Source organism: Melitaea cinxia, chromosome 11 (genome assembly GCF_905220565.1).
Source record: "Melitaea cinxia chromosome 11, ilMelCinx1.1, whole genome shotgun sequence".
NCBI lineage: Eukaryota > Metazoa > Arthropoda > Insecta > Lepidoptera > Nymphalidae > Melitaea > Melitaea cinxia.
The window spans coordinates 14418057-14489271 of record NC_059404.1 but is presented as its reverse complement, the minus strand read 5'-3'; the positions used below and the strand labels follow the sequence as shown (position 1 = coordinate 14489271).

Sequence of the window (71215 nt, the reverse complement as noted above, 5' to 3'; positions counted from 1 at the left end):
CAATATATACAAGAATTGCTCGCTTAATAGCATCAGATATAATAATTAGATTGACACAATTTGACTAGTAGGTCTATATTTTTATCATACATACTAACTGACTCCGCAAACGTTGTTTTGCTATATATGTTATTAACCCCCCTTAATCCTCCCCCCACCCCTCATAAATTAGGGGGATGAAAAATAGATGTTGTTCGATTCTCAGACCTACCCAATATACACACAAAATTTCATGAGAATCGGTCAAGCCGTTTCGGAAGAATTTAACTACAAACACCGCGACACGAGTTTTTTTTTTTTTATTAGATTAAGAATAACGGGAGAAGTCGGATTTTTTACAAAGTTTGGCACTGCACACTAATTTAAATATTTGAAAAGAAGCAAGGATTACGTATCGAATGTTTCAAAAATTTTTACTCTAAACAGATGAGAATGAAAAAATTCCATACTACACGACAAAAACAATTTTTATTTAGTTTCAAATTTATTTTATTCATAAGAATAGATAATCAATTAAATACGTGTGTAGGTCTAAAATAGAATAATGAAATATACCTGTTTATGCAATATGTTATTTAAACTGGCGTCCTTCCGTTTAAGGCTATACAGAGATACGTGGTATACTATAGCTGAAATTATACTTACACGAAAAAAATGGAGCAATAGTAAGTACAGCTCATCACTATGTAATTTTATAATCGGCAAATTTAAAAATTATGAGAATCCGATTTAACTGTAAAACTCTGGTGGCTCACCTATTGACGCGACACCGACGTACAGACGAAGAGTACAGAGAATTTTATAAATGATAAATATTTAATAACTAGCTGCCCGGACAGACTTCGTTCTGTCAAAAGTTAATAGTACAAATTATTATAATTTTTTTTATTATTAGTATTAAAACCTTCCTTATTTGCCTTAAGGAACATACAAAAAATAAATTAGCCGAATTGATCGAGCCATTTTCGAGTTATGCGCTTAGCAACATTCATTTTTATTTATATAGAAGATTAATTTTATTATTTTTATTAAAGCGCTATAGCAAGTAAGTTGCATATTCAGGCTATAATGTCGATTCTGATACTGCGTCTTAAGTCTGCTGTCTTAATCGAAAGGACGCCGGTTTAATAGCACGTTGTATAACATAAAGATGTGACAAAATATGATCTCACATTTTAAGACACAAATTTTGCTTTACCCATAGTCCCCCTGCAAGCTATCTGAGGAATAATAGTGTTAAAAAAGTTTTATATGTTTATGTTTCCTCGTCAAGGGATTAAAAATTTGTAGTTTATTAATGGTGAATTAGTGTACTGATAAACGTATCAGTTAATTAAGTGCAATATGCACTATCAACCACGTGTAAAACAAGCCCTAATAAGTTTTTTCTTTTATAATTATGAGAAGCGAATACTAAAAACACATAAACAAATACATACTCCTTCTGCTATTGTTGTGCGTCATACCAAATAAATACATATAATGTACTGTACTGTATATAAATTTTCCGTTGTTATCACAAAAGAATACTACTGATAGTTAATGACCTCGTCTCACGTTGACATTCAATGCCAAGTGTCTAGGCCGAAAGTGTGATGTAGTGGGAACAAGAGATACCTATCTTTGACAAATAATATTATTCTTGAAAATATACCTGAGTAAAATGGAATAGGGTTATTAAACAATGTTATTGTTGCGTTTAAAATATAATAACGTTCAAACAATTTTCACGGACCATACGCTTGTTTGATGCCCTAAAAAAAAAAACAAAAATATATCCAATGACTAAATAAATAAATCTGCCTAGAAGCGTCCCACTGCTGAAAAAGGTATCTTATAAATAAATTTTTAGAAGGTTGGAGCTTAATTCACAACGCTACTACACTGCGAACGGATAATTTCTCTCTACACAATATTTATTCAAACAAAAAACCGACTTCAATTAGAAGAATTGAGTGGTAAACTAAACGACTCACAATTATTATGGTTCAACGTAAAATCAAAAAGTAATACAACGTACACATCGTATACAAATTTAGATTCTTAAAATATTTTTCCTAGCCCCCATGCGACAGCTAAACAACCAACCAACCCGGCCAACAACGTGAACATTATCACGATTTTAACCCTTAATTCGACACCGTGCAGTATACTTCTCGTTAACAAAATAAAAATCTGTGTCAAAAATTAGACCGCATACATAGATTTTTAGGTGTTATATGAAATCTTAAACTATGCAACCATCTTGTAAAAAATCAGTGGCGCGTGCGATTCAACAGTACGCCAGCAATCACCATCGAAATGGTGGGGAGGAAGGACTTGCTGCGAGGGCTCTCGGTAATTGTAATTTATTTGTCATTTTACAACTTGTCTCAATGTAAAAATTATTGAAAATGAAATAAAAGCCATCCCGGTAGCTACTCATAAGGCTTTGATTTTTTTATTGATACTTGAAAAGTTTTGACGACGCCCCAAACTTTTATGTCCAGTATGCTTCCCGTCGTCGAATGATTAGTTAAGTAACGGTTAAGTAGTATGTCCAGTGTTCTTCCCCTTGTCAACGTTGTAGAAAACTAAATACTAAATTATAGTCTAGTATACTTCACGATGCAGCAATATTAGAAAATATACTTTTACTTTTTTGTGTCATAATATCTTTAGGGATCCGCAGATAAAAAAGTTTTATAACTCATTACTTTTCGTTTTCAAATCTTTAAGTCTAGAGGACATCATTTAGTAGCACTGGTTCCGCCTGAAAACGCTTCTTCCGATATTGATACTGCATCCGAACCTGAAAATGAGGGGAAAATTCCTGTACACAGAACTAAAGAGTTGTCCTTTTCACCATGCCCCTCTATAAACTCAGTCTTAGAGCGCATGAATATATTGGACAGCTCCGAAAATGATACTATCGACAGTAACGACCCTTATGTTGATGCAAATTATTTTACGGAGTTAGTAAACGAAAATGTTGAAAAAGAGGACAATTCTATCGTATCCAGCAAAGAAAATAATCCTGTCCTCGAAGTTGTCGAAGATAAGTTGAACAATGAACAAGCTCCGTTGACTCCAATTATAAACAACGTGCTACCACCGACAGGCGAAGTAAATTATAATGTTTTGCCAAGTTTGGCTTCATTATAATCCATTCCGTCATCAATTGCTTCTTCCATTAGTAGTCCCTCGACACCAAGACTAAGCAGGCGTAAGAGAAAACTTCCAGTAAGAGCTGTCCCAACGATCACAAAAAAGACCAAGACTCTTATTGTAAGTTACAAATGGAAGAAAGGATATTTTAGACACAAAGCTGACATTCTATCAAACGAATTCTTGCTTGATTTACCGGATACGACTGTCCACTGGAATATTCTTATCGGCTCTTTGTAAGACGATTCAGGTTCAAGGATGTGCTGTTTATTTCGACAATTACTTCACAACGCTGGATTTGATTAGGTATCTTCGTGAACACTACGGGATTTTCACCCTCGAAACTATACGGTAAAATAGACTAAAGGGTTGCTGTAAATTGCTAAGTGACAAAGAACTAAAGAAAAAAGGCCGAGGTTCATTCACCCAAGTTGTAGATAACGATAAAAAGATTACCATTGTCCATTGGTACGACAATAAAGTTATGACTTTAGCTTGTTCTTATGCCGATGCTTAATCAGTTTAAGAGATTATTAGATTGAGTAAAGCACTGAAAAAGAAAATTAGTGTTAAGTGTCCACAGCTAGTTCGACACTACAACCAAAATATGGGAAGCGTCGATATGTGCGACATGTTAATAGCTCTTTACGGAACATCTTTCAAGAGCCGTCGTTGGTACATGAACATCTTTGGCCAAATGTTAGATATAGTAGTTAACAGTGCTTGGCTACTCTACAGAAGAAAATGCAACAAGAATAACCTGAAAAACATAAGTCTGAAACAGTTTGACAGAAGTTAGCAGTTGAATTGAGACAAAGAGAAAGATCATTGCAGACGGAAACACCAAGCCCTCTACCAAAGAAATGCTCATTCAAAACTCAAGTGCACCGAGGACTCCAGTTTCTGTGCGTTATGATGGCTACAACCACTGGCCTAAATACGTAATATAAGGGCGTTGCAAGTTCTGTAAGAATAATAAAACGAAAATCCAATGTTCCAAATGCAAACAGAGGTTATGCTTAGTGGCCAAAAGAAATTGCTTTTATAATTTCCATAATGAGTATGTAAGTAGGAAGGCTGGAGACCAAGTGGCATAAATAATTTAGATTTATAATTTTTATGTTTTTGATAAATAAAAGGCTGATTGTTCGTTATGGCTGTGATTTGAATAACCTAGATTGTTGATATTTATGAAAATTTAATCATTATTTTATTATTATGTTTCAAGAACAACTGAGTTCTACGTATATTAAGTTTTTTTTAGTTTCTTAAGAGTAAACAAATGTATGAAGAGGCTATTTTTCAATATAGTGAGTATTTGTTTACGAAATTGTTGTTTAATTCTATTTGACAGTGAGAAGTATACTTCACATGGTAAGAGTGCTTCAGTATCTTACAAATTTGACAACGTCCAGTATAATGGACGTACGTTTTTCAGGAAACTGAAAAAGGTAGAATTTTTTAAGTAATTTTTCTAGGGTCCCTAAAAAGCTAAGAACCTAATCTGTAAAGATTTCACAATTTGAATGAAATTAAAAATCCGTCGAATTAAGGGTTAAGAAGTAAATAATTTTCAGTCTAAAATTTCGCAGCCCTTGTAATAAGCACATGCTATTTTAAAATTCGTACAAATATAATGTTAACTAATTTAGTGTGATAATTTTAATTTACAAAGATAGCTTTAATGCAACTAATTAGTCACTTTTAAAAAAATCAGTGACTCTCATAAAGTTTAATTATTATGTTTTTTTTTTGTTTGTTTTTTTTTTCAAATAATAAATCCTGGCAGCATACATTAATGTGTCAAAAATTAAATTATTGTCATAAAGATTTTTGTGCTGGCGACATTGTTCTTCTTCCAGAATCAAAAAAGTGTGACGAGCGTTTATTTTAACAAAATTATAAAATAAATAACCAGAAAAATGTCGACACTTGCTGCACCCTTGACCGTCGCGGGGACGAGACAATCTGGAGCCCCAGTTAGAACTCAAAATGGTAAAATAATGTTCTAAAATTTGCAAAACTCTCCCCGGTACATCACATGCAATGCTGCTTATGGTTTTAAATTTGATGAATATTATGTTATAATGAAATAAATGCTATATTTTTTATACAAAATAGCTTTATATTGAAGAAAATAGTTTGTTACCATCGAGTTATTTCAATTCAGAGTCATATTTATTTGTATCTTAAAAAGTAACCTATGTATCTTCATGTATGTATATGTCATTCCAGACCTATTAGACATACGCTTTTGTTCAAATATCGTATTGTTATCGAATAAGATAAATGACATTTCATGATTACTATAAAAATTAAATTATAAAAAAAGTCATGTTTTCATAAGTGCCTTAATATACCCAAACTAAAAGTTCCCAATGTCAGTAGGTACATGTTTGATGACATTTTATTGTTTCAGTGATGGCAGCCGCAGCAATCGCTAACATAGTGAAGAGCTCTCTCGGCCCGGTGGGATTAGACAAAATGCTTGTCGATGACATTGGAGATGTTACAGTAACAAATGATGGTGCTACTATACTTAAGTAAGTTTAATTTATACAAAAATTCAAGAAGTAATTTTAAAACTGATCAAATCCAATTATCCACAATTCCACTTTTACAGCAATATTTGAATGAAAATGTGATGGAGTACCTTATACACCAATTGCTGTGTACCTACTAGATGTAATTCCTCTACTTGTTATAAATGTAGTAAAGCGTATATCTGTAATGTATGTTATAAAGTATTAAACGAATAAAGTTATTGATAATATCCTATTTTAAATTATAAATTAGGTTTAAGAAATTTTCATTGTATCAGGCTGTTATAATGGAATTAAATTAGTTCTAATCATTAGTATAAGTATTTGTTAGATATATTCAAAAAGTTTAAATTGGGAGATGATTGGTGATATTTCAACCAAAATCTTAAGTTAGTTGTGTTTAGCTACATAATTGTTGACAAGAAAAGAAATTATCCAATCCAATGCAGTCGGTAGAAATTTATGTGCATGCATTTTGGTGATGCATTTTTATTCATATGATAATAATGTTTCACAGATTATTAGAAGTTGAACACCCAGCAGCTAAAGTATTAGTGGAGCTTGCTCAGTTACAAGATGAGGAAGTTGGAGATGGAACCACATCTGTTGTTATAATTGCTGCTGAATTATTAAAGGTAACAATCTCTTATATCTCCTGTTACATTTTTTTAGTTACTGTAGCCTATAGCTACCTAGAAATCCAGAAGCATCATAAGAGCATTGCTGACTCTTCCCCAAGAGCTCTGTTCACCTTACTCACCACAAGACCACAACACTATTTTAGAGCAGCATTCAAACATCTTTATGGTTGAGGTACTTCCTCAGATGGCCTCTGCCGATGATTTTTGATATTGAACAGGAAATGACCTGCTGTCTATACATCAATAAAAAATGTGCATGTTAAAAGTATCTTTCTAACACTTCCTGTATATAAAATTTTATCTAACTAGAAATAGATAAATTTTTGGTTCATACTATTATTCTCAAAAATAGTTAATAAGTTTGTAACAGAGTTTTGAAATGAGATTCAACTCTTTTACATAATATTAATTTAGAAATTTTATTTCCAGAATGCAGATGAACTGGTTAAGAACAAAATTCATCCCACTAGCATCATCTCAGGATACAGGTTAGCCTGCAAAGAAGCTGTAAAATACATCCAAGACAACTTGACCGTCACTGTTGAGTCACTCGGGAGGCCGTCCATCATTAATGCTGCTAAAACTACAATGTCTTCAAAGTTGATTGGAGCGTATCCTTTTAAAAACAACAATAAATATTTACTTATTTTTTTTCCCAAGTTTCACGCTGTTAAATTCTATTTACATACAACATATTGCTTTTCTAAAGTTTAAGTATAAGATATAATTGTCACTTAATTTGTAGTAAAACATTATTATTATATTATAGCAAAAATTTACTGACTGAAAACAATAATTTCGTAATTTTTATACTTAAAGTCTAATAAAGACTGGAAATATATATATATTTTACATTGAAGTTTTGTTCTCCACTTAAAATGGTTTGAATTAAACAAAATATTCTTATTAAACATTCATAAATGAATAAACTTAAAGTTTAAGCTATAAACATTGATAAATCCTTAACACCCCTATCCAGTGATGCAGATTTCTTCTCCGAGATGGTTGTAGATGCGGCCCAAGCTATCAAGGTCACGGATTCTAAGGGCAATGCAGTGTACCCCATCAAGGCAGTGAACATTCTCAAAGCCCACGGTCGTAGTGCAAGGGAGAGTGTACTGATCAAGGGTTATGCATTAAACTGCACCGTTGCCTCTCAAGCCATGCCTAAAAAGATTGTTAATGCTAAGATCGCTTGTCTTGATTTCTCACTTCAGAAGACTAAAATGAAGCTTGGTGTTCAGGTGAGGATGATAAATTAATTTTGCAATAAAATTTTACAATTCTTTGTAATAGTAGAAGTTTTAGTATTAGTCAAATTTTGGTTAAATTATTCTTGTTCTGTAAACTTGTTCTATCACTCATTTGGTTGTCAGTTCTCAAAGTTTTTTACAAAACGTTTAGTTTTTCCTATGAATATTTGCGAAAAGCTGATGGAGCCATAGTCTTTAAGAAGAAGAAGAAGAATTTAAATGCTTTAATTTTCATTTATACTATGTATAATAATAAAATTAAAATCTTAGATAGCTAGACAAAATGTTTTCTCATCAAATATTAATATATTTTTTAATTAAGTAGGTGTACTGCAACTGCCTCCTTGACTGTCATAACTCTTCTATTTGTCTTTGGACTAGCTAACGCCCCCGTGAATAGCACTGGCGCCCATTAAGGAGCGGTACCATCCCCATTGAGAACCTATATTTTAAGTGTTATTAACTTTATTTGTAATTTTAATATTCTAGGTACTAGTGACTGACCCGGAAAAACTTGATGCAATTCGTGCTCGAGAATTGGACATCACAAAGGAACGCTTACAAAAGATCCTCGCTACAGGAGTTAATGTAATTCTCTGCTCTGGGGGTATCGACGATTTGTGCCTTAAATACTTTGTTGAAGCCGGAGCAATGGGCGTGAGACGGTGTAAGAAGGCTGATCTGAAGAGAATCGCAAAGGCCACTGGAGCTGCTTTCTTGACCTCTTTGACTAACATGGAGGGTAATAACATAAACATTTTCTTGGTATATTTAGTTGCATTCAAAAATAATAATGTTTGAAAGATTTTGTTAATCGTCATAAATATGATTTTTATTCTTATATCAATTTTGCTGCCTAAAGGAGAAGAAGTTTTCGAGCCAAGCATGATCGGTGAAGCAGCAGAAGTAGTACAAGAACAAATATGTGATGATCAGCTCATACTTATTAAGGGGTTAGTATGAATTTTTAAAAATATGTTTATTTGTTATTTTAATTTTTGGTACATTTAGAAAAGAATCTGGTATTATCAATCTTATATTTCTGTAAATACTTTTTTGAGTTTTTATAACTTTAACTTGCAGACATTGTCCTGCCCAGAATAGCAGCTATAAAATTTGCTTGCTGACATGTGTTTTCAAACTATTCATGAATGTCTCGAAATGTACACACGAAATTTCAAACAAATCAGTCTAAACTTTTAGGAGAAGTTAGGTGATAAACACTAACTAAGAAGAATTATATATATTAATATAATTAATTTATGGAACGTTTGTTCAGTCCGGCGGCGCGCACGGCGGCGTCCATCATCCTCCGCGGGCCCACGGACGCGTACTGCGACGAGATGGAGCGCTCCGCGCACGACGCGCTGTGCGCCGTGCGCCGCGTGCTGGAGTCCGGCCGCCTGACGCCCGGCGGCGGCGCCGTCGAGGCCGCGCTCTCCATCTACCTCGACAACTTCGCCACCACGCTGGTGAGCACCACTGAGCTGCTATCTATGTGCTGGAGTCCGGCCGCCTGACGCCCGGCGGCGGCGCCGTCGAGGCCGCGCTCTCCATCTACCTCGACAACTTCGCCACCACGCTGGTGAGCACCACTGAGCTGCTATCTATGTGCTGGAGTCCGGCCGCCTGACGCCCGGCGGCGGCGCCGTCGAGGCCGCGTTCTCCATCTACCTCGACAACTTCGCCACCACGCTGGTGAGCACCACTGAGCTGCTATCTATGTGCTGGAGTCCGGCCGCCTGACGCCCGGCGGCGGCGCCGTCGAGGCCGCGCTCTCCATCTACCTCGACAACTTCGCCACCACGCTGGTGAGCACCACTGAGCTGCTATCTATGTGCTGGAGTCCGGCCGCCTGACGCCCGGCGGCGGCGCCGTCGAGGCCGCGCTCTCCATCTACCTCGACAACTTCGCCACCACGCTGGTGAGCACCACTGAGCTGCTATCTATGTGCTGGAGTCCGGCCGCCTGACGCCCGGCGGCGGCGCCGTCGAGGCCGCGCTCTCCATCTACCTCGACAACTTCGCCACCACGCTGGTGAGCACCACTGAGCTGCTATCTATGTGCTGGAGTCCGGCCGCCTGACGCCCGGCGGCGGCGCCGTCGAGGCCGCGCTCTCCATCTACCTCGACAACTTCGCCACCACGCTGGTGAGCACCACTGAGCTGCTATCTATGTGCTGGAGTCCGGCCGCCTGACGCCCGGCGGCGGCGCCGTCGAGGCCGCGCTCTCCATCTACCTCGACAACTTCGCCACCACGCTGGTGAGCACCACTGAGCTGCTATCTATGTGCTGGAGTCCGGCCGCCTGACGCCCGGCGGCGGCGCCGTCGAGGCCGCGCTCTCCATCTACCTCGACAACTTCGCCACCACGCTGGTGAGCACCACTGAGCTGCTATCTATGTGCTGGAGTCCGGCCGCCTGACGCCCGGCGGCGGCGCCGTCGAGGCCGCGCTCTCCATCTACCTCGACAACTTCGCCACCACGCTGGTGAGCACCACTGAGCTGCTATCTATGTGCTGGAGTCCGGCCGCCTGACGCCCGGCGGCGGCGCCGTCGAGGCCGCGCTCTCCATCTACCTCGACAACTTCGCCACCACGCTGGTGAGCACCACTGAGCTGCTATCTATGTGCTGGAGTCCGGCCGCCTGACGCCCGGCGGCGGCGCCGTCGAGGCCGCGCTCTCCATCTACCTCGACAACTTCGCCACCACGCTGGTGAGCACCACTGAGCTGCTATCTATGTGCTGGAGTCCGGCCGCCTGACGCCCGGCGGCGGCGCCGTCGAGGCCGCGCTCTCCATCTACCTCGACAACTTCGCCACCACGCTGGTGAGCACCACTGAGCTGCTATCTATGTGCTGGAGTCCGGCCGCCTGACGCCCGGCGGCGGCGCCGTCGAGGCCGCGCTCTCCATCTACCTCGACAACTTCGCCACCACGCTGGTGAGCACCACTGAGCTGCTATCTGTGTGCTGGAGGCCGGCCGCCTGGCGCCCGTGATTACAACCAGTAATTTCAGAAAACCACAATACCATATTTGTACATAAAATTGACAAATTCGTCAGCACTGTTACTTTTATGTTAACATTGTAGTTAATACTAATGTCCTTCGTTCGCAGAGCTCCCGCGAGCAGCTCGCAATAGCAGCGTTCGCGCAATCGCTGCTGGTGATTCCCAAGACTTTGGCAGTTAACGCTGCCAGAGACGCGACAGACTTAGTGGCCAAGCTGCGTGCCTACCACAACTCCTCACAAACTAAGGTAAGCCTGTGCTAAATTCCTCCTCACAAACTGGCTTAGGAAGTGGGATTGGTATAAGACGCTGGTTAAATTAACCACCTACTGTAACACCTTGTCCAATAAGATATTATCTGGATGTTAAATTTGTACTCTTATGTTAGTATAATTGTTACCGATTAAAGTATTCCTTAATTAAAAATAGATTACTAGATACACACTAGACACTTATGTTAACAATTTAAAATTATAGTAAAATACACACAAACATCAAGCCACATTTTCCTTGTTTAATAATTTGTAGTATATATTATATGTAAATAGATTAATAATAAATACACTATAATTATTATTCTCACAGGTAGAACACGCAAATCTGAAATGGGTCGGTTTAGATTTAACGGAGGGGACTCTGCGAGACAATCTTGCAGCTGGTGTTCTCGAACCCGCTATATCCAAGATCAAGTCGCTGAAGTTTGCCACGGAAGCAGCAATCACCATCCTTCGTATCGATGATTTGATCAAACTCGACCCTGAACAGAAGGGCAAGACTTACGAAGACGCTTGCAATGCTGGAGAACTAGACTAGTGTACTAAATAGTGATCACAGTGCTTTATTTTAAAGTATTAAAAACTTTACTCAAATATACTTCTAATGACGCATAAGACAGGGCGCATACTGTAGAATATATTTTATACCAGTATAATGTCCATGTAATGTGTCGTATGCACATTTTAAAATTTAACTTGACATTCATTTTGAAAGTAATTTTGCATAAAATTCATACTATAAATTGTATGTGTGTATAAAATTACTTGCAAAATGTTTATGAGTAAATTAACAAAGTCAATGACACCTTTTTATAAAGATAACAATAATTTTATTACTGAGTTATACTAAACAGCGTTTATCATTTAAACATTTTTCAGATAAATATTTGGTAATAAAGTTGATTCAGTTGTTGGCTGTTGGTAGTGCCTGTCTACAAGTGTGCTTCTGTTAAGCAAGTTTTGTCATATACAAGTAAGATTATTACTAAATTCACCAAATCGCATAACCATGATATTTCGAGATTACACAGAAATTTTGATTGAAAACATGAATACTGCAGCATTTAAATGAAATGTGTAAGATTTAAGGTTATTTATATTATTGCTATTTTACACAAATTTTATTGTAGCTGTGTGATTTTTTTTTTTTCATTTCTAAAACACTCCACTTTGGTAGTTGTTTAATATTACATAATGTATGTTATTAGTTTTATTTCACAAAATGTCTTTAATTTTTGCTTATAACTATAATGTTAGTTAATGACGCTAGGGCCTTTATGGTGTATATTAATACAAATAATTTTAATACCAAAATTTGTTTTACTTTTTGTTTTACTGAACCAAACTGTACCACTGATTCTTAACAAATTTTCCTATGGTCCTTACAATTATTTTTTATTTATTAAGTAAATTGAAAATTTTAAAGATTATAATCAATCAGATCAAAATTCTTATTGACTTGTTTATCAACATAAGTAAATCTCGCGACAACTTTTATACCATACTAGCCTTCCCCGTGAGTTCGCACAGTTATAAAATAAATAAATTTCTAAAATAAAAGTAGCCTAAGTTACTCCTTACTACATCAGCTATCTGCCAATGAAAGTCCCGTCAAAATCGGTCCAGTCGTTTCAGAGATTAGCCGGAACAAACAGACAAAAATTGTAAAAAAATGTTATTTTGGAATATGTAATTATGTATCGTGTTTACATCCATATACATTTAGTAAATAGCGGTCATTTTAATATTACAAACAGACACTCCAATTTTATTTATTTGTACAGGATAAATAGTGTAACGACGTTACATGTTGATAGTATGTTTTTTAAATGATAATTCAATCACTTTTGCTTTTTCTTGATTTTTTTTTTGTGATTGAATGAGTATTATTGTAACAAAAAAAAAAAAAATAACTTTTTCGGATTTTTATTTTATTCGGATACTTTATATCAACCATGGTCACTGGGTACATGGTAATTCTTTGTCTGAAGTAGCTGCCAGCTCTTCGGTCTCCTGTGACGTCGAATACCCTTTTTGCTATTTCCTTAAAAAGTCTTATAGCGCTAGGACCCCACGGACCAAGGGTCTCTACACCGATTGAGACAAAATCATATTCAGAGCCTAGACCCCTGTATTTGTATGCTTTAGTTTTTTCAGCCGCACCAGCTCTTGTTGGTTCCATGAAGATGGGAAGGGGCCAGCGTGTCTGAACAGGTTGCATCCCATACCCCCCATCTCCACCACCCCATCCACCCGGCCCATCTTCCATGGAATCAAACTCGTACCATCCGGTCTCTTGCAATACCAGTCGGCTCAAGTAGACTTGGCACGTTGATGGTGGCAAGGGACCTGCGTATGATATCGTTAAGTGCGGCATGTCTTGAGAATCGGCCTGCACTTTTAGGCATGATAGACCGTGATGACCTAGCTTGTCGACATTACTGCCACAGGGACATTTATGAGGAGCGCAGACCGGAACCCCAAGCCGTAGACAGGTTGCGATTCGGAGCGTGTCAGGCTCAAGAAACGTTCCTGTATTTGACGAAGGGTACGCGTGAAGCCAGTAGCCGGCCTCATGCGTACCCACGGCCAAAAGCCTAGCACGCGCCGAACCTGTACTACAGCTTTAAAGTTTGTCATAAGTCAATTTACAGTTTATGTCGTCCCAGCTCCTCTGTGAATTTGCAGAAACTGGAAAATTTTGACCCGGACATGCAATTAAAAAAGCGTTTCTAGCTTCTTCCAAACCAGCAATCTCAAAGTTTGAAGGGGGTGCCCTTAAAATTTTACTTATGACATTCGCTAAACTATGGATAAAAAATAGGAAGGCTGCTAAAGCGACACTGGAAATTTTGCGAATCCCTAAACCACCATAACGGATTGGTACGAATGCTTGGGTCCAACATTGCTCGTTCAGTTGCATATTAAGAATCGATTCTAAGCTAATTTTGATCAAGTCGTCTACTTATGTTAAAAGATCTGGGTGATTCCAAAAGGAGCAGCAACGGAGGGCATAAGTTAATTTTGGGACGAAAAGACAGTATTTTAAGATGAGAAGTACATAATGTGGACTAATTTCAAGGAGACGGTAAACAGAATTTTGAAATTTAGTGATTGAATTATTAGGTAATATATTCAGAAATAGATTTTTAGGGACTATTGTTGTGTCGAAATGAAAGTCTTGATCAGAAGGTGTCGATCGAATATATTTACGTTTTTTTTTCGAAATGATAGTAGCTGTTGGCCCTACTGGCCTTTACAGCGTCACCGGTGAGGGGGGCCGGGCACTTAGGCAACCGGCCGCGAAAGAAGATGTGGGCCCTTTTCGGCGGGCACGGGGGTGACGTTCGTCCTAAGGGTGTCTCCTAGCGAGATCGCACCTCGGCTTAGAACGTCGTCGGGATGGAGGAGGCGCTATGCGGAGCGCTGCGGCGAGTTGTGGACGGTCGATGCGCCTAAGCGTATCCGAGCCGTCCTAACGCGGGGGACCTCGTCTTCGCCGGCGAAGGCGGTGCGTGAGTGTTCGGTGTGTGGGTGTGTTACCTACGAGAGGGGCGTTGGCTACGGTTATCCTATCGTCGGAATCTGTCAAGACGTGTTTAGGACGTCTAAGTCTCGTCTGTACGTTTCCTCTACCTACGTAGGAGCAGGCCTCTGCTACAAGAGGGTTGGGGTGTCGGAGTGCTCTCTCAAAAAACCTTGAAGAAAGCTTCTTGAGATGCTTGGCGATTGAATCGATCCCAAAGTCCTTATGGAGGTCGACGTTACGTACGTACCACGGTGAGGCCGTGGCCGTGCGTAAGAAGCGGTTCTGCATCGCTTGCAGCCGTTGGATGTAGGTGGGGTGACAGTGGGCGAAGACTGGACTCGCGTAGGTCATGATAGGACGTACGCAGAGTTTGTATAATGTCGTCTTATTTCTAAGAGACATTTTACTCCTTCCGCATAGCATCATATACAGCCTACCGAGTACGAAGGCGGCTCGGTTACGAACGCGATTTATGTGGGACTTGAAAATAAGTTTCCTGTCTAGAGTGACTCCGAGATATTTGGCTTCTTTTTGCCATGGGATCGGTGTCCCGAAGAGTTTGATTGTCTCCGGGCGCCCTTGTCTCCAAAATACGAAATTTGGGTTTCGGGTGAAGTGCACCGCTGAGCTTTTCTCGGCGTCGACCTCGATTCTCCACTTCCTGAACCACTCGCCTAGTGCGGTGGTCGCAGATTGGAGGCGTTTGGACATCATGGCTACGGAGACGGAGGTCGTGAATATAGCAGTGTCGTCTGCGAAGAGAGCCAGCTTGGTTGCTGAGCTTTGGCTGGGAATGGGGATGTCGTTCGTGTACAGAGAGTACAGGAGCGGAGAAAGTAGGGATCCCTGTGGGACACCGGCGCGTATCGGCCGAGGCGACGATAACGTGCCTTCGACTCGATAGCGGAAGGTGCGATTCGACAAGTAGTCTCGTATGATGAGCACGAGTCTGTCTGGTATTTTTAGATTGTACAGCTTGTAAATTAAGCCGTTATGCCAGACTTTGTCGAAAGCTTTCGCTATGTCGAAAAAGAGAGCGCCCGTCGAGTGGGCTTTCGATTTAGCGAGACCGGACAGGATATGTTCGGTGATGCGGTACACTTGGTAGACTGGAGAGTGTCCGGCTCGGAATCGGAACTGCTCATCAATGAGCGGAGGTTCCATGGTCTCCATGGCTTTCTTTAATCTATTAAGGATTATTTTCTCGTACACTTTACCGAGCGTGTTGAGAAGACTTATAGGGCGGTAGCTAGTAGGGAGGTTCCTGGGTTTGCCAGGTTTGTGAATACCTATAACTATCGCTTCTTTCCACTGGTCGGGAAAGGAGCAGCCAGCCAGGAGGGAGTTATAGATCAGAACTAGGGGGGCGATTAATTGCCTTGGAAGACGCTTAATGGTCTTGTTTGAAATCCTATCGGGCCCCGGAGACTTTTTCGCGTGAAGGCCTTTGAGGATCGATTCAACCTCCTCGACGGTAGTCGGAGGGAGTGGTTCGTCAGTAGGCGGTGAAGCCGCCTTGCGCTCTACTTCGAAGTCCACCTTTAAGAGGTGACTTTGATCGACCGGCTCAGTGCTTGGCGAGCATTGGCTCTCCAGGCTACTAGCAAGACACTCGGCCTTATCCAGATCGTCGAGGGCTGGAGGGAGGTTCGGACGTAGCAAGGGGGGTATCGTGGTGACAGTGTCGCTTCGGAGAGATCGCGCTAGCGACCAGTAAGCTGTGTGCGAAGGCGTGAGCTCTCCGAGGCGCCTACTGTGGCGGTCGTCCCTGAGTTCGGCGAAGCGTGCTTTCACCTCCCTCTGTAGGGCACGGAGTTTCCTCCGATTGTCGTCAGTCGGGTAAGTGTCATGGGCTCTAGTCTGCGCGTTCTTGCGCCTAATCAGGTCTTTCAACTCCTCCGAGAGTTCCCATCGCTCTCCAGGGCGATTAGAATCTCCCTTGAGCAGTGATCGATCTTTTCTTTAATAAAAGAGGTGAGATTTAACGCGGCTGCTTTCGCGACATCTACGGAGTCAATTGTGTCGGGTATTTTATTTAAATTCTCGTTGGAATCAGTATTATTTAACTCGATGTCGAGTTTCTTAAAATCTATTATGATTTTAGTGGGTTGGCGGAGATCCGGGTCTGGTCCTAGCTGGATTAGGACGGGGCGATGGTCAGAGTCTAACTCGGATAACGTCTCTATGGTTCGTAACTGTAAGGTCACTCCCCTCAAGATCGCTATGTCGAGTATGTCGGGTGAGTCACGGTTCCTATTGGGGTAGCGAGTGGGCGTCATAGGGGCGATCACTTCGAAGTCGAAGGTCGGTAGTGACGTCAGTCTGTCTAGTTCCGTGCCTTTGGTATTAGTTCTACGGGAATTCCAGCGGGGGTGTTTACAGTTTAAGTCGCCGGCCAGGATGACCGCGACGTCCAACGAGAGTAGTGATCTTATGTCACTTTCTAATAGGGGTTTGCTCGGAGAGGAGTAGGCTGATATTATTGTTATGGGCTGATGGCCCGTCAAACTGACTCGACACATTGACACCTCGATGTTGAGAAGCGTGGGTGGGTCGAGCGGAATGCAGTGCAAGGAAGACTTATAGTAAATGATAGTGCCTCCGCGGGCGGAGTCCCTATCATTCCTAACGAGCCGATAATTAGATATCCTAGGATTTCTAATTGACGGCTTGAGGAAGGTTTCCTGCACTAACATGACGTCGACGGGGTGGTCCCTCAGAAATTGACGTACTAAATCAATTTGCCGGATAAGGCCGTTTGCGTTGAAAGTAACAACGCTGAGCGATCGCGGTTTGTTCCTAGCGTTTGTAGCCATTAAAAACTACAAAGGGATTGCTCTATGAGCGCCGCCATGCTGTCAAGATTAGCCCTGACACTATCTAAATAAGCCTTCATACCTAGCAATTGGCTTTTCGTGACTGTTTCCGGCTTTAATGCCGGAGAAGTGGTGACTGTAGGGATGCCGTTGAACAACGGTCTAGCCCAGGCTCCCAACGGGTTATTGACCTGAGGGGTCTTTTGAATGGATGCGGGGGTGTGCTTTTCCGCCCGCGGGACTGTTTGCTCCGTGGGAGGAGCAGAGGGGATGGTAGTTTTCGCCGGCTGGGATTCGGCGGAAGCGGGGCTGGGCTTGGAACTCGTGTTGGAGTTCTTATGGGCTTTGATAGCCCGTGGGCGTCTGCGCGGGGCCTTCGGGCAGCCGCGGTAATTCGCTGGGTGCCCCTGTGATTTACAGAGGACGCAGCTGGGAGGAGTCAAGGGGTCTGGGACCTTACGAGGACAGTCCGTCGTACTGTGGTCTCCTAGGCACTTTACGCACCTAGGCCTCGTGAAGCAGTTGCGGGCGGAATGCCCGTATTTTTGACAATTGTGGCATTGTCCGGGGACGCCACGTTTAAGAGGGGCTTCAACAGTGAGACCGGAGAGGTGGCACACTGTTTTGATGTTATATATTTGTTTCCCTTGCGGGGAAAGATCGAGAATGCAGAGAACCATGTTATATGGTTCTTTCGTACGAAGATTGTACATTCTATGTACTTCTTTAATGGGGAGGTCCTGGACTTTTAAGTCCTCGTGGATCGACTTAATGTCGATCTCTTTCGGGAGCCCCCTGATAACTACGCGCAGCTGACGTTCGTCATCAAGCGCATGAGTGTGGTAGCCGACTTTTTCGGCACGAAGGAGGGTCGACAGTTTGCGATGGGAGTCCGTTAAGGTTACCCTGATACCTTGCGCTGTGGATTGCGCATGGGTGTAGTTGATTAGTTTGGCCCTCATTTTGGCCGAAATGTCATTCCAGCATTTTATATCCTGGATATAAATAGGTGGAGGCTTTTTAGGCCCAACCGAAGTTGCGGGAGTCGCGTTAGGCGCGGGAGTCGCGCTAGGCGCGGAGTTTGCTGGCACACTGGTTGCCTGCGAAGGGTTCGGGGATGCGGGGGGCGTGCGGCGGGCTTTGTTGGCCGCTGTAGCGGGGGCGGGGGCGGGGCGCTTCTTAACGGGCGGCGGGCTCGTAGAGCATCCCTTGCGGCGGTTGCGCTTTCTCTTATTATTTTGGACGGTCTCGAAACCGTCCGAGTCTGAATCGCTTCCGGTCGGTGAAGCCGACCGCGATCGCGACTCTGAGTCGTCGCCGTTCGACGACTCGTTCTCACTTTCGGTATCCATCGATACCGAATCGGGGGAGGCCGGTCCGTCGGGAATCGAACCCGAGGCGGCAGCGGTGGGGGCTACGGAGGCCGCGTCCAGCTCACCGAGCTCGCGGTTTATGACCTCTAAGACCTCGGGGAAGCGGGTGGCGAGCAACAGAAGGAGTCGCTCCATTTTAAAAGACAATGTGTCCCTAGTGGACACGGGGAGATAAAATGTGTTTCTCCCCTGCCGAGGAGGTGAGTGCCTACGGTGTGGTCCCTAATGAGCTCTGCCCGTAGGTGACAGAGATGAGTCCCTAAGACTGACCTGATAATCCGGGTTGTGTGACTGGTCGGCTCGGCTCCGGGAGGAGCGGGCCCGCGTACGCGAAGACACTAAAAAGTCCTTGCACTTATATTGTCCGAGCACAAATACACAGAAAGTCCAACAGTCTATAAGCCTATCGAACGATCACTGCACTAATCTGACCTAATGACAGTCCAATTGTCCGTGGCACTGCACTGAATGTCCAAAATGTCCGTGGCACTTCAATCCGATTCGGCGACTGCCGCTCTCATTGAGCGGCGACGGGCGACTGGGTCGTCGCCGGGTGGGCTCGCGGTCACGCTAGTGAGCGGACGCGAGCGATCGGCGGGGGCCGAGGGGGGGTGCGTGTGAGCGCACCGTGTGTGGCGGCGGGGGCCGGGGGGCGCGTATGATCGCGCAGCGCACTGTGTCTGTCCACGTCCGACTAGGTCGGCTATGGAAACCAAACTCTCTATATTTACGTAAAAAATGGTAATATTTATATAAAATAATAATAAAAAAGTAAGTATAACAATAGTCGATAAGTTTTTATGACCAATCAGAGATCTTTATTAACTAAGCCTTGCGTCTCTTTTCCGCACGTGGCTATCTCTTTCTCCGCGCGTGCCGCTGTCGATTATTCATGCGCTTCGTCGCGAGTCGGAGGCACGGTAGCGCGGAGCGATATCTATAAATAGAACACGTTCCCGCGGCTCGCTCTTTTCGGCGGCGATCGGCGCGGCGAACGGATCTCCGACGTGTACCCCACTCGGCGGCGGCGTGATTGCGCTTCGTGAAGATATACATGAAGAATAAGTGCAAGTTTGCTTGAAGACTTCTGTGAAGATCTGTGCATGTGATTGCTGGTGCATCCGCTTGCATGGTGTGCTGTGCTATTTTCCAACAGTTCTTTTCAGAGCTAACAATCTTGTTTCACGAACAAAACAGCTCTTTTCAGAGCTATGTGCTTTCTGTTTCACGAACACGTCAATGTATCTTGGTAATGGTAATGGTTAAGGTTATGAACGGTGAAGGTATTTTTAAGGTAAGTTATCTTGAAGCCTCATTGAATTACTATTACTACTTAAGTAATAATAGTTCGATGTGGTAGGTAGCCACAGTGCTCCCCCTCAAGTGAAACGTACTGGAAGCTTGACGGAGCGGCCGGCTCGCGTAGTGACTATTATTATTCGCGGTCGGTTGTGACGTCACGCTGCCGTGCGGCTTTTCGGAAGTATTCTGTGGCGAGGTACTATTTTGTAGTGACGTATCGTTAGGTATGTTTTCTTGTAATAAGTAAGCGGGCTTGAAACGATCTATTGAGATGTTAGTTTCGCGATTTTGTAGTTGTATCGTATATACTTTCTCTGTTCTTTTTATTACGCGATACGGTCCTTCGTAGGGTGGTTGTAAAGGTTTTTTAATTGCGTCGACTCTAACGAATACGTGGCTGCAGTTGCGTAGGTCTTTATGTATAAAAATAGATTGCTTGCTATTATGATGCGTCGTCGCTGCTTGCGGTCTATTTTGTTCTATTGCCGTTCTTATCTTGTTTACGTAAGTATAGTCGTCCGTAGTTGTAGGTATCGATGTAGTGAAAAAATCACCCGGTAGACGTAGGTTATAGCCGTATGTAAGTTCGGCTGGGCTAACTTCGGCGTCTGTGCGTAGGGTGGCTCGTAATCCTAGTAGTACAGTAGGTAGCTCGTCGATCCATGACCTTGTACTTGAGAGTTTCGTGCGTAGCGCGGCTTTTAATGTGCGATGCCAGCGTTCGACTATACCGTTGCTATGCGGATGATACGGAGTTGTACGATTTTTTGTTATTCCCATAATTTTCATTAAGTTATTAAATAGTTGACTTTCGAATTGTCGGCCTTGATCGCTAGTTAGTGTTGACGGACATCCGAATCTTACTATCCAGTGTTTGTAGATAGCTTCGGCGACGGTCTCAGCTGTTATATCGTCGGTAGGTATCGCTTCGGGCCATTTTGTTTCTCTGTCGATCATTGTTATGAGATAGCGGTAACCTTGCGTTGTAGTAGGTAAAGGTCCTACGATATCGACGTGAATATGTTGAAAACGTTCTGTAGGCGGGAATTTTGATGTAGCACTGTGTGTATGTCGTTGAATCTTATTTTTTTGACAATCGATGCAGCTTCTAGTCCATATTGATATGTCGCTATTCATTGACGGCCAAAAATATTTTTGTGATATCATCTTTCGTGTCGTACGCGTTCCAGGGTGGCTTATGTTATGTACGCTTCTAAATACATGTTGTCGATGTTGTTCGGGTATGTATGGTCGTATATGCGATGATGAAGTTTCACAGTATAGTTCGATATCGGTGTTCGGGATAGTTATTTTCTTTAGATTAATATTTTCGTGAAGTAATAATTGTTTAATAGTAGGATCTTGTTGCTGTGCGGTTGCTATTTCTTCGTAATTGATTGTAGAAGGACATGTAATTGTTTCTATGCGACTTAGAGCGTCGGCAACAATGTTTTGTTTCCCGCTTACATGTCTTATGTCGGTTGTAAATTCGCTAATAAATAATAACTGTCTCGTGCGTCTTGGTGTTTCTGTAGTCGAATTAACCTTATGCATTGCGAATGTAAGTGGCTTGTGATCGGTGAATATAATGAGTGGTCGTCCTTCGAACATCTTGCGGAAGTGTTTCACAGCCATGTATATTGCTTGGAGTTCTCTGTCGGAGAATTTTTTTGAATAATAGCCGAGAGGTTGCCATGATTTGTTTACGTATTGTTGTAGGACGGCGCCAGCTGACTTGTCGGATGCGTCGCAGAATAACGCATACGTAGCTTGATGTGATGGATGAGCAAGCAAAGCAGCGTTGCTGATGCTGTTTTTGCATGCTTCGAATGCTTGTGTTGATTCTTCGGTCCATTGAATGACAGTCTTGTCTCGCTTCTTAACGTTGTGTAGGTATGCATTGAGTGGCGCTTGAATAGATGCGGCGTTAGGTATGTGGTCGCGATTTTAACATACCGAGGAAACGACGTAACTCTTCGATGTTCGTAGGTTTCGGATACTCATCATGATGATGATGATGATGTCGATCTTTTGTGCTGGAGGTTTGATACCGTCTTTTGAAACGTGGTATCCTAAGAATTGAACTTCTGTTTGACCGAAGTGACATTTCGATGGATTTATTGTGATGCCGTGTTCTTCAAGTCTTCGTAGCACGGTTCTAAGGTGTTCTCGGTGAAGATCTTCGTTTTCAGATGCAAGAAGTACGTCATCGATGAAAGGAAATACGTAAGGTCCGCTTAATACTTGATGTATAAATCGCTGGAATGTCTGCCCTGCGTTTTTTAAACCTGGACACATTCTCGGGAATTCGAATAGTCCCATTGGCGTTACTATAGCAGTCTTTTCAATATCCTCTTCGCGAACGCGGAGTTGTTGATATGCTCTGTTGAGGTCTATTGTTGAAAATATTGTCTTCCCAGCGAGTTGATATGTGAAGTCTTTGACGCGTGGTACCGGATATCGATCGGCCTTGGTGATAGCGTTTAGACGGCGATAGTCACCACAGACGCGTATGTCTCCGTTCTTCTTCGGTACGACGTGAAGGGGTGACGCCCATGGGCTCTTGCTGGGGCGACATAGACCTTGTTCCATCATGTTTTGAAATTCTTTCCTGACTTGTTCGTAGCGATGCGGTGGTATAGGACGTGCACGACAATGTACGGGTGGTCCTTCGGTTTCGATATAGTGCTGAACGTTAATCTTGCTGTCGTTTATGTTCATTGCAGTCAATCTTGTTATGCCGGGGAATTCTGAGAGGATATCGTGGTAAATATTATTGCTGTCTATGCTTCGTACTGTAGGTATAGTTGTAGCTCGAACGGGTGCTTTGACTGTTAAGTTCGTGACGTTATCGATAAGTTTCTTGTTTTTTAGATCGACGATGAGTTGATGATGCTTTAGAAAATCGGCTCCTAGTATCGGCTTTGACACGTCAGCGACTATGAACTTCCACTTGTATGGACGGCGAAGGCTGAGGTCTAGTTCGAGTGTTTTTTCACCGTACGTCGATATAGTGGTGTTGTTAGCGGCGTAGAGTTTGAATGGCAGCGGTGTAGTGAAATGAGTTTTTTTCCTAGGTAGAACGGATATGTTAGCTCCCGTGTCTACCAAGAAAGATGTTCCTGTTTTCTTGTCTGTGACAAATAGGCGGTAGGAGTATTCTTGAGCGCCGGATTCCGCCTCTGCCAGCGTTTTCTCTAGTTTTCCGATTGCTTTCCTTTAGACGCGAAAGAACACGGTGACCTGCAGTTTCTTGCCTGGGCACCGTAACGTAGGTGGTAATAGCACGCTGACGATGGTGTGTTGTCTCTCGATCGAGATTTATATCGAGGGTTGTAGGAGCGGCTTCGAGAACGGTTTCTTCTGAAATTATGTTGCGGTTGTCTTGATTTTAATTCTGCGATTTCTATGGAGAGTTTTCTTATTTCGTTTATTAAGAAATTTGTATCAATATTCTGAGATGCGAACGTATGAGGTGGTAGTGTTGTGCTAACAGCGGCGACTTCGCGGTGTTGTTCTAGCATCTTGTCAGCGAGCAGTGCGAGTTCTTCCAACGCAGTCTTCGTGCTGAAGGAATCGCTCACGGCTAAAACTGAGCGGATGTGTGGTGGTAGGTGGTTGGTCCACAGGATACGTAGCGTGGCATCAGGGATTCTATCGCGGGCGAGATCGCGCATTCGTCGTAGTAGGTGTGATGGTTTCTGATCCCCTAGTTCCATTTCTGACAAGAGCTTTTGAAATTGCCGGTTGTCTGACTCTTCGTATGCAGTGATGAGACGTTCTTTAATAGCTTGGTATGGCTTGGATTCGGGTGGATTGTAGAGAAGGTCCGATATTTGTTCGATATCTTGCTTCTCTAGTCGAGCGATTACCATTTGCGCTAGTTGTTGTTCGCCTTTCTTCTGGTCGTGAGTGGCGGCTTCGAAGCTGTAGAACCATAATCGAACACGGTCGCGCCAGAAAGGTGGAATTCGCAGCGAAAGCGAAATGTTCGCGATTTCTGACGGCTGGTCGACGGTGGCGGCTGCGGCGGGCAGGGATTCGGTGGTTCTTGATTGATCCATTTTTCACGAGCAGGGATTCTTCTTCTTTACTAGCAGGGATTCTTCGTGTTATTCGTCGGGTCACCACTTTAGGGACTGTTCGGGGTCACCACTTTAGGGACTATTGTTGTGTCGAAATGAAAGTCTTGATCAGAAGGTGTCGATCGAATATATTTACGTTTTTTTTTTTTCGAAATGATAGTAGCTGTTGGCCCTACTGGCCTTTACAGCGTCACCGGTGAGAGGGGCCGGGCACTTAGGCAACCGGCCGCGAAGGAAGATGTGGGCCCTTTTCGGCGGGCGCGGGGGTGACGTTCGTCCTAAGGGTGTCTCCTAGCGAGATCGCACCTCGGCTTAGAACGTTGTCGGGATGGAGGAGGCGCTATGCGGAGCGCTGCGGCGAGTTGTGGACGGTCGATGCGCCTAAGCGTATCCGAGCCGTCCTAACGCGGGGGACCTCGTCTTCGCCGGCGAAGGCGGTGCGTGAGTGTTCGGTGTGTGGGTGTGTTACCTACGAGAGGGGCGTTGGCTGCGGTTATTCTATCATCGGGGTTTGTCAAGACGTGTTTAGGACGTCTAAGTCTCGTCTGTACGCTTCCTCTACCTACGTAGGAGCAGGCCTCTGCTACAAGAGGGTTGGGGTGTCGGAGTGCTCTCTCAAAAAACCTTGAAGAAAGATTTTTGAGATGCTTGGCGATTGAATCGATCCCAAAGTCCTTATGGAGGTCGACGTTACGCACGTACCACGGTGAGGCCGTGGCCGTGCGTAAGAAGCGGTTCTGCAACGCTTGCAGCCGTTGGATGTAGGTGGGGTGACAGTGGGCGAAGACTGGACTCGCGTAGGTCATGATAGGACGTACGCAGAGTTTGTATAATGTCGTCTTATTTCTAAGAGACATTTTACTCCTTCCGCATAGCATCATATACAGCCTACCGAGTACGAAGGCGGCTCGGTTACGAACTCGATTTATGTGGGACTTGAAAATAAGTTTCCTGTCTAGAGTGACTCCGAGATATTTGGCTTCTTTTTGCCATGGGATCGGTTTCCCGAAGAGTTTGATTGTCTCCGGGTGCCCTTGTCTCCAAAATAAGAATTTTGGGTTTCGGGTGAAGTGCACCGCTGAGCTTTTCTCGGCGTTGACCTCGATTCTCCACCTCCTGAACCACTCGCCTAGTGCGGTGGTCGCAGATTGGAGGCGTTTGGACATCATGGCTACGGAGACGGAGGTCGTGAAAATAGCAGTGTCGTCTGCGAAGAGAGCCAGCTTGGTTGCTGAGCTTTGGATGGGTATGGGGATGTCGTTCGTGTACAGAGAGTACAGGAGCGGAGAAAGTAGGGATCCCTGTGGGACGCCGGCGCGTATCGGCCGAGGCGACGATAACGTGCCTTCGACTCGATAGCGGAAGGTGCGATTCGACAAGTAGTCTCGTATGATGAGTACGAGTCTGTCTGGTATTTTTAGATTGTACAGCTTGTAGATTAAGCCGTTATGCCAGACTTTGTCGAAAGCTTTCGCTATGTCGAAAAAGAGAGCGCCCGTCGAGTGGGCTTTCGATTTAGCGAAACCGGACAGGATATGTTCGGTGATGCGGTGCACTTGGTAAACTGAAGAGTGTCCGGCTCGGAATCCGAACTGCTCGTTAATGAGCGGAGGTTCCATGGTCTCCATGGCTTTCTTTAGTCTATTAAGAATAATTTTCTCGTACACTTTACCGAGCGTATTGAGAAGACTTATAGGGCGGTAGCTAGTAGGGAGGTGCCTGGGTTTGCCAGGTTTGTGAATACCTATAACTATCGCTTCTTTCCACTGGTCGGGAAAGGAGCAGCCAGCCAGGAGGGAGTTATAAATCATTACTAGGAGGGCGAGTAACTGCCTTGGAAGAAGCTTAAGCGTCTTGTTTGAAATCCTATCGGGCCCCGGAGACTTTTTTGCATGAAGGCCTTTGAGGATCGATTCAACCTCCTCGACGGTGGTCGGAGGGAGTGGTTCGTCAGTAGGCGGTGAAGCCGCCTTGCGCTCTACTTCAAAGTCCACCTTTAAGAGGTGACTTTGATCGACCGGCTCAGTGCTTGGCGAGCATTGGCTCTCCAGGCTACTAGCAAGACACTCGGCCTTATCCAGATCGTCGAGGGCTGGAGGGAGGTTCGGACGTAGCAAGGGGGGTATCGTGGTGACAGTGTCGCTTCGGATAGATCGCGCTAGCGGCCAGTAAGCTGTGTGCGAAGGCGTGAGCTCTCCGAGGCGCCTACTGTGGCGGTCGTCCCTGAGTTCGGCGAAGCGTGCTTTCACCTCCCTCTGTAGGGCACGGAGTTTCCTCCGATTGTCGTCAGTCGGGTAAGTGTCATAGGCTCTAGTCTGCGCGTTCTTGCGCCTAATCAGGTCTTTCAACTCCTCCGAGAGTTCCCATCGCTCTCCAGGGCGATTAGGAATCTCCCTTGAGCAGTGATCGATCTTTTCTTTAATAAAAGAGGTGAGATTTAACGCGGCTGCTTTCGCGACATCTACGGAGTCAATTGTGTCGGGTATTCTATTCAAATTCTCGTTGGAATCAGTATTATTTAACTCGATGTCGAGTTTCTTAAAATCTATTATGATCTTAGTGGGTTGGAGGAGATCCGGGTCTGGTCCTAGCTGGATTAGGACGGGGCGATGGTCAGAGTCTAACTCGGATAGCGCCTCTATGGTTCGTAACTGTAAGGTCACTCCCCTCAAGATCGCTATGTCGAGTATGTCGGGTAAGTCACCGTTCCTATCGGGGTAGCGAGTGGGCGTCATAGGGGCGATCACTTCGAAGTCGAAGGTCGGTAGTGACGTCAGTCTGTCAAGTTCCCTACCTTTGGTATTAGTTCTACGAGAATTCCAGCGGGGGTGTTTACAGTTTAAGTCGCCGGCCAGAATGACCGCGACGTCCAACGAGAGTAGTGATCTTATGTCACTTTCTAATAGGGGTTTGCTCGGAGAGGAGTAGGCTGATATTATTGTTATGGGCTGATGGCCCGTCAAACTGACTCGACACATTGAAACCTCGATGTTGAGAAGCGTGGGTGGGTCGAGCGGAATGCAGTGCAAGGAAGACTTATAGTAAATGATAGTGCCTCCGCGGGCGGAGTCCCTATCATTCCTAACGAGCCGATAATTAGATATCCTAGGACTTCTAATTGACGGCTTGAGGAAGGTTTCCTGCACTAACATGACGTCGACGGGGTGGTCCCTCAGAAATTGACGTACTAAGTCAATTTGCCGGATAAGGCCGTTTGCGTTGAAAGTAACAACGCTGAGCGATCGCGGTTTGTTCCTAGCGTTTGTAGCCATTAAAAACTACAAAGGGATTGCTCTATGAGCGCCGCCATGCTGTCAAGATTAGCCCTGACACTGTCTAAATAAGCCTTCATGCCTAGCAATTGGCTTTTCGTAACTGTTTCCGGCTTTAATGCCGGAGAAGTGGTGACTGTAGGGATGCCGTTGGACAACGGTCTAGCCCAGGCTCCCAACGGGTTATTGACCTGAAGGGTCTTTTGAATGGATGCGGGGGTGTGCTTTTCCGCCCGCGGGACTGTTTGCTCCGTGGGAGGAGCAGAGGGGACGGTAGTTTTTGCCGGCTGGGATTCGGCGGAAGCGGGGCTGGGCTTGGAACTCGTGCTCGAGTTCTTGTGGATATATTTACGTAAAAAATGGTAATATTTATATAAAATAATAATAATAAAGTAAGTATAACAATAGTCGATAAGTTTTTATGACCAATCAGAGATCTTTATTAACTAAGCCTTGCGTCTCTTTTCCGCACGTGGCTATCTCTTTCTCCGCGCGTGCCGCTGTCGATTACTCATGCGCTTCGTCGCGAGTCGGAGGCACGGTAGCGCGGAGCGATATCTATAAATAGAACACGTTCCCGCGGCTCGCTCTTTTCGGCGGCGATCGGCGCGGCGAACGGATCTCCGACGTGTACCCCACTCGGCGGCGGCGTGATTGCGCTTCGTGAAGATATACATGAAGAATAAGTGCAAGTTTGCTTGAAGACTTCTGTGAAGATCTGTGCATGTGATTGCTGGTGCATCCGCTTGCATGGTGTGCTGTGCTATTTTCCAACAGTTCTTTTCAGAGCTAACAATCTTGTTTCACGAACAAAACAGCTCTTTTCAGAGCTATGTGCTTTCTGTTTCACGAACACGTCAATGTATCTTGGTAATGGTAATGGTTAAGGTTATGAACGGTGAAGGTATTTTTAAGGTAAGTTATCTTGAAGCCTCATTGAATTACTATTACTACTTAAGTAATAATAGTTCGATGTGGTAGGTAGCCACAGATTCATCAAAAATTGAAGAACCTAAAAGGTAAAGGGAATTACTGTTAACGATTTTAATATTTGGAGCCAGAATATTAAATTTTTGTTTTACATTATTTAAATTTAGGTCACAGTTATTTATAAAAAGTTCGCATTTGCTAAAATTAAGTTCCAAACCAATGGCTTCAAGTTTATTTTTGATTAAAAAAAGGTCCGAAAACACAGTATCCACATCACCTCCTAGGGTTCCGTCGTCCAAATACCCGACGTTGAATTTAGAATTTAAATTTTTAATTATCGAATTTATAGCCAAACTAAAAATTGCAAGCCCAAGGGGTACACCCTGTTAACAACCTACTTCCGAGGACAGAAAACAAACTGATCTTTTTAACCATTGTATCATTTCAATTTACCTACAATACTAAAGCTTACGCTAAATTTTCTAATCAGAATTTTAATCCATTACACTTTACATTACTACAGCTATTTTTCGATCAGTTTAGACCCCCCCCCCCCCCTAGGTAAGTATATGCCTGCCCCCCCCTCCCCTTAAGTGAAATTGAAGCTGAATATAATAGAGATTGACGGATAATAATAAACTGTTCAAGTAGTTAATTTATTTAAATTAAAAAAAAAATTCAAAGCAAAAACTAAATGATTTTAATAGGCATGAGATTTATTTTAGCGGGCAAAATGAAAACTCAAAATACTATTTTTTTAATATTTGTAATATGTTTTTAATTTTTTAAAACTTTTTAAAAATTAAAAAAATATTAAAACTTTTTTAAATTAATATTATCAAATCGATCAAATACTTGTACAAACTTGAATCGATTAATGTCAAAACGGGCCTATTATTCTGCAATGATAACAAAAATTTCTTACCTCAATGTTATCAAAGAGTATATTTTGTGATAAGGATAACTGTAATCTGTGACATTGTTGATTGTTTTTCTTTTTTTTGTTTATTACATATTATAAATGACTATTAAGAAAATAAGAATATTTTTATAATCAAAAATAGTAGGAATAAGTATATTGAAACTTAATTACGTTTTAAATAATATTTGATCAATATATTTACCTAAATCGGTAACATGTGAAAAGAATAATTAACTCCGTTGTTTTCAGTAAGTAAATAAAATGTTCACAATAAGAAAAGCAGTATCTTCAAAATGTTTACGTATTTCTCGTGCATTTTTCGCTACTAAAACATTACCAAAGGTAATATTTACAAGTTTTTTATTTACACTGAGGAATTTCTGCACATAAAATTAGATTAAATATGTGAAAATTTCCAGGAAAACAAAATAAAAATTGGCAATCGTGAAATTAACTACTTAACTGTTGGTTATGGACCTCACAAGGTTTTCTGTGCACCAGGTGCACTTGGTACTATTTGGACAGAGTTTAAGCCGCAAATTGAAGGCTTTATGCATGATAAATTTAGCTTAATAGTCTGGGATCCTCCAGGCTATGGCAAAAGTTATCCACCAGTGAAGGAATTTACAGTCGACTTCCTCGAAAAAGATGCTGATGTTGCTCATCAAATGATGCAGGTACAATATTTACTGTTTTGTTGATAAAGGTATAATCTATAAAATTTCTAAACAAGTAAGACAGTAAATAAATGAGAGTAAAACCATCTAGAATGTCTTTACTCTTATAAAGCTTGTGTAAAATTAAAAGCGATCTTTGTGTTGTTTTACATCAAAATTTTCTTGAAAAAAAATCATTAAAATTTTAAATCGACCAGCTGCATTAAAGAAACTAACATAAATAATAAGTTTATTATGATTAATGATGTCGATAAACTTGAGACTATTAAAATAGATGTGATATATTCCAGAGATATAGTTGTATTCATAACACATCCATGTAGTCCATCTTATGATGATGATTCGTCATCACTGTACACAGCGAAATATAATTGCAGCTCTTTTCTTAATTTCTTTTATAAATATTGTTATTTATTCTTTTGTTTTTATTAAGGAATTACAAATACCAAAATTCTCAGTTCTGGGCTTCAGCGATGGAGGAATAACAAGTCTTATTCTTGCTGGAAAATATCCAGATACTGTCAACAAATTAGTTGTATGGGGTGCCAACTCCTTCATTCTACCGAGTGAAGTAGAATCTTACAAAAGTTAGTATAAAATATAGTTTAATAGAGTTTATCTCACATACTAGGTCACTGATAGGCTTTATCACCTACTGATAAAACTACTCATTTTGGATTTACAGGTTGCAAATAGACTAACAAATATATTGTAGTTTCATGGTGAAAAAATAATATATATATAATAAATTATCTTATGCTATGAAAAATATGATTTTGTGGTATTTATTCCCTTTATATATTTTTTCCCAGTCAAATTTTTTATTTGTTAGCTTTACTAGAAGGCCCTGATCGTTTTTGTGATAAGTAGACTCTCTGTAAACTTTATATGAGGGATTTAATTCTTTTATGATAAATTCGTGTCTGGCTACGGTAGTAAAGAATATAGCCACCCCCTCTCTTCCTGTGGGTGTCGTAAGAGGCGACTAAGGGATAACACAGTTCCACTACCACCTTGGAACTTAAAAAGCCAACCGATGGCAGGATAACCATCCAACTGCTGGCTTTGAAATACACAGGCCGAGGATGGGCAGCAGCGTCTTCGGTGCGACAAAGCCAGACCTGCGGTCACCAACCCCCCTGCCCAGCGTGGTGACTATGGGCAACACACATGAGTTGAGATAAATGAAAATTTTATGATAAAATATTCAAAAACGGTTACATTTATTTTCATCCATTTTCATGTACCATTTTTTGTTCAAGCTTAGGCTTTTAGGCTTTGTTGAATTAGAGTTATTCTCTTGGTAATGGAATGTTTCAATGAACTTATTCCATTACGTTAGTACTGCCTACTATTCTCCAAATTAGTATTAAATTTTATTAAGACAATTGATTCAGTTATTACTTCATTGTCTGATGATAGAATAACATAAGAGTGTATTTTCCCAAAATCACATTCTCATTATCACAATTGTGTTCTAACTTCTTAAACCTATCCACTTTTTTTGCAAATTTCTGTAATTATAGACTTACAAGTCTATGCCCTCGAAATTTTAAAGTTAAATAATTATAATTACCCATAATTTATTTTCAGAAATAAGAGATATCAACAATTGGTCTAGAAGAGCATTAGAACCGCTAATAGAGGTTTACGGTAAAGAGAGACTCGCTACATACTGGGCGAGCTGGGTTGACGCCATGGTCACAATATACAATACAAAACAAGGCAACATTTGTTCCCATCTCTTGAAAAATATTCAGTGTCCAACGTACATTTTGTACGGAGAGAAGGATCCGCTCGTTGATTGTGTGCATGTCTCACACTTGCACACACATATAAGTGGATCGAGGTAACTATTATAGCAATACTGATAACTGATATAGGAATCTTCATCCTTATCCATATATAGTGCAGGGTGCGGTGCACCTCCACGGCGGGTATTAAGAAGCGACCAGTGCCATATGCAAAGGCTCAAATTATCGATATAGAAACGCAAAAAAACAATCGAAAGATTTTTGTTTCAGAATTTCGTTAGCCTTAAATAAATAATAGCCTTTTTTTCGACGGGTGCCACGATACAAATTGAACCCGGGCCCTGCGTAGACTAACTGCTAAAACGTTACCTGTAGTAAAAGACATTAAATATTTAGTAATCAATTACTTAGGATCCTGTTTACTAATTAGTATTTAGTATTCAGTACCCACCCTCTAAAATTATCTGTTCATGTTTTGCTTTTGTTCACAGAATTCATCTATATCCGGAAGGGAAGCATCACATTCACATGCGTTACTCCGCAGACTTTAACAAGAGGGTGCAAGAGTTTTTGTTACAAGCCTAATGCAAATTACTAATTTTCAATTCTCATGTGCTCAAATTTTTTTAAGAAAGTTGACCTATAGTTTTATAGCGTAACATAAGAAATGTATTGTAGTGGCGTAGCGTAGTTTTTTGCCGCCCCTACCAATTAATTTCATTTTTTTTTCCAAATGGACACTAATTGCAATCATAATTTTTATTATCTTCTTTTATCGACTTGAATAAAGGAGTAGGTTCTCAATTTTACTGAATTTTTATGTGTTACATTGCGGGCGCGATTATATGTTTATTTGTAAATTGAAAAAAATCGTAGTGATTTTGCCGTCTCCTTTAGTGTGCCGTCCAAAGCCATGGCACCACCCACGCTACGCCACTGATGTATTGTATTGGTTAGGCCTTTAGTTTAAGACATGTTTAGTGTTGTTATATAACTATAGTAAATTTCATCACTTTATTCAATACTAAGTTGATACATATAATTTTTTAAATGATGGAAAAAAAATATACAACAAGAAAAAATTTACTCTATGTATGTAATTTTTGACTATCATGGAATTGTTATTTTATTTTTTATGTTTAAATAAATGTTCCCAAAATTTAGCATTGCGCGTGTTTATTTTTTGTTTTGATGTATGAATATTTTATGTATGTAGTTATTAGTTATTTGTTCATCTACCCATCTAGATTTTCATATAGGTTGATAGAATCTTTTGGCAGATAGTTCTATTGAGGATTCGAATCAATTTAATTCCTTTCCAACTAAGTCCGTAACGTAAATTAAATTTGTCTCTTCCGGTTTTTAATATCTTCATAAAAAACTATCACGATTACGATTCAGTCTGTGACATCCGCTACTGGGCAAAGGCTTTCTCCTTGTAGGAGAAGGATCGGAGCCGGATAATACATCCTTACTATGAGTAACGATCGTTATTCAAGAGTATATGATAACAACCAGGACCGTCAGCTTAACGTGCTTTCCGAGGCAACGCAACGTGGGGAGACACACAGGAACAGACACCCACACCGGAAAGGAGTATTACAACCATACGAGACAAACATCCATACCGAGCGGTAATCGAACCCGCAGCAGCCGGTATTTAGGCACACGCACCACTAGTCACTACACCAGGGCGGTGACAAACGTACACAGTAACTACTTGTACAGTGTTACTGAAATTATCTCAGACAATAAATTGTATAAATATCGATGTTTGTTTTACTTCATAAAATGCTTGTAAGTGAAATCAATTGATTGATTGGATTAATGGTGTGAATAATTGTTTATTATGCATAGTTGACAAATACAACGGTATAAATAATATGACGTAATTCATGACAGTATGAGATAAAAAAGCACTAGAATGGAATATAACTCGTACAAGATATTAGGGCTCTCTTACTTCAGCATAAGAAGAATAATAGATAAATAATTTTAGACATTAATGTTTACTTACGATACGATACTATTCAGCCTGTTACATCCCACTGCTGGGCATAGGCCTCTTTGTCTATGTAGGAGAAAGATCGAAAATGAATTCATCTCGCTACTTTAGTGCGGGTTGACGGATATAGTCCCGACTATAGGTAAGAATCACTATCTGGTTTATAAGATAACAACCGGGACCGACGGCTTAACGTGCCCTCCGCGGCACGGCGTGGGGACACCCATAAAGACAGACATCCCAAACTGAAGGAAATATTCGTTTAAATACAAATATCCATCCCGAGCAGGAAACGAACCCGTAAACCGTCGGTATTTAGGCATCTACACGACACACGAATCCAAACCCAGAATGTTTTCCTAATTAAAAACTTACCGATAAGATATAGATTAAAACAGAACTAAAACTTCTTTAGCAAAAGGCCTGTTCTGTGCCTTATACCATTATATACGAAACGTAACTGGCTAAGAGAAAAATGTGAGAACAGCTAGAGCCATTTTTGCTAATTTATATTTTTATAAAATTTGATTAACAGTTATAGGTACTAACCTTCATAAGCTCATATGCAATATCTGCATCTCTAGAAAATGTATTAATAGTCTCATCGTCATCTAGAGCGATACTCTTTCCATGTCCTGGGGGATCCCATGTAGCTAAACTGAATTTGTCAAGGTCTAATCCTTTAATTTGTTTTTCGAAGTCATTCCATATCGAGCTAAATATGCCGCCTGCGTAGAACACATGTTGAGGTCCTTGTCCAACTTTTAGGTAATTCATTTTGTAGTTCCATATTTGTATTTTCTGCTCCTGAGACAATTGTTAACAATACTTTCGATGAAGAAACAAGTAATAAATCTAAGCAACTCAGTGATTTAATCCTACGAGTATACCCATGCACAGCTTTAGAATATATATATATATCTATTTTTTATTTATTTTGAATAGTTTAAGCACTTTTATTGAAATAAGCGTAAGTAAAACGAAGTTTATAAATCTATTCCTAACTTCCTTTTCCTCATAGGAATATAAAAGATAGTATGTAGGTAAATGTATGTGGTTGACGCGCAAATATTTGTAGAGTTTTGATAGGTCGCCTATTAACAACATAATACCTATGTCTACCTATTTACATATACCTATTATTTATATTTGTACGACCTATAAGAGCATGTCAATAGAGATCAAAATCTTTAAATGATTTTAAAGAGGTAAACCGCCCTGGTGTATTTATAGCGGTGTCAGTAGTCGCCCAAACCACCGACGGTTTGCGGGTTCGATTCCTGCTCGGGAAATATAGAAATAAATAAATACAAATATCCACATATTTGTATATTTCTTTCTCTTGTCTCCACACTCTGCCTCGGAGAGCACGTTAAGCCGCCAGTCGCGGCTGTTTTCATACACTCCTGAGAAGCGATTGTAGGAAACATATCCACCAACCCGCAGTGGAGCATCGTGGTGGATTAAGCTCCAATCCTACTCCTACATGGAGAAAGAGGCCTATATGCCCAGCAGTGGGATGTTACAGCCTGAAAGCGATGCGAATGCGAGGTAATCTTGAGATATGTCAAGTGTGTATAACAATAACAATAATGAAACCGAGTTTTGTACTTAAAACACGGATAAGAATCCAATTATACCAAAAGCCAAGTTTACAAACAATATGAATAAAATTAGCACTGAAGAGGATCGGTGCAGCTGCTTTTCATAGGTTGTTACGGACGGCCACGACGCCACTTCAGTCGTCGTTTATAAGAAAATTAATAATTAATTTCGCCTTAAAAGGGCTGGTTCCAAATAAGGCCCATCTAGTTAAGCTTCCCATACAACCAAACCAAAACAGATATCGCGTGCTCTATATCCCTAGTGACTAATTATGAAAGTGCACTTGCTTTCGCGCTGGCCATTTTGTCAGTGACTCTGTCCACAGGGGCTCAACTCAGGGGCGGTCAACTTTTATAAATAGTTTATTTGATTGTGACATCTTATAAATAAATATACTATCAAAAATCGATTTATAAGGATTTTCAAAAACTCGGCCCCTATTAGGCACGATAACATTACATTTACACAAAAAATTATCAAGTACCTTGAGTATTGGTGTTCTTGAAATATGTTCTCCAAGCGTTAAATGTTTAAATCTTTTAAAAAGCCGCAAATTAAGAGACTGTTTAAAAAACATGATTGTGTATAAAATAATAATGCAATACGTTATAGGTTTCCAACGAAAATGTTGCATTACACGATCGAATCGCGAACTAAAAACCAGTAAATTACCATTTATATAAGTAAAGAAGTTTAAGTAAGTAAAGAAGGAAAAAAAATCGTAGTTACCTATTGATAATACTAATTATTCATTATTTGTTGTATCAAGAAAGTCGTAAGTTGAATTTTCAACTATATTGTTCATACATAATATGATTATACATAGATACGCGTAAGTTACGTAGGTACTTAGGTATGTGTACACTTAACTTATTAAATGACCATAAGTAGTGTTGCCCAAATGCAAGAACAAGACGAGACTTAGCCAGTCTTGGTCTTGGTCTTGCGCCACTACACCTGGTCTTGGTCTTGGTCTTGCGCTCCCAGTCTTGGTCTTGGTCTTGGTCTTGCAGCAAGAGTCTTGCAAGTCTTGCAATTACCTATTAGTCTATTACTATTTATTAAAGTTTACTTTAAATCTTAGAAAAACGTATTAGAATTGGAACATTGTGAGCTTGAATTAACATAGCCATAGTAAAGATCAAGCAGATTAATAAATAACTGAAGATTTGATAAGAAATTCGAAAAATCAACTGACCTATATGTCGTTTTCCATGGAAGTAACTGTTTCTTAATAAACATTTATGATTTATAAGCTTACATTTGCTAAAACATGTAAAAAAACAAATTAATTACAATAACTTGACTGTATTTTAAAGAACAATACTTATCTGTCTAGAAAGAGATTGAACCCTCAACTTATAAGAAATTTAATAAAAGAGTTTTACGATTTATCATTTATTTGAATAAAAAATAAAATACAACACAAATCAACAGCTTTATCATTAGGTTATGATACTTTATATCAATTTTTTTGACCAAGAATTAATACAAAGTAACCATCTGGCTGACTCATCACTTAACCTATTTCTATGTTTTCTAATTACTAATGATGCTTTAGAAAATAACCTCTCAGCAGGTACTGAAGTTGCAGGTATTGAGAGAAAATCACGGGCCATTTTCGATAAAATCGGATACTCTGTCTCATGCGTCCTCCACCAATCTAAAATGTCTTCCGAGCTGGCAGTTCTTGGTTTTCTCAGGTACTCCTCCAACTCGTCTATCACTAAGCCTTGAAGACAAGATCCAGATGACGTCGAGGGACATTCATAGAGTTTATCAAAGTCTATTACGTCTTCATCTTCATCACATACTTTATTTTCTTTTTCTGGTAATTCCAGAGATTTGTTCAGTGAGTGTAGACTTTTATATTCTTCATAAAGTTCATTGAACTTGCGCAGACTTTCTGTTTTAAGTTGCTTCCCCCACATTGTCAGGTCAAAAGTCTGAGCCTTATGCCTTGGGTCTAAAATTAAAGAAGTACAATAAATCCAGTTGCTCTTCTTGTAATGTTTAAGCATTTTGTCTCTGTTTAAGCATTTTGTCTCGCCGCCTCGCCACGTGCCGGCTCTATGAAAAGGATGCCGCCGCAAATCAAACAATGCCGCGTGCGGCGTACAAACACACACTAAATATTACCTACTTGTACAGACGCGACGCGTGAATAAAATATATGTAAAGAATTAGTGCCAATCACTATTCTTTACATATAAGTGAATGTTTTGGCGTACATCTATACTAATATTATAAAGCTGAAGAGTTCGTTTGTATGTTTGATGACAGAAGTTTTAAAATAAATAAATAAGTCCTGAACGTCACTATACCTCCAAAGTTACTATTCCTCGTGGACGAAGTCGCGGGCACAGCTAGTAAATACTTACTCTCATCATCTCTCTCAGAGATATTCGGGCTGGTAAGTAATACAAAACTCTTATCGCAGGCTTTTTATTTTATTAGTAGGTAAGTACCTACGCTTTTTATATTATTTTATTAGTTTTGTAGAATTTTTTTTCACGTTTCAAGTATATTTAAAAGTGGCTACAATATTTATTAGACGGGTGATATTTGAACACTTTTTGCTATTTTTTCTTGTAAAAACTTAAGAAATATAATGACTAAATGTACAATAATAGTACCTAAGTAATTAGTTTAAAACCATATAAGTAATCAATATTATAATATATACTTACTAGAATGAATTAATATGACATCTACTACCTATCCTTACCATTTTATCCTAATCATAATACTACTTGCGTGATCAGTATAATGTATTCATTTTCATTCTAAGCACTCTGAAACTTATTTATTCTTTGGAACACCTGTAGGTACTCTTAAAATTCGAAATTATTTTGCATGAGTATACCTACGCCCTATGGCGGCAATCAAATAGTGTCAAATGTTATGATTTCGGCGTGGCGGCAACGATTGTTTTAGATTTCAAAAGAAGCCGCCGGCGCGTGTATCATAACCATGTACTTCCGAAAAGCGGCAAATTTCTTTGAGAAGTAAGTACAAAACCTTTGATGCCGCATTATCAAAGTGCCGATGGTTAAAACATAACTATGCATGCACTCAGTTTGATTTTAATAGATATTTTTTTATTCGCTATGTTTACGGTATTAGTCGTAATGCGCATAGGTCCAGTTTTTCATATTCTTTGATACAGTTTTTTGCGTCTCATAGAATTCCTAAGCGTACCTACCTATACACCGAACTGTTACACCTAACTACTCAGTGAAATAGCGCTAAGTCCTAGATGCAAGACGCAAGAGTCTTGCAGGCTATGTCTTGTTCTTGCTCAAGTCTTGCACGGTCAGTCTTGGTCTTGCTAAAAATACGCGGTCTTGTTCTTGGTCTTGGTCTTGCAAAAACGCAAGAACAAGACCAAGACTGCAAGACCAAGACTGAATTTGGGCAACACTAACCATAAGCAATTTGTCTATGCAAGACGTTGTGTAAATTATATTGGCACATTATTAGTATGCCTATCATAAAAATATTGCGTTATTATAAGGCGTCCTGCCTGTTTTAAAATACGGTGCCGACCCTTTATATACTCTTTGGTGCCGACTGCCGAGACGTGGTGGTGGACACTGACGAAGGGACTAGTCCGCAAGCTTATAGTCGCTCAACGCGTAATGAAACGGGCTATGCTTGGGGTCTCTTCCAAAGAATATCTTTTAGAAATGAGACTATCCACGAGAGAACGAAAGTAACCGATATAGCCCACAGGATAGTAAGTTGAAGTGGCAGTTGGCTGCATGGTCACCTGTGTCGCAGGTGGCAGGACCGATGGCAGCTAGAGCAGGCGTGTCCTGGAGTGGAGACCGCGTATAAGCAAAAGCAGTTCCGACGTCCTCTGGCCCGCGTGACCGACGATCTACGTAAGATTGCCGATGTAGGCTGGATGAGGATTGCGAAAAACCAGGATGTCTGGCGCGAACTTGGGAAAGCCTATGTCCAGCAATGAACTGCGAAAGTCTAGTCAAAAACATTGTAGACTTTATAAGTAGTTAAAATACACTGTTAGATATACTTTTGTATATAATAAATACGATTTTTAACCCCTGCTGTCGCAAAAAGAGGAACGCTAACGTCTGTGCTATTTCGATTTGTCGAAGCAGTTTTTTCACATACTTACCTAAAAGTGAGTTTCCTTGCGATGATGCTATGTTTCATAAAAATAAATCCAGCAGTTTGAAGAGTAGCCTCTTTTCCAATAAGACGTAAGGCATTTTCGAAAAAAAATTGAATTATTTACTTAACGGTGTATCAAAGTTTTTAGTAGTTATTAAGGTACAACGATTAATTTTGCCTACGCTTTCGACCAATGTATTCTGCAACTGTAGCATAGTGACGTAGCGATTTTAACTCGCATTCGGGGCACAATACCTTTTAGCCCCCCCCCCCCCATTCGTAAACCATGTCCAGTAATTTTTTGTAGCGCCCGGGCATGACGCCAGCCCTTGCACCCGCCCCCCCCGGGCTATGCCACTGCTGCAGCATTACGCAGATCATACTAAAAGTTAAAAACCCGAAAACAATTATTCTGGTAATTACAATTGAACGCATAAATAAAACAATATTACTTTTTAAACATGTAAATAAAATGGTAATGTAATGATATCATAACCCGTTTTTGAAAACGTTATCAGTTATTACGTTTTTTAAACTAATTTTAAATAGTTATTTAGGTAGATACTTTGTGGTTGCGGCAATAAAGAATATAGTCACCCCTCTCTTCCCGTAGGTGTCGTGAGAGGCGACTAAGGGATAACCAACAAACTGCTGGCTTTGAAATACACAGGCCGAAGACGGGTAGCAGCCTCTTCGGTGCGACCAAGCCAGCCCTGCGGTCACCAACCCGCCTGCCCAGCGTGGTGACTATGGGCAACACACATGAGTTCACAACATTTTTGGCGCAAACTTGTAGAAGACTATGTCCAGCAGTGGACTGCGATAGGCTTAAGTGATGATGATTTAGGTACCTACTTAAAAGTAATGCAAATCAATTTTCAAAACTGTCAAACAAGTCGATAGCTGTTGAATTAAGAATTTGAATGTTATCTAGCCACCCGTCCTTGCTTCAGTCGGATATAACCTGTGCGCAGCCAGGCTGCCGAAGACAAAACACGGATGGTTTTTTCTTGAGCGACCCAAACTTCAAATATTTAAAGCTTTCTCGTAGTCAAAGAACGAATATTGTTCTTATACCGTGTTTCAGCAACTGAAAACACCAGAATTGTAGAAAAATGTGTATCACCCTAATTAGGAATTATAAAGACCTTTTTTTTTGCTGAGTTTTGTCTAGAGGTTAGTTTCATAATATGTTATTCTGGAAGACATCGCACGTAAATATAACGCCTTCTCGCCACCCGAACAAACTGAATCATCAGAAGAATCAAGAGAAGTCATATATAACTATAGCCTATACGTATATCTAAGTATCAGTCTGTCTCATCTGTCTGCTTAGTTATACAGGATCAAACTGCAAGACCTATGCGACAGTGAGTCACAAGATGTACCTTACTTAAGTTTTTAAGCTTCCGAAATGGAATGGACTTGGCATCCACATCAACGGCGAGTATATCAACATACTTATACATCACATCATATGAAATAGGGAAGAGAAAATTGGATTTTACTAACCTTGTAAAATACATATTAAGGACTTCTTTAAACAAAAAAATCAACAAAACTCCCATATTTTATTTTCATTTACTTAAAAGCATGTTTCATTTTAGAATAAAACAATTTACATTCAATAACACATAATTTAAGGTGAAGTGACTGGTTTATAACATACTGTACAAAAAAGTTGTCCTCATGATCACAAACAAGCTAACTCTTTATAGCTGCTAGTCACACGATATTTGTTCTCGGATTTTTATAATTTAACGTTATTCGCGACTTAATATTAAAATTGGATGTTGTTAGTGAAAACAATAATACATTTTTGCACAAAAAATAAAAAAATATCTTAAAATCTCATTGAATATGTACTTGAATGACGTAACGAAGTTTACGTTCTGGGAACGCAACTAAAACCTCCTTCAACATTAAATAAACGTATCAATAAACATGCGATTTCGCTTTTTTTTTTGTTAATAAATATTTATTGCACTCTACATCGTATCGAGTTATAAAATCGGACCTAAGTTTAAGTAAAATCTTCTGAAATTCAATCTCCCTTAAAAATCAGTGTAAAGAGATTTACAATGAATAAGGCACACGCTACAAGATCCAATCCACTGGACTGAAAGCACTTCCATTCAACCTTAGGCATGCCGATCTGTCGAACTTTTCCGTTACGTAAATGACTCCCATATGTTACGGTTTAAATTTATATAACAAACACACATTTATAAGCAACCTATCTTGATAAATACATAAGAAAATATAGTGACGTATCATTCACTAATCCATGTAAGCTTGTTCTTATCTCATAAATAATTTCTCTAGTTACAAAAATAGTATACAGTGAATGGAACGACGCTAACATCCCGACGCGCGGGCGGACAGCACCAATGGTTACAGTGGCTACAAACTACTGCGATCCATTCGTTACATATATTACAATAGGTTTAATCTTACAAATACATAACGATACAATATTACAACATTATCACCGGGATTATTAACAATACGGCTCTAAAAGTAATTTTAAATACGTTACATTCGTTATGTTTACAAGGGAATCTATCATTTTAATAGAGAGTCAAGGCACACACTGTAACATCTAAAGTGTCTTTTTCACTATCACTAGACATACACCGGGCCCTGGTTGTCGTTGTCGTCGAGGTTAATTTTGTTCGTATAACCGTCATCAAAGAATCTTCGGAAGGTAAATTCGAAGAAACCATGAAACGTCTTGCCATTGTCAAGTAACTCGCTGTCCGACTTGTTTGAGTCTGAGCTACCAGAATTTCGCAGTTTGTCAGGATCAATTGGATCAAAATTAGACGTGTCAGTTGGGTAGTCTATCCTCGGGATGTGGGGTGCTATTTGTCTTCTAAGACCCTTTTCAAAGTCGATGCTCTTCAGAAAAGGGTGATTCTTGACTTCATTCGCATCTTTCCCGAGTCTAGTCTCCTGTCCAGAACACAATTGAAGGATCAGATCCTTACTTTCTCGAGATAAATTTGCCGCATCGGGGATGTGAAGTGTGCTCTCCCAGTTTATCACCTGTAAATAACAATAAAATAAAATTTTAAAAATCGTTATAAACTACTAAAAAATATGAAATTAAAAAATTTATTAGAGATAAAAACTAACACAATATAAAAAGTGCAATAGAAAGGGCAACGCAACGAACCTTAAGCTGAGTCTCAGCAGGAGTTGAGGCTAGAAAAGGTGGAGATCCGACCAACATTTCATACAATATAACCCCGACTGACCACCAATCACAAAGCTGAGTGTATCCCGTCCTTTGTAACACTTCAGGGGCTATATAATTTGGAGTACCCACAAGAGAATGCGCGAGGCATCTTTGATGTTCCCGCTTACGCCGCCTTTCTAGAGGTTTTAATTGGTGACAGCGACATTCACCCATCGCACCCCACTCTCCGTCTACTGGATCCATGGAGTCTTGGCGCCCATGATCTGAAATTGAATCGATCTAAGTTAGACAGGTTTTTTTTATACAAAATTATGACTCACATGGAAGTGTGTGCTTACAATGTCATCGACAAAGGCAAACACATAAAGGGTTGAAATAAGTTATAAACTGCTTACCATTTCTCTGATAATACTTCGAATTATGCGTCCACCTAAAGCCCGTACATAACCCAAAGTCAGTTAACTTAATGTGTCCATCGCGATCTATAAGGATATTATCGGGCTTTATATCTCTATGAATAAATCCCATTTTATGTACACTTTCTACTGCACACGTTAATTCTGCTATATAAAATCTTGCTAAATTTTCCTCGAATATACCCAACTTTATCAAAAGCGACATTAAATCCCCGCCCGGTATGTAGTCCATCACAAAATAAAGGTTATCTTTATCTTGGAAACTGTAGTAAAGTTTAACGACCCACTCGTTGTCGGCCTCAGCTAAAATATCTCTCTCAGCTTTGACATGTGCGACTTGGTTTCGCTTTAGAACATCTGCTTTTCGTAGCGTTTTCATGGCATATAGATGACTAGTATCGATTTTTCTAACCAGTGTAACTTCACCGAAAGCACCGACGCCTATCGGTTTTATTTTTGTGAACATAGACTTGTCCATCTTTGCTCTCTTTAACCTGATATAATTAGATTCCTTCTGCGATAGCATTTTTCGCATTTGATCTTGAGCCTCTGCACTGAGACCTATTTTCGTCATTTCTTTCTCCAGTTGCATGCGACGATACGTACGCTGTTTATAAGATTTAAGGATATTTTCTATGTGCTGTTCCATGAAAAATTTAAATGCCTGCGGAGAATAATTTCTAACTTTGCAGTCTCTCCTTTCGTCTTCCTTCTCTTTACTGATATTCTTTCGTTCGGGTATCGGCGACTGATGCCTGATCTTCTCAGGTCCCGCTTTCGGTCGCCTCTCGGTCGAACCGTTCGAATTTTTATCGGAACCGGACGGCACGCTATCTTTTAAAAGATTGCAGTTCTGATTGGGACACTTGACCTCCATCTGCGACGACTCTCCCTTAATATCACAGTTATTCGAAAACTTTTTATGTAAAGGTGAATGGTGCGAGTTAACTGTCGTCGTGTTGTCGCTCGGATTTCCGTAGGGCGGCGGAGGAATCGGGTGCATGCCTCTCTGGACGGCGAGGGCCTGCATTGTGATCGCATAGCTCGGCGGCTCGGTGGTGGGGACGGCGGGCGGAGTCGCAGGCAGGGCGGGCAGGGCGGGCGGCGTCGAGCCCGGCGACGACGGCTTGGGCGCCAGCGGGTAGCTGGGCGGCGTCTGCGATTGCTTCTGTTGTATGGAGCTGGCGTATGAGGGCGGCGGCGGCTGCACCACTGAGCTGGCCACCGGTGGCGGCGCCACCGGCGCAATCGCAGTCTGAAGAACTGGCTTTTGGACTTGGGTACTCTTCACCGACTGCATGATTATCGGAGGCTGAACAGCTTGCCGCGCCGTCCAAGCCTGCATAGGTGTCGGCCGAGTCATTCCCGACGACGAGCCGGTCGATTGCGTCACCGTAATCGGACTTGGAGATCCGGCCGAGGTTCCTCCCGAGTATATGCCCGATGACGGACTTTTCCTGTAGTCCGTAGATTGCGTCGGACTCTGTCGATTTTGCATCGACATCGAGTACGGCGGCGGCGGTGGGACGCCGGAAACTGGATAGGGCGGCGGGAGCTCTGCACCCGTTGAGCCCGTTTGGTAAATACTCAGGGCCTGGATCTGCTGTGTTAGTTGCTGCTGGACCTGGGGCCCGTTCTGAACGATCATGGGTTGCCGCGCGGGAGGCGCCGGGGCTCCGGCGGCGACGGGGCTCGTCCCTCGAGCCGGGGGCAAGGGCGGCGCGGGGGAAATCCGCTTCATGTATTGCTGGACCGAAGGCGGAACCGGAGGCGTAGAAGGACATCGCGGCGGCGGCGGGGGCGGAGGCTCCGAGAAACCCGATGGCGAGTACTGCCGGCTCAATTTCTCGTGAGGTAGTGGAGGCGCGTCAGACTGCCGAGGGCTATCTGACCGGGAACTTCCCGCCCCAGAGTCGAGCGCGGGACTACCTCTATGAAGGTTGATTTCTCTTTCTAAACTAGGTTTTCTTATAAGCTTTGTACTGAGAGCACTTAAATTATTTGATTTGAGAACCCCATTGAGAGGTTCTTGCTTCTTCGAGAGATAATCAAGTGCCGCATCAAATCGGCCACCTGCATATTTAAGTGCCTTAGCTGCTGGGTCCTGAAATTAAAGATTTTTTTTAGACGTTTTTATTTGACACCAGCACGAAACATCAACAAAGAATGAGAAAATAAATTAAATTTTTCCTACTAATGAAATGCAATTATGTTGTTATTATTCTAAAATATGAAAAAGAATCTATTTATTTCAGTAATGTTGTATCACAGAGCATTATACCATTAAAAGGCTGATATCATGATGAATGGATGATGGAAAGATGTTTGTTACCCTGTCACACAAAAACTACTGATATTAATGAGCTCGATAAGCAGATAGATGGAGATTCAGGATAGCACATAGGCTACTTTTTACCCCATCATTCTTACGGATCGGAAATTATGTGTGTGAAATCACGAGGAACAACTAGTGCATAATAAAAGTTAAAAATATATTTGTGAATTTATTCATATTTTTAAAAATCAAAAGTGATTAAATACATTTATCTTAAGATTTAATCATAAACACGTCCCTAAATTTAATATTTTACCATTTTTTTGCTTGATTAAAAAATCATTGAATTTTATCATCAATCATTCAATCATTATCAGTCATTTTATTTTCATTGCTTTTTTTTCATTGTAATTAATTTAATTGTAATTTGATTATTTATTCATTTATTCTAACATTACAAAACTTCCTTTAAAATCAACTCTTTGTTGCGTAATTTTAAATAAGATCGGAACTAATTTCACTATTTGGCCTACAAATGTATTTATTATTCAATAATGAAAAGAGCATGCAAGGAAGAAAAAAAATATTCTCTTGTTAGGCTCAGAAGTCTCATTTTTGCATATTGTTTAACCATACATTATGTAAAATTATTTTTTATTTTATTTTTTTCGTGATTTTTACACAAATATTAGTGGTATGGTGTAATTTCAACAACAAATAATAATAAAGATACATATGCAAGGTATTTTTATTGATAAATTTGGAAAGGGAGATTTTCATAATTAAGCTAAAAGCTGTTTTATGTTAGAAAGCTAAAAGCTGTTTTATGTTAGAAAACTATAAGAAATAATTACAGATACCTGTTAACAAAAGTTAACAAACAAATTATATAATGTAAGTTTACAAACAGACATTTTCATTATTCTATTTTACATTTTGATTTTTAAAATCTAGTTACAATTAGTTTATTATATTTCAATTTGTATGAATTATTTATTTTGCTATTGTCAATAAATAAATTAAGTTTACATTAAAAAGTTTCAAAAGAAAATTATTTTGACAACAAGATTATATAGATGACAGGTGTCTGGATTTAAAAATGCCAATGATAATGCAAATAGTTAATTACAATTAATTAAATAATATAATTACTGTGTACAATGATGATTTAAGATTTTTCTGAAACCTGATTAAAATAGATGTATTAATTGATACTTTTAAAAATATTATATCACCTATCATATTTATGGTATTTATTTTTATTGCTTCTAGTGCAATATTAACAATAAATTATCATTACTATATACTAAATTATTATACAAACAAAACTAACCAACCAAATAGTTTCATTTAATCATTGTTGTGCAAGAAAAACGGGACGGGGCACGGACGGATTGGGGCACAGGAATTGTAGGGGGCAGATGCTTGTCAACTTTCTCGAATCGGAGGGGCTCTTCTTGATGAACTCATTTTTTGAGAAGAAGCCCCAAAGGAGGTGGACATGGCAAAGCCCCGATACTGTGACGAGGAACGAGATAGATTTCATCATAGCGGATAAAAGGCATATATTCAGAGATCAGTGGTTAACAGGTTTAACACCGGCAGCAACCACCGGCTAGTACGGGGCACTCTGAATATATGTCTCCGAAAGGAGCGGACCCGCTTGATGAAATCTACTCTCCGACCTACGCTGCCCCAAATACTATGTGGCCCTGAGCAGTTCCAATTGGAACTCCAAAACCGATTCGATTCGCTGAAAACTACTAGCGACGTGGACGAGATAACCGACAACGTGGTGAAGACGGTGTGTACACTGGGTCGCAGGCACTTTCCACCAACAAAGCCAAAGAAAGAAGCAGTCCAAACTTTCTCCCGAAGCCTTGGATCTGATGCGGCAGAGGCGCGAGTTGCCGGCTGCTACGCCAGAACAGAGGGCTCTTTCCAAGAGGATACGGAAACTTATTCGCCGAGACCTCCGCTGCTCAAATACGAGAGAGGTTACTACTCTGATTGAGCAGAATAGGGGGTCCAAAGTTTTCCAAAGACCATTGGGGAGAAGCCTTCTCGCGAAGCTTAAAACAGCAGCAGAACCGTCTGCTCTCGCCCTCAGGTCCGAGAAGAGGTTGAGAATTTTTATGGACAGCTGTACTCGTCGAGCGCACGCAAGCCTGCGACTTGGGACACCGAAGATCCACGGGCACCATTGTTGCGCCATTATTCGGAGTGTATCCCGGACTTCGAAGAGGATGAGATTGGTGCAGCGCTCGGGCAGCTTAAAAACGGGAAGGCCCCGGGGGATGACGGAGTTACCACTGAACTCCTTAAAGCCGCAGGGCGACCTGTCCTGAAAGCCTTGGCAAGACTATTTAACGTCGTCATCCACCGAGGTACCACGCCGGAGGCGTGGTCCAGGAGTGTGGTGGTGCTGTTCTTTAAGAGAGGCGATAAGTCTCTGTTAAAGAATTACAGATCTCACTTCTGAGCCACGTCTATAAGCTGTTTTCGAGGGTTGTTACGAATCGTCTCGCCAGAAGACTCGACGAATTCCAACCACCAGAGCAGGCTGGGTTTCGAAATGGCTACAGCACCGTGGACCACATCCATACTGTTCGGCAGATTATCCAAAAGACGGAAGAATATAATCAACCGCTATGTATGGCATTTGTGGACTACGAGAAAGCCTTCGACTCTGTCGAGACCTGGGCTGTCCTGGACTCTCTGCAGAGATGTCATATCGACTGGCGATATATTGAGGTACTAAAATCTATGTACAACGCGGCGACGATGACCGTTCATGTCAATGACCAAAGAACAAGACCTATTTCCCTCCGGCGTGGGGTAAGACAGGGGGATGTAATATCACCGAAACTGTTTACTACTGCGCTAGAGGATGTTTTTAAGACCTTGGATTGGGGGGAACGAGGCATCAACGTCAACGGTGAATTCATCTCTCACCTTAGTTTCGCCGACGATATTGTCATCTTTGCGGAGACGCTGGATGAGTTAGGCCAAATGCTGGCCGGCCTAAACGAGTCCTCCCGACGTATCGGTCTCTGTATGAACTTGGACAAGACGAAAGTTATGTTTAACAACCAAGTCATACCGATACCGGTATCGGTCGATGGTACCCTTCTCGAAGTTGTTCAGGATTATATTTACCTACGCCATACTATCCAACTAGGCCGCAACAACTTCGAGAAAGAGGCCGATAGGAGGATTCGGTTGGGCTGGGCGGCGTTTGGCAGACTCCGTTGAGTCTTCACTTCGAAGATTCCGCAATGCTTGAAGACAAAAGTTTTCGAGCAATGCGCCCTGCCTGTGTTAACATACGGAACCAAGACGTGGACACTGACGAAGGGACTGGTCCACAAGTTTAAAGTCGCTCAACGTGCAATGGAACGGGCTATGCTTGGGGTCTCTCTCAAAGACAGGATTAGAAATGAGACTATCCGCGAGAGAACGAAAGTAACCGACATAGCCCACAGAATTAGCAAGTTGAAGTGGCAGTGGGCTGGTTATCTGTGTCGCAGGACCGATGGCCGTTGGAGTAGACGGGTCCTAGAGTGGAGACCGCGTCTTGGCAAACGCAGTGTGGGACGTCCTCCGGCCCGATGGACCGACGATCTGCGTAAGATTGCCGGTGTAGGCTGGATGAGGATTGCGGAAGACCGGGATGTGTGGTGCAAACTTGGGGAGGCCTATGTCCAGCAGTGGACTGCAATAGACTGAAGTGAAGTGAGTGTGCAAGAAAAACATACACAAAGATATGTTACTTATTTATTATTGCTTTTAATTATATTCTTTATAACATTTCAATAATTTATTCAACAATATATGAAATTAATTGTATTAGGAACCACTGGAGATTGGATTGGATTATTTAATTTTTTTAGTGAGGTCACAAACACTGCACTAAAATTAGTTCTGTTTTCCTTTTCAAGTAAATTTAAAACTATGATAAAAATTACTTACTTCATCGTAACCCAGAGCTACAAGCTGGTTGAGAGACTGAGGTAATACACTCAAATCCTTATCTAGCCCATTTCCAGATGATGAGCTAAAACCAGAACTGACTCCTGAACTGACAGTGCTGGCCGCTGAGGAGCCCGGCGGCTCCGAGCTCCCAATGTTTGCAAATGGGAGTAATGAATTACGTATTTCGGCTAGCGCTTTCTGGTTGTACCCTGATGAGCGCGTGGCCGTCTTGCCGGGCGCCGGCGGGTTCATGGCGCCCGCGCCCGAGCGCCTCACCTCTCACCCCACCCCTCCCATCACATGAGCATCCCGCTCCCACATGCACTCACAGTTCGCATTTGTTATTCTTTATTTGCACTGGTATTACAACAGTCTTAAATTTTTCTTGAGGTGTTTGTTATACTTTTCTTTTTCAAAGTTCCACATATATCAACATTGTATTTTTAAATTTATGCAACTGAAAAGAAAAAGCAGCTTATTGTAGTATTGATTTGATAGACTAGTAAGATTTATTCTGATTAGTTGGAAATTGTGACAGTGGCAGTATTGTGATAAATCATAACATTGTGACATTGTGTTGCTTTAACCTTTTTTATTTACAAAAAAAAATAGTTTAAAAATAGTCATAAAACTGACTTGCTTTAAGTAAATTTAAATTAATTTTAAATGAAGTGAATACTGTAGCAATACCTTCGTATAATCGACACGATCCAATCTGACAGTGCTAGGGAATGCCAAAATTAGAGCCAGCTTTGTTTAACATATTTAAAAGACTGTTAATGATACTATAATAAATTGTTTTGTTTGCAAATTACCTGATTTCCTTTACTCTTTACAAATCCAAATAAGAATCTTAGACGTCATAATCCCGTAAAATAAAAATGTAGTAGAATGCTCTCACATTACCGATGACATCTTTCTCACACACCACAAATTATAAATACAATATAAAAGTTCATGCATATACGAAACAGTAACGAACAGTGTTGGTTTTGACCTTTATGTTAAATTGTATTCAACAAATAACGAAAACAAAGGATTCTAAAACACAGACATGCAAGTTGGCAAACCATACAAAGCGACCATTTTGAAGAATTACCACATTCCATAGTGTGTCCGTAAAGCTACGCCAAAGTGACATTTACGATTCGAAGATAAGCTTTTTACTTTTACGATTTCTTGAAATGTATTTTTTAACAATAATTACCATAATATTATTATAATCTCTATACGTAATTATATGTAAAACATAAAATATCTGTGAAAAAAATTAAATTTATAGACAGAAAAAATTTAATATATATTACAATCTATTGATTGTTACCTTGAAGTTTTACTGTCTATTAAGATTGTTAAAAAAAGATAAACAAAGTTAAAACAGCAAACTGTTTATACGTGCAATTGTTATGATGCTATTAAAATTATTTACAATTACGGTTAATTTCACGTTTCAACAATAAGTAAAAATTTCAAAAATATAATATGCCATAATTATAAAGAGTGAAAGTTAGATAAAATCTCTAGGCACTGTTTAACCGGCTGTGGATAACGGATAAAACCATGGAGCCTGGAGAGCTCTCCAAGCTCCATGATTAAAACCGAACTTCGGATTGATAATTTTTTTTATATATTATTATTTTTCACCAAAGAGCAACACGGAGGAGAGTAGCCATAGCGTGTTTTACCGATACAAAACTGTCTGTCATTTTTTGCAGGGGGAAATCATCAACACGCAGACTTTATCTGATTCCCACACAAAAATAATCGTCTGTCACTACGAAACTCACACATACTAAATTAAAAACACACTTACATTTCTCACTCATAGATACAATCTGTGTCATTACAGTATAATGACATGCCGCAACTACACTGACAAGTTGCTTACAGCCGTGGTTGTAAAAACTGTCGATACGCATTATCGATAAATTCAAGTACTCCGTTAGGGAAATTTGGTTTTTAAAGTGATACAAAGATAGCGTGTTATTATAAAGATAGACTTTATTTATTATGTACTACAATAATTATCATATCAAAAAGAAACTATATTTTAACAATCAGTGACAGTTGTGTCTATTAGTGGTTTTTAAAATGGATTAGTTTTCTATAAATATGACGAATAATTTTTTGTGGGTTTTCTTTTTTCATTAAGAAAGAAATGCTTGTACCGGTATATTTTTCCATTATTATTCTTGCCATTTCCACACTTGAGACACAGAGGTATTAAAATGATTTGAGCAAATGACACTGTTTCTTATGGACGTCCAGGTTAGTTTGTTATTACAAACATTTTTCCATATATGCCTTAACTTTGGATCTTTAGGAAACCTGCGAAATTATGGTTGAAGTTCAGACTAAGTAATTCTAGTAAAATGTGTTAATAGTCGTAAGTATTGTATTATATTTAATTTAATGCAATTTTACTAAAAAACTATGTATATTAAAATTAACCTCCCAATATCATATTATAAATAAATCAGAATCTCAAATATGTCTGTCTCCTCCTTTGCCTTTCTGTTTTTATCGATAATTATCTACAAACAAACCGGTAACACCACTATCACTCGGCGACAGCAACTTCTCGGAAATAGACTCGGATCAGTCTCTTGACCGATCCGCATATTGTATGAGGGCGAGCGGTCTGTGTTGGTAAACAAATCCAAAACAACACAACCGATAACATTTGTAATTTTTAAGTTTAAAAAAGGCTTAAAAGAAGTATACAGTATTATTGTGATTAAAAAACATATGAAGGAAACGCCATCTTTTAGTACATTTGACGTGGCAGATCTCTTTTTGCAGCAAAAAAAAACAGAACATTCGGCATTTTGTGAAGGACGTTGATTCAACCGCACAACTAGATTTAGTCTAGTGATCAGTGAGGCTGCAACTAGTTTTACTGTACGCGTAGGACCATTTGGACTTATACCTTGACAAAGGGGCGCCTGTGCATGGCTATTCTCCTCTGTGTTGCTCTGTTTTTCACTATCGAATTCCACTTTAGTTATTATTATTTATGGAATATTTCTATTCACAAAAGTGAATCTAAGAGTTGTAGTTCCGTAATTTAGGCAAACAAGTCCTAATGGAATATTCGACCTCCTGCCTTTTAAGTCTATTGGTAACTTACGAGTAAGATAAATTTTATCTCAAATCGGTGAAACAGTCCCTCAATCTAAAAGGAAAATCTATAAGATTTTTACGCTTTTTCTAGATAAAACATTATTTTTAAGTAAAACAGAATGGACCAAATCACAAAGTCTATTTTATTGCTTTTGAAAAATTACAATTACATTATTAATTTGTGTTCTTAAAATGGTACAATAAAGTACCTATTTGGACCTTAAATGCTAATCACAATACTTAATTTTGGGAATATCTTTGAATACAACATTTTTTGGCGCATATTAATAAATTTTGATTGAGGAAAATACAAAATAACGAGTTTCAACTATAACAAAAAACATTGCACCTAGGGATTTTGATTTAAAATATTTAAAAGTTGGGAAGCTAAAACTCTAGGTAACGGATTAACCCACATAAAATAAAATAAAGAAACAAGGACAAACAAAAGCACGCCTAGCTTGAAACCGTAGCCATTAAAATATTCTATTTTTCTTCTTACTCAACCTATTTTCGGATTCTTCTGCTTCATCTTCTATTGTAAACGTAAAAGATTTTTTTTTATGGACTTATGGATTTTTGGTATAAAGTTAGTTGTCTTAGGTGTCAAAGTTTTTCCGAAACAATGCACTTGGGATCACGTTAGATTCATGTTAGATTAGAATCTTTTTTTATCTTGGTGAGTACAAATTAAGGAAATTAGCCGGAAAACTTTTACTACACTAAGCTCTTTACGTCGCCTTAGATCTGTTCTATCAATCCCTACCAAAGCTATGTTGACAAACTCTCTTCTCCTGTCCGTTCTAGATTATCTAGATACAAGCTATCCAAATTTAACCAAGGGCCAATTTGATAAGCTTGAGCGACCACAAAATCTTGCTATCCGGTTTTGTCTCCGCAAATTCGCATTTTCCGAATTTCGCTTAAAGCTCATACTGGCTTTCTATACGTTCTCACCGGAACCTACATATTCTTTCTTTATTGTATTGTGTGCTATTTGATCCAAAGACTCCGTCTTTATACTTAAAAGATATATTTGCATATCTGAGGGATGCTTCAGTATCAAGGACATCGCGAAGTCATGTAGTGAAGTTGCCGTTGCACAAAAGTAGGTTTTTCAGTCAGCCCTTTACTGTTGAGTCTATAAGGCTATGAATAGTCTGCCGTTATATGTATATAAAATAGGCTGAGTCACTACAGACATTTAAGAGTATGTAAAAAGTTACTATCTTAAACTGGACACGATATGAATGAGTTTTTGTTCTATTGTTTTTGTTTCTCAGAATTATAAGAATCAGAATTGTAAGTATACTTACATATACATATACATAATAAATTCTGAGGGAGCATATCGAAAGGACAGCATGTGTTGTCGTCCGAGTAGAATAGCACCAGCCCCTTTCTTCCCGTGGGGTTCGTAAAAGGCAACCGAAGGATAAACCTGGCCCAAAATCGTCAGGGCCCTGGAGAAGAAAAACTGCATTTGAAACCCGAAATGGGATCTCCGTCAAGCATTCGTAGCATAGCTCGAAATGCGAAAGACTCCTGCAGCTGAACTGACTCCACACGTATCGACTCGTTGTCCCTGTGGGCCTAACCAGTGAGGTCGAGACGGTGGCGCAGAGCTTAGACAACTGCGTTTTCCTGAAAAGTGACCTAGGCGACACAGTGTCTGTCTGGCACTGTCTAAATAGTCTGCAATAGACGGACTAAGGCTAATGAGAATGATTAGAATGAGACATGCGTGTATGTATGTGTGTATGTATGTATGTATGTATGCATGTATGCATGTATTTTGTATATGTATTACTATGTATATATCTTCATGTAAGTTTATCATATAACTGCACTATCTACCCTGTCTCGAACTAATAATAAATTTATTCTTTCCTTACTTGGGTTGTCTGGAGGAAATGGCTAAATAGCCATAAGTCCGCCTTTTAAGCTTCATAGTCTGTAACTGTCTTTAAATATGTTTAATGCTTAAAGTGTAGTTGTGGTGTACACTAAAGTATAAATAAATAAATAAAAATAATATGAAACAGATTAATGCAAAGACAATAAAAAGTTCTTGCAAGAGGTGTTTATAACTTTGTATTATATAAAATCCCCAACTGGACTTAGGAATGTCTTTAATTGAACCATTCAGTTATTATTTTATTTTTCTCGTAATGTATTCGAGTTCAAAGTAAACTGATAACTCATTATAGAAATACATGTTAATAAACTATGGAAACTGTACATAGCATAGGTAATTAGGTATTTTCAATATCTATAACTTGTCAAAAATTGTGTCAAAATCAGGTGTTCTATCATCCAAACACCGTATTGATGTGTAAAAAGTATAGGTAACTTTCGATGATAATGATTATAAGACCTATTATTTAGTAAAATAAACAAATATTTAAGAACACGTAGATTAAATATATCTAACGATGTACCCTCGTGCCTTCTTGTGTTTCCTTTGCTTATTTTTATCGCATTATGTTGCACCAGAAGAAAACCCTGTTTATGAATATGGACCTGATAATTTTAAACAACAAATAGAAGAAATGGATGGAAACTTTATTATGTTTTATGCTCCATGGTTTGTATTGTTTTCGTACCATTTTATATAATTAATGCATTTTTTTTTATTGAAATGTTTTTGGCATTTTTAGGTGCCGTCATTGTACAGATTTTCATCCAATTTGGTCAGAATTAGGAGACCTCGTAAACGGAAAGGAGTCGAATTTCGCAATAGCTCAAGTAGACTGTACAGTACATTCGAAATTGTGTCAAGAGAATGAAATTACAGGTTATATTTTCATATATTTATTAATAAACGTCGATAATTTATTGATTACAAATTAATTATGACTATTATTTATTAGTTGTGACTATTTTTTTTTTGTTTATGTAAGGTAGCTTTACTTTCGTTATAATGCTTGATAAAATAGTGGTAAAATGAATATCTTTGCAATGCACCATTTTTGCTGTAAATATTGTAGAATAAGGTGAAAAGTAGTTTGTTCACTTTATAAAATTCAAACTGTCAAAAAAATTCAGCCTAGCCCAAATATTTTAATAATGATGTAGGTTGATATTTTTGTGTTATAAAGTTTTGTTTTTTTTTTTCTCAGGATATCCAACATTATTGTATTTCCATAAGAACTCATTTTCACCTGTTGAATACAAAGGTACGCGGGACCTGCCTTCATTAACTCTCTTCTTGAGTGAAGTTTTTACTATGAAATCTGAGGTATTTTAATTACTCTACTATGAAAAAGTGTTTTTTTTCTTTAATTGTAATAAATTTCTATGTAAAAAAGTATTAGTTTGTATGTGTATTTTTCAAGTTGTGCAAAGACTATACTGTTTTGATTACAATTTAAATTTGCACATTTCTTTATCATGTTTAGCATGAAAGTTTTTAGTATTTAATAATAAAAAATAGCAATTATTTTTAAGGGTTTGGAAGCCGAAAAACCTTCATCGGAAGTAAAAATATACAGTGGTATGGCTTATTTAAATGATCACAATATTGAAAAGTTCATATCGAAAGGACAACATTTCATCATGTTTTACGCTCCGTGGTGCAAAGCATCTCAGGTATGAAAGTATGTAAATAAATTTTTATTAAATTATATTACAAAATCAATTTTTAAAACAATATTTTACATTGACTAAGTTATAAAAACAATAATAAAAATAAGCCATAGTAGTAACTTTTCCATTTGATCTCCCTACCGGGGTATAATCCTCTACCCGCTTATATATGTAAGACCAATACAAACTTTTGCCATGTGCATTGATCGAACCCTCAAGTGCCAACGTAACAGCCACAAACCAGTACCATTAATGTTGCGCCAATGCGTCGTGAAACATCGTTTATTGTTTAGAATAATGCATTTTTACATTTACTAGTGGTCCAAAAATAGACCATAATTAATTTAAAATATAAGTTTGATTTCATGTATTTTTTATGCATAATTTAAAAAAAAGTATTAGAATTCTGCACTCATGCTCTATATAAACTATAAGTGTGCAAATTTTCAAACTCCTCCTCTGCGCAATTTTCGTAAAAAGGGGTACAAAGTTTTTGCTTCGCGTATTAATCTATAGAAGATAACTGACAATCGATTTTCCAACAACAGCTTGTTTTTTAAAATAGGCTATTATTATTAATAGGCTATTATTATTTAAGAGTTTAGCTCCAAAATGGGCAGAGTTAGCTGTCCAGTATGCCCACAATGATTACATACAAATAGGACGAGTGAACTGCATGGAAAATGAGATGACATGCAAAAACTTTGACATAAAACAATATCCATTCTTGCTCTGGATTGTCAATGGAAGAATAGTAAGTACTTTTTTTCCTTAATTTATCAAATAAATAATGATGAAAGTTAAATATAATAATACTACTAGCATTAAAAACCATGCAAGTTGATGTCAATGCTATTTACTTACCAACAAGAAAACAAGCTAAGGCAGCATTCACACACCCTTCTGTTAGAAACAAGCAATTCAATATTTGAGATAATAATCTTTATAAACTACAATTAGCAAATGTTTTCTTTAAATAATTATAAATAGAGTAGAGTAATAGAGTATATCATCACATCAGTCTATCGCAGTCCACTGCTGGACATAGACCTCTACAAGTTCGCGCCAAAATTAGCGTGAACTCATGTGTTTTGCCCATAGTCACCACGCTGGGCTCCAGCCCAGCGGTCCACCGCAGGGCTAGCTTTGTCGCACCGAAGACGATGCTGCCCGTCTTCGGCATGTGTATTTGAAAGCCAGCAGTTGGATAGTCCCACCATCCCACCCTCGGTCGGTTTTTTAAGTTCCAAGGTGGTAGTGGAACTGTGCTATCCCTTAGTCGCCTCTTACGACACCCAAGGGAAGATAGGGGACGGCTACATTATTTACTGCCGTAACCACACAGCAATTAATAGAGTATATATAAAAAATATTTAAATACTAGCTGTGTACCGCGGTTTCACCCGCGTTAATTTGAGGAAAGTAGTTGCCGATAACCTTCATCACTATATCTCTATATCTTCTAATGATTGCCCCCATAAAAATTCAACACAATTATCTAAACAAAAAGACTGATCGCAAAAAATTGTCTATCTATCTGGGCGTTAGGTACTCGGACACGGTAAACATGGTTTATCCCGAGTAAAACCCCGATTTAGCGGAAATTTCGGGATAAAAAGGATCCTATGTTTGGCACCACGCGTACCCAAAGAAATTTGTTCGTATACTGGAGCTAGTAAAAACCTGTATTCCAAACACCTGTGTCTATTTTTTTTATTAGGTATGGCTTCTGTGCGCGACTTCGTCCGCGTGGAACAGAGGATGTTATTTTAAAACTGCGATATCTCCTGAGATACTCATTGAAATCGAATTATGTAAAAGGCTATTATGGTTTAAATTAAATACTTTTACACAGCGCACGCAGTGGAAGCTCTCAAAAGGAAAAAAGAACCCCCGATTTTGAAACATTCTTCATTGGTGCTCCGCTCCTTTTGGTCTCAGCGTGATGATATATAGCCTATAACCTTCCTCGATAAATGGGCTATCTAACACAAAAAAACTTTTTCAAATCGGACCAATGGTTTCTGAGATTAGCGCGTTCAAACAAACAAACAAACTCTTCAGCTTTATAATATTCGTATAGATGAAACATTTACTGTAGTCCATTATGAGTTTTTTGTACATACCCAGTTGATTGAAATCAGATATAAAGAGGTTTTCAACTACCCACTTATGTTACAGACCTAGTCTGCATTTCATATTACATTTGTATACAAAATAACTACACTAGAATTTCGTTACAATCCTTAATTTAGTTAGAACTTTTAATTCACTACCATTTTAAATTTGAATTTTAAATCATAATTTCGAAATTCTTATCCAATTTCTTAAAACAGATTTTGTATATTACCAGAATGAAAGTAGACGACAAAAAATCTAAAATTTATTGTTTTATATAAACCTGTATCATACGATTTTCTAATTATATCTTAACTACAGACACACAGGTGATATTTTTTTTATATGTATAGGAGTTTTCCAGTCGATATGGTCCATTAGTCCATTACCTTCAAAGAATATATATATTTTTTTCATCTGGAATACATTTTTAAAAAACAATTATAGATGGGTAGAGCTGAAGACTATACATTTGAGGCACTCAAAGCCTTTGTAGAAAAAATGTTGCTAACTGAGAACCATGATCCCGATAAGTTTATGAAGAAGAAGAAAGCCTTTCCTGTTGCCAGAATATCAGAAGAGACATTTGAAACCTTTTTGGAGAAAGATTTAGTTTTTATTAATTACTTTGCTCCTTGGTAAGTTTGACATAATTCTGTTAGAATCAAGATAAAAAATCTACTGTCTGCTACTAATTTAAAAAAAAAACTTTATTATTATTTTGGTGTTGTGAATTGAGTAGTTTTTGCAAACACTGTTTTTTTTATTTATTTTCTTACAGTATAAATTATAGAATCTCATTTATCAGAGCTTTATAAAAATCCCTGTCTTATTAGATTCAGCTGTTGTAGATTAATTTCTCTATTAATTTACTTGTTACCTTAAGCATTATGAACTGTAAAATTATGTTTATATGGTTTTTAATTACAGGTGTGCACATTGTATGCAGTTGAACCCACTCTGGATAAAATTGGGTGAAAAATTCCAAAATGAAAGTCGTGTTTTGATAGCTGATATCGATTGCGTTAGATCCAAAGCAATATGTGATACGGAAAAGGTATTATTAAAAAATGCTAAGGAAAAATTTTTTAGGATTAACTAATTATTTAAAAAAATGTTTTTTTTTTTTAGATAAATGGTCTGCCCACATTAATTCTTTATAAAAATAAAAAAGTAGTTAATGTAGATTACGGAGCAAGGCCATTGGAAAGCCTCATATCATTAGTCAATGAACACCTTGAAGATTTTACGACAAAACCGTCTCCAGAAGAAAATGTTACACAAGAATCGACACCCCCCAAAGATGAATTGTAAATTATTTGTACTAAGAGCAATAAATTATTTTAATTATTTCATTTTTTTTTATCAATACAAATTATTTAAATGAATTCACTGTAGCATTACAAAGTATCTCTTATAGCAGGGGTTCCCAAACTTATTTCGTCTACTGCCCACTTTGAGAATAAATTATTTTATAGTGCCCCCGTTGAGCAAAATATGAATTAATATTAGTTGATGTTCATAAGTTGCGAGTCGAGAGTCGAGAGCTCAGTCGATGTCTAAGAGTCCTTATAGATTAAATAACAAATCACCCCCAAAGCCTCTACGCAACGCCACCATTGTTTTCCTCTTACCCCCCTTTAGTACTGGAGCGCCCACAAGGGAGCGTTATCGCCCACTTTGGTAAAGGCTGTGTACGCTGTACCAGCTTTACAATGGTTTCATTGTGTGGATTAATATCGTTAGTCATATCCATTTCCATGACTATGAGCTAAATATAATTTATAAAACAATTTTCTTATGTGGGATAAATGCCTATACATATCTCAACTATGTATATTTTTTAATTTTTATATGTGTTAAATATATACATTTAAGGTAAGATATGTTGAAAAATTAAACAAAAATGTATTTTTTATACTTTATATTTATTAGGTTTCAAACTTAGATTAAACCTCTGTGTTTATTTATATAAGTAAATATAACAAGAAGAATCAATATACAATTTCTAAGTAAAAGAACTGAAATATTTTCAATATTTGAAGTAATTATATTTATAACATGTTAATCTTATTGTGTGCATCGACATAATTCTTTAATACGAAACGATGCAAACTAAAAACAACACTAACAAGTTGTAGGTGATATATTAAAATCTCTATATACACATTAAGGTCCTGTTTCACCATTCTTCTTATTCAACATATAAAGTTTACTAAATATTTTTTTTCACTATCAAACTCAAATATATTTTTCAAATATTTCTATTTACAAGCTTTGAATTCAAGAAAATAGTAGCTTGATAAAATATTTATTTTTCTATAATTTACACGAAACCCATTTTACATCCTGCCTATAAGTGTTTATGCAGTATCAGTAACTTAAGTGCACTATAAACTTTCTCACCAACCAGTGAAACAGTACCTAAGAATCTTACCAATAAATCTCGGCCTACAATATAGAGCACAGAAAAAACTCCTGTATCACACTGTACAATATTTTATAAGCACAATTGTAAATAAAACTGTTTACTTCTATACTTACCTGTAAACAAATGCAACCAGTTATAAGATAATACGTATTAGAAGAAAGTTACAGTTGTTTTAGTACTCTGTTTGTGAATAGTCTGAGATTGAAAGAAGTCTCCGTCTGCCATAGTGGCTCGTCGATTAATCTGTAAATGTCTGTCTCTCGATACAATCTCTTCCAACACTTCTCCGTCGCCTTTTATTAACCTGGAAAGAATACAGAACTGAGGCACAGTAACAGTTACATTACAGTGATAGTAACATTTTATTCTTTAACATTCAATCATAAGTAATTACTTTAATTGTATTTTTTTTTTATATATCTAAACCTAGTCCTTATGCACAGCTTTTTTATGCCTGACGAGTGCTACATTTTAAAGTAAACTTAAGTTTTTAGGAGTGTGTAGTAGTGTAATAAATACAGATCTACGAAACAATTTTTTAAAATCTTATTTAATGGTAGTTTAAAAATATATTTTTTTAGGTTTTTTCTGGGACTATTTATATTTGTTTTAAAAATAATATAAAACCATATACATACGCATGGTGAACATGATGGCACGCTTACCAGATTAAGGCCGTACAATATTTGGATATACATACATTTAAGCAAAAATTCAATAAAATGAATTAATGTGGTTTTTATTTACTCTTATCAAAAACCCACACTCAAAAACCACACAATAACAAAAAAATATTTTTCTTTAAAAGAAACTGAGTTTTGTTGGTTCACATTCAGATTGTGTACGGTTCAGCTGCACATACATAGCGCCCAATCAACTTTTTACATTAGTTGCATGATTTATTAGCTACATACATCAGTTTACGTATCATCATCGTACAGGGCGTTCGTGAGCTCACTCATAGCAATTAAATATTACAATTGACATCCCACTGCTGGACATAGGCCTCTTTCTCCATGTAGAACAAGCATTGGAGCTTATCGGTATAAAGTTATTTAACATAGATAAACTGTGTATGAAAAATTGATTTCAATATATCCCAATAAAAAAAAAAATCTGACATGAGACATTTAAAAAAAAGTTTATATTTGCAATAAGGAAGTATTTACAAATTTCATATAAAATTCCCCAAAAAACTTTTTCACCGCAGACCTGTGTAATTATTGTAATAATCTATAGCAATCAATTAATTCTCTTCTTATTTTTCTATTATATTCCCAAAAATAATAAAACAAAACAATATCCGTATTATGTTTATTCACTAAGCAGTAATTGAGCTATTTGTTCTATGTGTTGGATTATTACTGTTATTTTTAGAAAATTGAAATTGATTTAGCATCCCTTTTTTATATGATAAGGACTAACATGCAGAGAGCACTAGTTCCTGCTTTTCAGCAATATTTTTGATATTAGAGGAATCTTTGTAGTTAAGGTAAGTCATAGTAGTACGGCCAACTTAAAACTTTTTTCACTAATTTTTTTTATTAGAATACAATATCAATTCTTTAATAATATAAATAAATAATATTTTACCACACACATTCGTCCTAAAGTAAGCAACTTAATGCTTGTGTTACAGGTAATGGGCAACTTTTGTAGCTAAATATTTTTTTTTATAAATATACATAGGCATAATCAAAATAAATGTGTTAATATGCTAATGTTAAGATGTTTGCCTCCTTTTTTAGAAAAAAAACTTACAATTGTTCTATAGCTTACTCAACCGGCATCCATAACTAAAAAATTGATTATTGCTTTTGTTTTTGTAAATTTATTAATTATTAAAATTATATATATGATGGCTTTAATTTTGAAAAATTGTCAACATGATTGACTCTCGGTCATTTTTTAAATTTATTTAGTGCGAATTATTCGCACGTGTATTGCTAGTACATAAATGTATAAATACAAATTTTACACCGATTCTCATTTATATGTGCAAATATTATTCTATAAAATAAATTTATAACAAGTTTCCAAATATTTTTATCAAATTAGTATAATAGAATAACCTGTATCTGCCAGTCTCCTCATCCTGAACCCTCCTAATTACACTCTGTCGTTTTTCCCACTCCTCTTTGGTCATTGGTGCCATGGCTTTCGACCTTTCCATTAATTCTAAAAAAAATATTATAAAAAGTAAATAAAATGCTGAATAGCTATTTAATGAAATGGTCTAACTTACTTTTTCTATTGCTCAATTCTTCATTAAACTGGTATGTAGAATATTCTTGTGTCATTAATAAGTAATAATAAAAAAATATCTATTCCAAACACAAGTTATTTTAAAAATATTTGCCAACTGTTTGTAGCTGATAAGGTCCTTACCTTATCAGCTATCTGCCAGTGAAAGTTCCGTCAAAATCGGTCCAGCTGTTACAGAGACTAGCCAGAACAAACAGTTGGCAAATATTTTTAAAATAACTTGTGTTTGGAATAGATATTTTTTTATTATTACTTATTAATGGAGTGACTTCGGCTACTTTTATTTTAGAAATTTATTTATTTTATAACTTTTTTGTAAAATTCTACGCGGACGAAGTCGCGGGCATAGCTAGTACTAATATAAATATATAAATAATAATTTAACAGTTATGTTAAATTATATTAGAGTTATAAAGCAAAATTATAAATTCGAACCAAAGCGGAATTAAATATAAATAAGTATTAGTAACCGAATTTTCTCATTATTAATGTTATACTAAACACTAAATACTACAAAAATTGAATTTAATCAAATAGTTTTACAATTATTTACCTAAAGGAATATCAGCCGATGTTTCATCTTTATTGTGCTCATCCTCTTTACTCGGACTTCTTTCTTCCCGCTTCTTCTTTTTAAGTTTCTTTCGTTCTTCTTTAAGCTTTTTTTTAAGAATCTTTTCCGTTTTCTTCTGTTCTCTTTTTAATTTCTTTTTCAGTTTGCGTAGTTTCTTCTTTTCGCGGCTTGAATCAGAGCTGGACGAACTTGAAGAAGTAGAACGGCGGCGTTTTTTCGATTTTTCTTTACCCATTTTATTTATACCGGTATATTTATTATTTTATTTTTATTTTATTTCACTGTAACATAAAATTACTTTTGGGACCACAGATTAATAATATTTTATCCGGTTCAACATCAAGACTTGATAATTGTCATAAAAATAAAAGGCAAAGGTATACACCATACAGACTAGAAATTTTATTTATAGTATTTTATAATTAGTATTGTAACAAAATAATAGTGCCAAAATCACTAAGGAATACGTACGCAAACTTGTACTCATGTCTGCATTATTTACAAATACAATACTACATATGTGTACAGAACTTATTCAACTCGATATGTTTGTGTAGTTGTGTGTTGAGTGCACATCTGGTAACGGGATTTTTTTCATCATAATTTTGTCATAATTAAGCTGACAACACGAACGACAATTTCAAGTAAAAAATTGTGTGTCTAAAAGTCTAAAATTAAACTAAAAAAAAAATTAGTCAATGACTCAATGACTACGTTAAAATCACCTTTCATTAGTTTGTACAGTACCTAATACCTCTACTTCTGGATGGAATATCAAGATGAAATCTAGATCAAACTTTAAGTCAGATTTCTTACAAACACAGGACAGGATGCCAACTGTAAACCGAATTCAACCTTTTACTGACCCGTTAGCGCAATTGGCTGTGACTCTAGTTTTCTTCCCAAGGTTGTGGGTTCGAATCCCATCCTGAATCTGGATGTAATTTTTACATAAGACTTGTGGCGTGACCCAGCAATAACGATTTCGGTAAAAAAAATAACCTTACCTATCTAACTTCAAAATTTGACCATTAATCGGCATAATTTCTTTACAAAATTAATTCGACGGATCTTAATCTAAAGACTAGCCACGATCTCAGCGACAGCGAAGAGCGGCGTAGAGATATGAACTCTTAAGATATTCGTTTAAATTACACGGTGTAAAGTATAGTATTATAAAGTAGGTGCATGATATACTTAAGTTAAGTATCATATTTTTAACCGATAAGAACTTATACTGTACCGACCGATAAGAACTTATACTAAACCGATAAGAACTTATACTATGTAGCATTCGAATTACCAGAGATGTAACTTATCTAAGATAAAAGTATCTGAAATACAGATACAAGATACAAAATACGTATTTTCATCTTGTAACTAAATACCTTTTTTAAAATTCATTTTGTATCTTGTATTTAAATACCTTTTGTTTGATATCTTAGTATTTTGTAGATACTATGTTTGCTAAGATACTTTTAGTAGCAGATAACTGATTCTATTGTGACATCCTAGGTAGCATTAATTTTAAATATTAATGTTGTCGCAGAAACTGAACGCGCTATTGAATCTCTAGTCCCGTGTTTTAGTCTTTTAGGGTCAAATTGATAGGTGGCGTGGCAACATTTTATAGAAAAAAAGAATTGTCTTTTTTTATCCTATTACATGTTTTTAGAGGATTCAGATTCCTCTGTTGCAAGTGCCGAAAACACAGGATCAGGCAGCACCGCTGACTTAGAAACATTGCAATATTTAAATAATAAAGATACCAACATAAAGAGTTTAAATGCTTTTCCTACAATAAAAAAAATTTTTTTGAAATACAACACCTGTTTGCCAAGTTCTACCCCTATGGAGCGACTCTTCTCATTTGGAGGCATGATCATGTGGCCTCATCGAAGGAAAATGAGTGATAAACTTTGAAGAACTAGTTTTACTTAAGTTCCAATTAAAACCATAAAAATGTAATATTATGTTGTTTCACGGATGCGCAATCAACGCGATTTATATGTAAAAAATTAAACTTTCATTAAAAATAATGTTGTTTTTTTACAAAAGTATTTTATCTATAAAAAGTATTTGAAAGATACGTATTTTATATCTAGTATTTCAGATACCATTACAGAAAGTTATTTGTATCTGGTATCTGAAATACTTATTTTAAAAGTATTTTGTATTTGGTATTCGAGATACTTTATTTGAGGTATCTTGTACATCACTGCGAATTACTGCATTGTAAATGTAATTCTTTTTAAAGTTAGAATCACTTCAGCCTATCGCGGTCCACTGCCGGACGTAGGCCTCCACGAGTTCGCGCCAAAATTGGCATGAACTCATGTGTGTTGCCCAAAAAGAATGAATATCCTTAAAAGATAGAAATACCTATGTCATCGCGGATTTTTTGTAAACCTTTGTAAGAGGAATAATTCCACCATACTTTGTTTTGTTATATCTTAAACAGTGTAGACAGCATTTTCGATGAAAGCTCCCGGGTGGCTTAATTTACTCTGACTTCCTTAACAAATATGGCCATATTTCATTGAATTTACAGGAAACTTTAACAATCATACACCTAAACCTTTCTCAGGATTTACTGTTTGTTGGCGAAAACGGCAAGAAAGTTCAGTAGTTTTAGATTTAGAGCTTGTCGCGAATAGACGGCCAGCCAGACGTTGGGAGACTGTTTCGTAATATTTTAAGACTGTTAGACTGCTAGCCTGTTAGCGCAATTTAATGTGACACTACTTTTGGCTCCGAGGTTGTGTGTTCGATTTTCGACTAACCCGAGACTGGGTGTAGTATATATACGTACATACCTATATTTAACTAGTATATCTTATTTGTAGGAACTTAATTCAAATGTAGTCACTTTATACCTACAAACTATGTACTTCCATGACAAGTTATTATAATAACAAAGCAATTAAAATAACGTCCGTTTTTTAGGGATTTTACACTCGTATGTATTTTTCAAAAAACTTCCAACTCTGCTGGATGAAATTAGAAGCTAAATGAATTAGTCACAAAGTTTGCAAAAATAATTTTTCAACCTTTATTGATATAAAAACGAAAAGATGAATGTTGATATTATTTTTCTTGCGAATAAAATTAAATACCAAAACCCAACACCAGCATCCCACCAGAGTTTCACACACTAATACATTCTTGCACGTACCAAGTTTGACTGGTAGAAAATGCAATAGCATTAAGCCTGCCTTTTTTACACACTTGTTATTTATTGTACAATAAAGAATTTAAATAAAATAATAACAATAAATATAAATGCTATTGTAGGACCGATTTCTTGCCTCACAGTACAATTTACCTATTATGTAATTATTAAGTAATAAATGCCGTCGTTTCACTTTTATTAAAACAATTTAATTATAGAAAACATACACATAACATAATGTAATACATAATATAAATGTTGTCATATTTTAATATTGTTATCATTAAATTACTTTTCATGTTCATTAATTCAACAGATAAGTAAACAGAGACATAACACTATTTTTTCAGATTTAAATCAAATATAGTCTTAATACTATCAAATAATTTGTTAATTATATCTTCTAGGACAATAAATTATTTTATGCGTCTGAAGTACCTACATGTTTTGCTTTCAATTTTATATTCTTTCAATATTATAAAGAGAATACTAGTCACAACAGTGAGGCTAAATCTATGCATAACTATCTATCTCGTAATTTCGCATTGACCGACGGCTGACACGGCACGGGAGTCCCGATGAATAATTGACGGAGAGAACGCGCAGGCGCGGTACCTTGCAGTCGGCTCAGAACATTCGATGCTACACCAATTAACACGAATCTCGAGCCACCCATTATAAAATATCAATTACTTAGTTAGTTTTATTAAAAGTACGAACATTCTCGGTATTAGTACATTGAAATATGATTGTGTTTTAAAAAAAATAATCGATTTATAGAGTGAAGTGCATAAAATGCAAGCAGGGGGGCCGGATAGCGTTGCGGTCTCGGAAGCCCCCAGTAGCGGGAGTGAGGAATCCGATTGCGAGCAGGGACCCGAGGCTGATGCTGATGCGGCGCTCACTGAGGAGTGGGCGAGAGAACTGCTGGTCGGTGCGGGCATGGTCGCCCCGCAAGAGGTAACTGCTTTTTAATTAAAGTGACCTAAATGTTAAAAAGTAATTCATAGTTTTATCTAGTATGATTTTTTTATAATTTTATATAATTTTGTTTCATAATTTGTGAATTTGTTTCCTACTTTTAGATACGAGTAGAGTCTAGAGCAGGTGTTGCTGGTGCGCTTAGTAGAGTACTTGCCGTGACCGTTCGCTATGAAAGCGCCGGGGAGCGTACAGCTTTGCCTCTCATAGTCAAGCTACCGCCAAAGGACCCGTTTGGGAGACTATTCGTTGCAGAAGCTCAATTCGACACTCGAGAGATTTTATTCTACACTGAACTAGCGCCAGCATTAAATAGACTAGCAGAAGAAGCCTTAGGTCCAGGCGAAGGCCTACCAGTGCCACGGTGTGTGAAAGCTAGATTACCAGGTAACTAGCAGATTCGATAAACATTCTTGATCTTTCAATAGTTTTTGTTACAAGTTAATCATACATCAGTTACACAAAATAGTAATAAAACAATCTTAATGTTATTAGGTGATCTTCACCCATCTGCTTAATAGATAAAAATTAAATAATTATCTTGGCTAGGCTTTAGATTAAGAACCGTCATTTCGAAGTTAGATAGGTTAGGGTTATTTTTATTTTATTTTTTTTTGTAACGAAATTATGTCGATAAACGGTCTAATTTGGAAGTTAGATAGGTTAGGGTTATTTTTTTTTGTAATGAAATTATGCCGATAAACGGTCAAATTTTGAGCTTAGATAATTCGACGGCTGTTAATCTAAAGCCTTACCATTATCTTTTTTAGTATGTTCAAGACAAATCGCAAAAAAGTTGGATGGAAAATTCCTGCCCAGTCTATCTTATATTCGGCAACCGCCTTTCAAACCAGACTTTGACCAGACAACCCTATTTATGTCATCGTCTTTGCAATGAAAGAGCGCTCCTTTTAATCAGAGTTATAAAAATAAATAAAACAATATATTTATATAAATATACCTGTTTATGCCTGCCACCCAGTAGTTATGCCAGGAAATTACTAGACAACCCAACGTTTGCATTTATTATAAGCTTCATATTGTCGGTAGTGATTAAATATATTCTTTAAACTCGTAAGCGTATTTTTAAATAAAAATAAAATTTTCAATTTTGAATTAAATATAGCCTGACCAGGAATTTTTCAGTCAAACCTATCGTTTTTTTTTTCTTATATACTAAAATAAATAAAAAATTATTTTCATTGTGGTGACGTTCGTCTCTAGTTCGGATCTCCTACTATTATGTCAACAGAAAAATCACAATATATCGACACCTGATATAAAGAACATTGCAACTAATGAAACAATGATTTCTAACTATACCATCAAAATACTGAAGGGGAAAAAAGGTATCTTTCAATCCGGGAACCGTATATAAACGACCACTAGAACAATTTTGAACCTGAAAAAAAATTTCATTGTAATTCAAGATAATTCCGATTTCTGCTAAAAAACATTGTAATTTTGGTTACAAAAATAATAATATATATCCGTAGTGAAGTAAATTAATAGTAGAACAATTTACTTCATTGCGGATGCGGCTTTATTCAACATCACTTGGCCACTTTTTAAATGCAACAAAATTGTAAAACGCTCTACTGAAAACTTAACAAAATGAGATACAATATTCTTCATATCAAGTATCGATATGTGGCAATTAATTGTTCATATTGCGCTAATATATATTATGTGTTAGGTTAAAATTAAATTACGCATGTATCGAAATATATGTATTTCAAATCCACACCAGTAATAATACTTTTGAATGCAATTCTGATTCGTCATACTTTCTGGGATATAAATATTTTGCTATCATGACGCCAATCACACAAATAACCACATAAAGATGCTTCCGAAAAGTAAGTTCTTTATAGCAGGAATTTTAGTTTAAAATACTTATGACCTAAGCTTATGCATTATAGTTTGAAATGAGCGTTAATTCTTTAACCTTTTGATTTTATTCTAAAATTAAAATAATTATTTATTTTATTAAGATACGATTATTATAAAGATTAATAATTAATAATTTATACCTTAATACATATTTTAATCCAATATATGTTTCATAATTATAAAATAAATAATATTATAAATATTTAAAATAATTTTTATTTATTTTTCATGTATAAAAGGTACTCGTAAATCACGTTTTGCTTGTTTTTGTAGTCGTTATAACGTTTGTCTATCTGAGCTTACGTTTACTGCATACTAAAAATTTCGTGACATGATTATAATTATTATGCTATAAGACGCAACGACAAAAGTGTCTCGTATTTTTTTTTCTGCAAAAGAAATATGTAATACATAAAATGTATTATACTCATATATTCGAATAAATAAATAAATAAATAAATAAATATAATATTACTTCGATTCACAGATGAAATTGGTGGAGATAGTGAGCTTGTTTTGGAAGATGTTACCGCTGAGGGCTTTGAATCTGCAGACTTTGCCGAGGGTTTAACTGTAGATAGAGCTAGAGCCGCGCTGCATGCTGCGGCGCGACTGCATGCCCTCTCACTTGCTTTGCGAGACAGAGAAGGCCCACTGGATCAAAGATTTGACTTTCTGTTTCCGTGCGAGCGAGCCGCAGCTGGTTACCTACGTTTAGTCAGACGAGGTTTACCCCAACTTGAAGCATTTCTCAGGGGACGCTCGGATTGTATCGAGGAAGCAGCGGCAGTATCCGCGCTCAGTGCGCGAGCGCCTTCTCTTCTTGAAACGTTGCTCCGACCAGCTGAACCTGCACCTCTAGCTCATGCAGACTTTTGGAGTGGTAATCTCCTATTTAGAGAAAGGGATGGAGAAAGCGAATGTATTGCCCTCGATTGGCAGATGGTTTCTTTAGGAAGGCCGATGGATGACGTCGCCCTGTTACTTCTCTCATCTCTAACGCCAGAAATGAGGAGGGCAGCTGGTGAATCTTTAATAGAGGATTATGGTAATCGTCTTGAAGCAGAATGTGCAAGATTAGGTGCCACGTCATCAGGTACTATAGTAAGACAGAGTTTGAAACTAGATTGGCCTAGAGCAGCCCTTCGTGCTCTGTTACTGTGTGCGGGAAGTGTAGATGTTGCGCTCGGGGAACCGAGAGCGGAAAGACGACTCCTTGAAGCCGTTCGAGATTTAAACGCGCAAGGTATTCTTGCCCTGAAAGCTGACTCAGATGCGTGAGTTGGTACATGTATAACGACAATGAGTGCCAAGGAAATATAAGTATTCGAAGTTACAGTCACTGATTAAGTCCAGTTTAATAGCGTCTAGAAATTTATTTCGGTATAAGCGCAAAATAATGTTTACGTATTTGTATGTTTTAATTTATGTATATTGTTTGTGTAGTGACAACGATTGTTTTAACGGACGTTTCACAACCTGAAGGTGCGAAGCGATGCCTAAACAAAGACTGAATTTACTTAATAAAATCACGTCTATGACATACTAAAGTGTGGTAATTATTGTGACAATTGCTCATCGTATCAAATCAAAACGAACTTTAATTTCGGTCTATTGACTATTATTTAAATTAAAAATAAATTATTATTGGTACTTATATTTATTGTTTAATTTTTTACGAGTATACTTTCTGATTTTTAAAATAAACACATTTTTATCACCAGAATAATCCCAAAACGGAATGGATAAACAGAATAATATTATAATTTAAAAGAACAGTTTATATTATTAATTAATATCTACCTATGATAAAATAAATTAATATGATAGACATTTTTATACTGTACTCTTTATGAATAATCTATTAAACGGGTAAATAGTAAGCAGAAGATCAAAGACGCATTTCGCTTGATCGCAATTCGC

General features: G+C 38.4%; 6 protein-coding genes across 7 annotated transcripts; 4 read left to right on the top strand and 2 right to left on the bottom strand.

The window, feature by feature from the left end:
• Positions 1 to 4968: 4968 nt before the first annotated feature.
• LOC123657545 (T-complex protein 1 subunit alpha) lies at positions 4969 to 12183 on the top strand. Its single transcript, XM_045593069.1, has 10 exons — positions 4969 to 5142; positions 5567 to 5690; positions 6208 to 6325; positions 6761 to 6942; positions 7311 to 7575; positions 8074 to 8326; positions 8447 to 8537; positions 8864 to 9056; positions 10702 to 10842; positions 11180 to 12183. The coding sequence occupies exons 1-10, from the start codon at positions 5070 to 5072 to the stop codon at positions 11405 to 11407; spliced, it is 1668 nt and encodes a 555-aa protein (XP_045449025.1). The 5' UTR covers positions 4969 to 5069; the 3' UTR covers positions 11408 to 12183.
• A 17044-nt stretch (positions 12184 to 29227) lies between these two features.
• LOC123657748 (valacyclovir hydrolase) lies at positions 29228 to 32212 on the top strand. Its single transcript, XM_045593262.1, has 6 exons — positions 29228 to 29249; positions 29348 to 29440; positions 29518 to 29775; positions 30209 to 30362; positions 31369 to 31624; positions 32021 to 32212. Exons 2-6 carry the CDS (start codon positions 29360 to 29362, stop codon positions 32112 to 32114), a joined length of 843 nt encoding a protein of 280 aa, XP_045449218.1. The 5' UTR covers positions 29228 to 29249; positions 29348 to 29359; the 3' UTR covers positions 32115 to 32212.
• An 8619-nt stretch (positions 32213 to 40831) lies between these two features.
• On the bottom strand, positions 40832 to 49424 carry LOC123657559 (serine/threonine-protein kinase Warts). The gene is made up of 4 exons (XM_045593083.1): positions 49145 to 49424; positions 42877 to 45001; positions 42458 to 42744; positions 40832 to 42327 (listed from the first exon to the last, which is right to left on the bottom strand). Exons 1-4 carry the CDS (start codon positions 49397 to 49399, stop codon positions 41905 to 41907), a joined length of 3090 nt encoding a protein of 1029 aa, XP_045449039.1. The 5' UTR covers positions 49400 to 49424; the 3' UTR covers positions 40832 to 41904.
• Positions 49425 to 54551: 5127 nt separating this feature from the next.
• On the top strand, positions 54552 to 59328 carry LOC123657688 (thioredoxin domain-containing protein 5 homolog). The gene is made up of 8 exons (XM_045593209.1): positions 54552 to 54857; positions 54931 to 55067; positions 55393 to 55511; positions 55721 to 55861; positions 56457 to 56612; positions 58424 to 58614; positions 58907 to 59033; positions 59108 to 59328. Exons 1-8 carry the CDS (start codon positions 54706 to 54708, stop codon positions 59288 to 59290), a joined length of 1206 nt encoding a protein of 401 aa, XP_045449165.1. The 5' UTR covers positions 54552 to 54705; the 3' UTR covers positions 59291 to 59328.
• Positions 59329 to 59885: 557 nt separating this feature from the next.
• Positions 59886 to 63905, bottom strand: LOC123657685 (ADP-ribosylation factor-like protein 6-interacting protein 4). Of its 2 annotated transcripts, XM_045593208.1 has the most exons (4): positions 63226 to 63905; positions 62480 to 62585; positions 60521 to 60711; positions 59886 to 60427 (listed from the first exon to the last, which is right to left on the bottom strand). In XM_045593208.1, exons 1-3 carry the CDS (start codon positions 63479 to 63481, stop codon positions 60558 to 60560), a joined length of 516 nt encoding a protein of 171 aa, XP_045449164.1. In that variant the 5' UTR covers positions 63482 to 63905; the 3' UTR covers positions 59886 to 60427; positions 60521 to 60557. The 2 variants fall into 2 exon arrangements, with proteins under 2 accessions (XP_045449164.1, XP_045449163.1); XM_045593207.1 differs by having other exon boundaries at positions 59886 to 60711.
• A 3268-nt stretch (positions 63906 to 67173) lies between these two features.
• On the top strand, positions 67174 to 70949 carry LOC123657553. Its single transcript, XM_045593077.1, has 3 exons — positions 67174 to 67378; positions 67504 to 67786; positions 69780 to 70949. The coding sequence occupies exons 1-3, from the start codon at positions 67214 to 67216 to the stop codon at positions 70571 to 70573; spliced, it is 1242 nt and encodes a 413-aa protein (XP_045449033.1). The 5' UTR covers positions 67174 to 67213; the 3' UTR covers positions 70574 to 70949.
• The last annotated feature ends 266 nt before the right edge of the window (positions 70950 to 71215 follow it).

Coding starts and splice junctions, on each gene's coding strand:
- LOC123657545 (XM_045593069.1), top strand. CDS start 5,070: ATGTCGACACTTGCTGCACCCTTGACCGTCGCGGGGACGAGACAATCT. Junction 5,691..6,207: donor GATGGTGCTACTATACTTAA/GTAAGTTTAATT, acceptor AATGTTTCACAG/ATTATTAGAAGTTGAACACC. Junction 6,326..6,760: donor TTGCTGCTGAATTATTAAAG/GTAACAATCTCT, acceptor TTTTATTTCCAG/AATGCAGATGAACTGGTTAA.
- LOC123657559 (XM_045593083.1), bottom strand. CDS start 49,399: ATGAACCCGCCGGCGCCCGGCAAGACGGCCACGCGCTCATCAGGGTAC. Junction 45,002..49,144: donor TAGCTCTGGGTTACGATGAA/GTAAGTAATTTT, acceptor CTTTAATTTCAG/GACCCAGCAGCTAAGGCACT. Junction 42,328..42,457: donor CTGCTGAGACTCAGCTTAAG/GTTCGTTGCGTT, acceptor TGTTATTTACAG/GTGATAAACTGGGAGAGCAC.
- LOC123657685 (XM_045593207.1), bottom strand. CDS start 63,481: ATGGGTAAAGAAAAATCGAAAAAACGCCGCCGTTCTACTTCTTCAAGT. Junction 62,586..63,225: donor ATCGGCTGATATTCCTTTAG/GTAAATAATTGT, acceptor TATTTTTTTTAG/AATTAATGGAAAGGTCGAAA. Junction 60,712..62,479: donor GAGGAGACTGGCAGATACAG/GTTATTCTATTA, acceptor TATTCTTTCCAG/GTTAATAAAAGGCGACGGAG.
- LOC123657748 (XM_045593262.1), top strand. CDS start 29,360: ATGTTCACAATAAGAAAAGCAGTATCTTCAAAATGTTTACGTATTTCT. Junction 29,776..30,208: donor TTGCTCATCAAATGATGCAG/GTACAATATTTA, acceptor GTTTTTATTAAG/GAATTACAAATACCAAAATT. Junction 30,363..31,368: donor TGAAGTAGAATCTTACAAAA/GTTAGTATAAAA, acceptor ATTTATTTTCAG/AAATAAGAGATATCAACAAT.
- LOC123657553 (XM_045593077.1), top strand. CDS start 67,214: ATGCAAGCAGGGGGGCCGGATAGCGTTGCGGTCTCGGAAGCCCCCAGT. Junction 67,379..67,503: donor GCATGGTCGCCCCGCAAGAG/GTAACTGCTTTT, acceptor TCCTACTTTTAG/ATACGAGTAGAGTCTAGAGC. Junction 67,787..69,779: donor TGTGAAAGCTAGATTACCAG/GTAACTAGCAGA, acceptor TTCGATTCACAG/ATGAAATTGGTGGAGATAGT.
- LOC123657688 (XM_045593209.1), top strand. CDS start 54,706: ATGTACCCTCGTGCCTTCTTGTGTTTCCTTTGCTTATTTTTATCGCAT. Junction 55,512..55,720: donor TTTTTACTATGAAATCTGAG/GTATTTTAATTA, acceptor ATTATTTTTAAG/GGTTTGGAAGCCGAAAAACC. Junction 55,862..56,456: donor CGTGGTGCAAAGCATCTCAG/GTATGAAAGTAT, acceptor TTATTATTTAAG/AGTTTAGCTCCAAAATGGGC.